At 35.2% G+C, this 72,089-nt stretch overlaps 1 protein-coding gene across 1 annotated transcript; it reads right to left on the bottom strand.

Moving 5' to 3' along the window:
• Nucleotides 1–27,864: 27,864 nt before the first annotated feature.
• Nucleotides 27,865–56,255, bottom strand: LOC145685157 (uncharacterized). The gene is made up of 6 exons (XM_081757510.1): nucleotides 56,155–56,255; nucleotides 54,031–54,231; nucleotides 39,163–39,316; nucleotides 36,617–36,741; nucleotides 32,185–32,284; nucleotides 27,865–28,074 (listed from the first exon to the last, which is right to left on the bottom strand). The coding sequence occupies exons 1-6, from the start codon at nucleotides 56,253–56,255 to the stop codon at nucleotides 27,865–27,867; spliced, it is 891 nt and encodes a 296-aa protein (XP_081613636.1).
• Nucleotides 56,256–72,089: the final 15,834 nt, after the last annotated feature.

Genomic DNA, 72,089 nt, shown 5'->3' with positions numbered 1-72,089 from the left:
TAACGTTAACGAAATTAGGTTAAACCCATGTTGGTTATAGATTCTTATGAATTTTCGTTTTAAAGTTTGTGTTAATATTAATAATGAAAACGATGGTTATAAATATTTGACATGCATCTAGTTAAAGAGTTAGTAGCACCCAACATTCTTGATCAAATAAATAAGAATGAAAAATAACAATAATAATGAAAAATGTGTTTATTTAATAACAAAAAGGTGTCTTTTGTTTCTGTAAAATAAATTTATTTACTTCCATTTGATTATTCAAACGTAGGTTATGTTTAATTTTTATTCTTTCTTATTAATGTGAAGAATCATAATTCAATTTATAATTAGTTAAAGGCAAAAATTATTTTATATCAGATTGATTTGTGTTTAATTATCAAAGATTATGTTAAGAATAAGATCCATTCTATAAAATCAATTATTTAATGACTACCTTGAGTGAAATTCTTCTTTATTTTGGATATCTTAGTACTACTATGTATACATTACAATTGCAACATCTAACTTATTTGTTATACAATGCGCCCGAAAAGAACAAATATTATTTGTCACATCATCGTTTGTAATAATGATCGAAACTAGTAATCCTGATAATTTGTGTTTCACCCTCGTTAATTATATTTCTAAGCGACGATGTTTTTAATGATAAAGAATAAATAATAATGTAATAAAAGAGAAATATTAATGAAATCAAAGATTTATTGTAAATGTATTTATGTGAATGATAATAACTAATATTTTATATATATATGAGGGTTAACCAAAAAGTAATGAAGATATATACGAGGTGTGATCAAAATATAAAGAACATATGTAATGTACGAACATTAATCTAATCAGACCAATGGTTCTTGAATATAAAAGCCAAGTCTACTCATGACTTTTATATTCAGTCCCTTTGTCGGGCGACATTTTCTATAACGAAATACTTTAGTTTGTATAATATTTACCTGTACCGTGGGCAAAAAGTGCTCATAAATATGTAATATACTTAGTAGAATGTTCATTTTAAATTAACAGAAAAGAAGAATGTTTTTAATATGTGTAAGAGATTATTATGGGATAGTTGTGGCTATGTACATGTTATGTGTTGACCTAGTCAAGTGAATTTATGTATTTTAGGGTTTTAAAAGGGAATATTTAAGACATATCAAGCAATAAAGGTGAGACTAATGAACTTTGGATATCTGAGTTGATTCTTGCATAAAGAAAAGTAATTATCGTTTCGTAACTTATATTTTACCAGACGGACCAGGTTAACGACGCTTTTCTATAGAGTCGTTATAATAAACAAATCAAAATTCATCGTTCTGGTTGATGTAGATACTCTATGGTGCCCTATCGAAACTCCCGTCAATGGATTCAGTTACATTATGTTGTATTTAGGTGTAAAGACAAGTTCTGCAGCCACTTGCTTACACTTCTTCCGAATGCAAGATATTAAGGCTACAAACAAGCGAAATGGAATAAGATGACGTCCAGCCGATCTTATAGTAGTTCACAAAGATGGCAGCAGATAGTATCCCTTCGTCATCAAAATTAATTTTGGAAATAACTTTTAAACGCATCTGACGTTTCCGTAAGTTCCAAGTTCCTCAGATCAATAGACTTCATCCACGAATTAGTTGTTATACAAATACTTTTATGTTTTTATACTATTTTTGCTTATTCAATTATTTATTTACTTATAAATTCATTTATTTGTATAATCATTTCATTATATTTCACATGTATTTTTATACGCATAATTATTTTATTATTTTTCAAGAATAATTAAAAAGATGCAATAACGAAAAAAGTACATCAGCATTACCAATCGATAGTTAGCATAGTATAACCAGAATATACAGCCAACAATAAGAAAACCTTCTGTTACATCTTTTAAACTAACTTTTAATGGAATTATAAATTATTTTATAATTTAGACATCAGTGATATTTAGAGATATACGAAGACCAGTATACAACTGATCTAGTATTTCATATTACTATCGTCAACCATTTTGCTAATTTCAAACTTGAATACCATTTGTTTCCCTTATATTTAAATTCACTAAATTTATTATTTACTGTTCTTTTACAGTATACTTGTAAACTAGCCTTACACATTACTATTTGTTATTTTCTTGTAAATAATTTGTTTAATATTGTCACAAATTAAAACCAATTTGTTACTTCGTAATTTTTAAAATATCTTCTTCCATTTCATTTGCTTGAAGTATATTTTTATTTTAATTTTTAGATCAATAATGATGCTCATGAACTTGACGAGAAAATTTAGTGATTTGCATCTTCCAAAGTCAAATATCAAACAAATATAAACTTTTTTCTAAAAAAAAATACGTAATAAATAAACTTAACGTCAACAACATGAACTAAATATGTACAATGATTGTAATGAAGAACTGTACATGTTGTACATGATGCGATCCGTTATACTAATATGGAACGAGAATATTGGAAACCTCAATGTTATTTTTATAAATTTTCGTACACATTAAGAAAATGTATATGTTTTGGATAAATACGGGTACAGACTACGTAATACACATTCCTGTGTCTGTGTACAGGTAGTCATCTAAGAGGTTTGTTTGATGACTGTGAGTGAGTGACGGAGACTTCTGTACGTCGAAAGCTTGCTGCATATTTAAAATAAACTTCATAGCTCAAACCTCATTCTGAAAATTATTGTGTAATATGGTCATACACACACACACACACACACACACACACACATATATATATATATATATATATATATATATATATATATATCTTATGTCACATATACTGTATGTATTACCTTTGTATGTATTATTATTTTAAATTGTGAAATCAGCTAATTTGCTATACTGTAAAATACACCATAAATTTTTCATAACCTTAATATTCTGTATCGTTTTTTTCATAATGTGGGAAGTTAAAAACAAGAGACTGCCTTTTGTCTGGTGTAAGCATAGAGCGCTATTGCCGATGTCTCTTGTGTTGAGACATTTTATATTTATATGTTACAAGTTAATTATGTGTTTTGGTTGGTGTTGTGTCACAAAAAGAAGAAACTTCCAGTGTATTCTACAGAGCTAGATAGTTCTGCAGACACAGGTAAGTTATTATTTCTTAATTTATATTTTATGTGCGTTTTCTCTGGAAGATACCGGGCCTTATGATTTGTATTGGTTATGTAGCCAGAACATTCGAATAATTAATACTCCATATGCAATACTCTCCTTCATATATTCAATCATAATCGACTGCCAATTATAATATTAATTATATACAAATAGACACCCGAATGCTTCTTTATTTATTCTTACATTCCAAATGACCAGTCCTCCCGTAAACCAATAAAATATATTTTAATGATTATGTCACTTTTACATTTAATTTCTAAACTAGAAAAGATTCATCTAGATTCATAAATTCTTGTATTTTCAAAGTACATTCATGCGACTTCTACTAGTTTTCCCAATATTTATCTGCAAATTAATTGATAATTACAAATATTGCGTGTCAACTCCAAGTAAACAAATAATTTCCTAAAATATTCGGTCTTTTCAATATTAGATTGATCAGTAATCTTATCAATATCCTTCTCCTTTATCGTAAGTATATCAAACTATTCAGACTTAAGGAACAATCACTTCTTCCGGAGATTCAGCAATTTGACAAATACTCCACAGTATCCGCCTTCGTAATACTGCGTGTATCCTCGAAACCAATTCTCACGAGTGATATTGTTGAATAAGTCCAACAAGTTATCTTCCATTGTTAAAATGGCGTCATCCACATTTTTATCTTTAACTCTTATCGTGATTTCCTTATTCTCCTTGTTCCAAAAGAATAATATTTTGGGTTCGTGTAATCCTTTCGCACTATGAAACTAATTAAACAAATGAAACGACAGTGTAAACATATACAAGGTGAAGGTAGTGATTTGGTTCCAAACTTTGTTCTACTTGAAAATAGTCAATGCGATCTTCTTATTGTCATAGAAGATCACTTATAACTGTTTGTGTAAATTATTATTTTGAAATCAACAGGTTGAACATAAAGTGGAAGCTATATTGATGTTGGTCATATGCTATTTTTATATAATATTCATTGAGCCGTTGGGAAGGACCCCTCCAAAGGTTACATAATTTCCTTCTATCCAATGAGTTACTGTCCTTAACCCTTTCACTGCGTAAGTCAACTTTTGTCGACGGAACGAAAACATGCCTAACCAGCGAATGTCGACTATACTCATTTTTCTTTAAAAAAAAACGTATGTTGGGTTTGTCGAGAGTGGTCGCCCAAAGATTACCAGAAATACTATGACTAAGATCAGAGGCACTATTCAGTTACTCCACCCAGTGGGTGGGTTCTAGAACGCCACTTTCTTGCACAGTATGAGAACAAAAAGTACAAACCATACTACGAAGTATGTAGTATCAGAAAAGCCAAATGTAAATTGTTAGAGAAGGTGTCAATCAAGAGGAAGTAGACATCATACTACTGTCCGGATTGTCCCCAGAATCCAGTTCATTTTGGTGTTCCCTGTTTCGGAGCATTACACACCAACGCAAGATTCCGCAAGAAATTCGTATGTTAAACTGTAGGACATTGTGAAGCGTAAAATTTCATAACTGTCTCTTTTAGATTTTTTAGTTTTGTCGAGTTCCTTGAGATTGTATTGAGTTCTTTGTTTTACGGCAAGTCACGTGACATAATTGAAAAAGGATATACGAATTCTAATTTTTGCTAGTTTGAGTGTTCTTAGATTAAGAATGTAACATTAATATTTCACAGTACTTAGTCGGCTCCAGTCGACTTAAGCAAGAAAAGGTGTAATAATTTCCTATTTACCTTCCACTGAGGTCACAATATATGAATTCAAAATAAGTGCGAAAACTATGTGTGAGTTAGGTTTGGTACAAAATAATCAAAAGTTAAACTAAATTAGCATTTTAGTTTTTGGTGGAATTTGGCAATTTATACGCTAATTTGTGTCACATCAATTCCACAGTGAAGGGGTTAATGTTATCTTCTACATTTAATGTTGATAATGTTATGGAGGTTAAATTCGAATTTTTGATTCTTTCTTGCACTCTAAATTCTTGATCATGGTTTTTAAAACAATAAGTGATTGTCCTTGTGCCAAGTGATACAATTTCACATATAAGTTACATTTAAGCGTGCTTAGCCAGAGATATATTTGCGTAGCATTCCGTGTACATAGCGCGTACTACGTAACTATGAGGCTGTTAAAGAAATATTGTCTTTACTATGTATCATCTACACTCTTCATATCTGTTTTTCAACATTTCACTTAATGATAATATCCAGTGTCTTAACCATTATTATTTCAGGACTAGCTAAGAATTTATTCGATCTCCTCGATCTTAAAGTTTTAAATAGTCTGTTCTTCGATTTCTTCGCGTAAATTTTTCCACAACTATAACGTCCAGGTTTTTAGTAATTCCCTTAATAACTTTATCTAAATTTTCCTTTAAATTGTATAACTTTATAGACTAAGGTGTACATTGTATTAAAAAGAAATTCGTGCAATATTAGATTTTAAGTGCAATATTAGATTTCCTTCTGCTTGTAAGCTCTAGAATATCCTTTGATGGTCCAAATTTCCTAATATTTAGATGGTAATACGTTATACTTTTGAAATATGCATTGGCACTTACTGTAAAAGCATTGATTTCTAAGTAATAGTGTTTGAATATCTCAATGTGTGTTTCTATAATTGGAACAACGATCATGGCGTATGGTGAATGAAATAGCTACTGTTCAAAAACTTGCTTCTTCTCTCTTCAAAGGTAAATGCTGTTTAGGACATGGTAGAAGGTAATTTAAGTTGTTGCAGTGAAGATAAATATTGGCAGTGTCTTGGGAAAAGCACGACGACATATTAAATATGACAAAAAATACTTAAATAGTTGTTAGTGCACGACATAATTTTCCGTACAGCATATGACATAAGATACAATTGGAATATGCTCATTGTAAGGATCATTTAAAAGCTACTAGTAAAGTGATTGTACACACCTGTTTACCACTGTTGTTCCAAAATATAAATGTATTTCCTTAAAAAATGGAAAAATTAACCCTAGAATACAATCAGTTAAAATATAAAGAAAGTAATTATATAGTTCAGCATTTTTAGTATCTTTGCAACGTGTACTATGATTTATGCATAATAGTATGTAACAATCCTCCAGAATATCAAAGAATGGAAATGAGGATTGATTCCAGTACTTTTAGCCTTGACCGATACTTCAAATTTATTACTGAAGAAGTATACAGTAGAACATTTTGTATACATTACGATTAACTAACTGAAACAAAGAATATACATATAAACTTACTCTTTTGGTGTTCACTAATGCACACAAGGCCTTGTAAATCACATTCTTGGTATTTGCCTGCAAAATCAAAGTGAATTCTTATCAGACTTTACACTTTCTCTTATGACTCACACTGGATATTGTCACGAAATTCACTTACTACCACAATCAGTTTGAAACTGTGAAATAAATAGCACAGAGAATCGTTATCCCTCGAAAATATATTATATCTCAACTACGTTTGTTAGTACGTCATTTATGCCCTGTTTATTTCTTGATTAACACCACATTAAAACTCATTGTATACTTTCGTATGCCTCTACAAAATTGGACAATCATGTTGAATGGAACCGTATGGAATTTACTGTCCTTCACGCGCTATAGATTTTGACGCAGTTGAAAACCTTAGAACAATAAGTTGTGTGAGTGACCTGGTACTTTAGTGGATGACTTTATTTTTCAAAACACAATTATACCAAATTAAACTATTAGTAACAAGATTTCATTGGTCAGGCAAAGAAAGGTACGTTTTCATGCTTATGCAAAACAATTAGTTGGATGGTCTGTTTGTTCTTCCTGTTTTGTTTTGCTTGTTCCATTTGTGATCATCTAGCTTCGCCATAGCGAATCCAAAGCCCATGTGAGAAAGGGAGAAGGACCCACACTTACCCGTGACTTCCGCCATCATGGTCGAAATATCTTTTCTTGGTAATGATATAACGCTTTATTGCCAAAATTCGTTTCACTTCTTTAAGGGGTAACATGTAAAAAGAACTTCAAATCTTGGGGGTCAAAGATAGATTTGTATCATCTTCCAAACAAGGGGCAAGCAATTGTTGAGTTGAGTTGATTTTAGTTTAGCGTCCCTTTCAGCAGCGAGGCTATATGAGACGTGGGCCTACTGATTAACGTGGAATCCGAACCACATGAGCTCCCGCCGGGAATCGAACCCGGGTCTCCCACGGCAAAGGCGCGAAAGCTAACCGCTTAACCACGGAGGAACTCAAGCGGCAAGCAAGTGGCATTAGACTCGGTAGTGTACATGGTATCTTAACACGTAAAATTGAAGTAGAGGTTCCACAGCATTGAAGAATATCCCTAATCTATGTTTGGGTGAATAATCTGATCTCACCTCCCGAATGGGGAACTAGTAGGTGCTTTTGGTTCATGTAATATTCCTAACAGGGTCTGTCGTATATAGCATAGAATTAGAAAATGTTTTCATCTCTCAAATGGACAAGTAGTATGTTCTAATGACTGTGATAGTGTAGGTGGTACTTCAGCACGTAAATTGAGATACGCAGGATACTACCGACCGTACCAAGGAGGAAGGCTTGTCCAATGTTTCAAATGAGCGGCTAACACGTGTCATTGGATTTCGTAGTGTAGTGTTAATTCAGTTCACAATTGTAAACATATGTTGAAGAGGTACGACTGTAATTAGCAGGCCCTCTCTGGAAATTTAGAGAATCCCAGAAGTGGTTTGTCTCTATATGGATTGTGGTCACACCGTGGGGTTTAGTGCTCGAGGTGTTTCAGCACCAAAACAGGCATCTGAGTCAGCCTTAACTCTGCAGCACTGATAATGTACAACGTTGTAGATGCCGATAGTCTCTTATACGCTAGGGAAAATTTATCCATCTGTAGGTATAACTATCAGCATCTACAGCACAGGATGAATGAAAAATAACTTGCTATAAAAATTCTTTCTATCTTCCTAATACTTAACCAATTTTCATGAAGCAAAAAGCATACTGTTCCTTACCATAGTCGAATTTCTAAAATTTCACTTAAGTATCATCAGTACTCACAAGAACTCATAAACGGTTAAGAATATTTGTTATAGAATTTCGCAGATACTCCAGCGGTAAGGTTGCAAGAACTTGGCGATTTCGTTATTCCAATTTACAAAGAATTTTTGGTTTGTGTCGTAACTTCTTCTTTCTTCCACCCTCAGAGAAAGTAATCGCAGGGCGTTAGGTCAAGACCTCTTGCTGGCCATTCAAGGGAGAAACGACATACCAAATAGCATCCTAGAAAATTGATGTCAAGCCACGGACGGTCAGGATGTGCGAATATGACTTGGTCCCATATTGCATGAAGATTAGGTCGCTGTAATTCTCTCACATGGAAACAATACTGTCAACGTGATCTTCAAGCACATCAAGATATCGTTCTGCGTTTAATGTCTTTCAAATGACGTATAGACTCACAAATTTCGTGAATGTCATTTCACACTGCACTGTGACCTTGGGTGATGTTGGCTTTCTTCAGGAACCACCTTCGGATCCTCTCCTGTTCAATAATAAACACACAAACTCCCAATATAATGTACGGTTTCATCTGAACATAGGATATACGAAACAGATTGGATCAATCTTCATAATAAGCAAGCACCATCTCTCCATACGACAACCGATAATCACAGCGTTCGGGGAAAAAATCCTGGCAATAATGTGCTTCCCATTGACGAACTCTTCTCCCAGAACATTTTGAATTGTTTGCCGTGTTAAACTACTTCGCGAGAGGTTGGCTTAGTGATTTTGAGGACTTCGAGTCAACATTTTCTGAACCACTTGAACACTTTCCTCCATCCTGGATGTTGAAGGACGGCCACTACTCTTAATATCTGGTATAGAACCTATGCCCATTAGCATCGAGTGGCAACCCCTTATGGTCTTTGCATCTACCGAAGCACAAGGTCCTTTCACACTTCGCCACTATCTCTGTATTTATAACACGTGCTGCTATACTTCGTACCGGATACCAGCTGAGCCCGCTCACGCGATGTTAGATATTGCGCATGGTTCGTCACTGACAATTGCAATGACATAAATGAGATTTTGAGTAATAAATGCTATTATCGCAATAAAGAAAACGCTTTTTGTTTCATGAAAATTAGTTAAGTATTAGAAATGTTATTAATAATTTTCAACAGGGAGTTAATTCCCGCCCATGTGGGGGTACTCGGTCGAAAAAGTGTAAAACGCTTTTTCAATCCAGCCACCCTGAAAGAGGTTTTCCTCATTCAGACCAGGCAAATGCCGGGGTGGTACCTAATTTATAGGTCCCAGGCCGCTTCCTTCCCTCCCTAATCCTTTCTCCCTTCTCTTTCCCCGGATTGTGTGCTCGCCGAGGGACGTCATCCCACAAAAACGTGAAGAGCTAAATGACCTTAGATGCCGAAAGCCCAGAAATCTAAATCCTAAATCCCTTAATTGCCGCCCACGCTGTTGTAAAGTTTATTGTGGTGAAATGATTTCAGTTAAAGTACACGTATTCATGGGATTTAAGAACAGAATTTGCATCCGAGTATTATGTGAGTGACATCACAAATAATTGAATATTCGCCGCGAAAAAATTAAAAAAGTTTTATCTTTCAGTTTTATCTTTATCACACTCTTCGCAATTCTCTTTGTGCATTTATTGATTAATAGGTAAGGTTGGATAAATGTTGGAAAGTAAGTTGGTAGTGAACATAAAGTAACTAGAAAGGGAACTTGGTAGTAACTTCAACGTGAACGTTGTAGTGAAATCCTAAATTCTGGGTTTGAACTAAAAGATAGGTAAGTTAACATAGTTCCTAGTGGAAGTTAAATGTATAGGTATGTTTGTAAATAATTCAAAGTGGTGAATCCTACTAAGCTGCATTCATCCTGCAATAAAGATAAAATGTTTAAAGTTTATTATAATTTAAAGATATGTTTTAAACAATTTTGTGTTTAATATTTGTAATATTATGTATTTTGTACTTTCCGGTGAATGTAAAAGTACTAATACTTAGGAAAGTTGTAGGTATTGTGATATTAGATTTCACGTATTACTATGCTTTCAATTATTTATATTTCTGTTTCTCTTAATTTTTGAATTTTTTTGTTGTTCAGTCATGTATATTATAGTATTTTCTTTCATAGGTAGAACTTCAAATGTCAACTTTTAAGACAACAGAATATCCGCCCATTTGTCTAACGATGTTTGAAATGTATTTTAAAGATATATTATGCGCTATATACGGATAAATAATAACGGATAAATCTCGTGAACCTACGGATCTGCTATTATCACAAAATTGAGTTATTTTTCTTTCAGAGTATATCACGGACTACATGTTAATTCCGTTTCTAGATTAAAAAAATATTAATTGACAATGTAAACGCTGTTGGCATTGAAGTGTTGCAGTAAGTATAGGTATAGTTGAAATGTTGTTCTGACACTTTGCGGCTAACTAAAGGGCACAAGTTGATTCACTATTGAAAAACCAATCTTGGTTAATTGCGACATATTTTACAAGAGAGAACGACGTATTAAATAAATAGACTTGGAAGATGTGGCTCATTACAATAGTCACATGCTAAAAAAGGATCGTTCGACTTTTGGAAGAAAGCAAATGGAAGGATAAAAATTTAATTATTTATTACATGCTTTGATTATATTTCTTCTGAGTCATTTTAAAGCTCGAAGCATTGTTGATAAAGGTGCACATGCTTTCATAGATACTATGTGTAGAAATCTGCATCGTGAGACTGCTGCCAGTTAGAAACTGAGTTTTTGGAAAACTTTACTGTCATTGAAACGATGCAAAATCAGCCAGTTTTCTAGGAGAAGCAAGAAAACAAACAAATAACTGATCATTAGGGGAAATTCCGGTACGTATGACTGGTAATTAAAAAGTTCCTACCAAAAAATTTGAGTTACCTCAACAGGACGGACGAAATAAGGTTTGTGGTCCGACTTCTTAACGTAAGAGGACAGAATCCAGCAACACGTGTATTGACACGCACTGTATACTCTGCAACTTGACATTCTGAGCAAGTGAATAGGAATGTTACTTTATGTTATTCTTTTGATTCATGGGAACCATTTCTCATGTTCTTGCGGCAATTCAAAAATTCAATGAGAAGTTTTCAATCACGTCTCAGATAGTCTAGCATTGCTCCTAGTGATTGTTTTTATTTGTTTGTTTTGTTCCTGTACTTTAAAACGTGCCTGGCTTTGCATCGTTTTAATGACAGTTTTGTTCTCAAGAAATCAAGTTTCAACTGGATGCGGTCACCGGCGGAATATTTCTACACAGAATGTCTACAAAAGTTTGTCACTTTACCGAGAATACTTGGAGCTTGAAGATGAGTATGAAAATCTATAGTCAAATTGTCTATATGTATAGAATCAAGTATTAAATCCTTCTCTTTTTATTCCCATTTTACAATAGGCGAATTGTCTTTTTATGACATGCACTGAATACAACAGAACTTCGGAGACAACTTTATTAACAAGAAAAAATAAAGTTAAAAGAGAATAAGTATTTATTAATCCTGTCTACAATAATCTATAAACTTTTAAAAAAATACCTTACTTGATGTACTACTAGCTAATATTACAAATACCTTGTAGTTTATAGAAGTTGCAGAAAACTATCATAATAGTTCTGGAAGTTTTTTCTTAAATTGTGAAACAAGCTTATGCATCACCTTAACACTACTTTTGTGGACGTTGAATACAGAAGCTACTCCGTGCATGTGTGACTAAATTGTAGTTATTAAATAGTTACTAAAATCCATGCCACTGTAACGCTTGATGTGTTTCTCTGGTGCCGAACGATGTCCTGATAACGTAGTTTCTACTGCTGAAGATTCCGTTGGAGGAATACGGGGGAACCTTATTCCATTCATCTTTCACATATTTCCTGAGTCCAATAGCAGATATCGCATTACTCTTTCCAGAAGTTCTTCTGAACAATTGAAATCCAAGAAAGTTAATCGGACTTGCATCTGGAAACTTTACATGTATCTTGTTGTTAGATATCATATTCTTCCAGCCTTCATCCACTGACTATATGCGATAGACGATATTTACGTGTATGATGGAGCTTTGTCTTGATGGCGGCGGGTCATGTTGGTCTCGTGTTCCAGATCGGCCTCATTATCTATCGGCCTCCTGGTGATAATTTGAGTTGAATTTGAAGTTATTTTTCACTCTGCGTATCTCCAGTTTGTTTCAGTGACAATAGCCAACAACCACCATGAATCCTTTCAAAATCTTGTCTTTGCAGGATCGAATTCACTTTGTGAAGTGTTTTGCACCCTTGTCTCCGTATATGGCGGATTTTGGTTTATCATAGTCTTAAAGGTATGCACCGCATCTTTGTTTGCCCGGTGACGGCTACAGTTTCTGAGTGTTACACTTGCATTCCAGACTGAGGGTGTTAGTAAGGTGATTACTGCTAGTCTTGAACACTTTCACTCGGCGCAAGGTTCAACTAAAGCTACATTTTGACAATTCGTCATCTGTCTTTGTGAGGGAGTTTGCATAGGCATTAACAAATTATTATTGACATGCTGGTGGTGACTTGTATGCACGGCAATGTTCTCTTTCCCTTTGTTTAAGAACCGTACCCTGGGATTATATTTGCCTATCGTATTCTTGATTAATGTCAAGCTAATGTCACAACTGCTGATCTTACACTGGTTCATGATCATTGAAATTACACTTTTCATCGTAAACTGCTACAACATAGCTTTTCTAAAAACAGAACTGTATTGCCGATATTTTTGGACCAGTGAAGATGAGCAGACACTTAGACAATTATACAACGTGCTTCCCCCGAAATCGGACCAGCTTGTGCGTGATTAACGTCCCAGTGGGAAAGCAAAGACAATCTCTGAAGGCTCACACATTACACCAAAGGATATCACTGAGCAAGATTAGTCACGTTAATGCAACGTGGAAGAAAGAAATCGTATTTGGTAAAATATTCATGGAAGAGCCTTCTGCATATTTCAAACATATTCAGGTAACTCGGATGATTTGCTCCGAGTTTTGAAAATAATTCATCCGAGCGAGGATTTCAAAATTTATAAAATAATTACGGCTACTGTAAAATACCTCTATTAAGTAAGATTCTCATACTTCTGTATTTCGAAGTTTTAGCATATTTTCCACCCCTTTATGATATTTACATTTATGTAGTCATTTGTGGAAGATTCCTGTATTTCTCTTTTGTATTAAGTGAAATATATTATTAAGATTTTTAAAATCAAACATGAAAGATGTTCATAAGACGAAGGCGCACTCTTCAAATTATACATTGTTTCCTGTAAATTTTGTCGTTGTGCTTAATAACAGTTGACACCATGTATAAAACAATTTCATGCTGAATTACTTATGAATTCGAATCAATATTGGACAAAAATTCAGAAGATACCTGGACTTTGGACTTAAAGCCAATAAAAGCGACTTCGTAAAGTTAAATAAAATTAATTTGAATGCAATATACTAAACTCAAATTTACCGTTGTTGTAAAACAGATGAGGTACACACTTGCAGTACTCGATAGAACTCTTGAACTTGCACTGTAATCTGCAAGCAACTGGCGTGTACAGGTTGCTTATTTCCAGCTTGTATTCGCCTTCAAATAAACATTTCCTTTGTACGATTGAAAGCTCCCTGACTTCTGGAGTACTTCTTATAGCAAACAAATTTAAAATTTCAGCATCTATCACTTCTTTCCCATCATGCAGAAAATAATTTATTGAAGTTTGAGGATATTCAGTTGGAGAGTTTAGAAAAATCTATAAACGAAACAAAATAAGTAAATTATACTAACAGTAAGTTGATTGATAATATTGTTGTAAAAAGCATAATGTATTATTTAGAATGTTTGAATTTGATCTTCAATAATTATGACTAATTATGAAGTGGTTAGTAACTAGTTGTTAAATCGGTATAGTATTCTTTAAGTTCAATGAATTGACACATACACACATCAAAATGTTTTGTCACTCCTCTAATACTGCTGGAAACTTATGTTAATAATTTGTTATCCTGTACATTTAGAACAGGCGATAATTTTACAAAAAATATCATCTTTCAATTAGGTTGGTGAAAATGAAATATACATTTTGACGTCTGGTTGATAACTGATCTCAGTAACGTATTATATTGATGGAGTAAGTTCACACGTCTAACGTCTCAAACTTTGTACATGTATAATAAAAGGCTGAGAGGTCGATATACCTTGAAGAGATTGCATTGTGTAAAAGGGTAATATGAAAGTGCATTATGTAAAACACACCAGTACTGGTAATTTTTCTTTACGAATTTAAACCGGGACCTTCTGCACAGCAAGCTGCAAAACACACTAACGGTAGATTTGAGGCACGAACGACCAATAAATTTTCTATTCGCCATTCGTCTCTCAGATTATGTTACGGCCACACACCATTAAAAATGTGCCTCGCAAATACTGACAAATACCATGTTCGGATAATTTCGTGAGGAATGCCGTAGAAGCGAACCCTCAGAAAAGTTATCGTGCCTTCGTAAATGAATTAAGCATACACCATACTACTTTCGATCGGGGTCTCCGTGCAATCAGTAAGTTAAATTTTTGGATTCATTGCCACATGAGTTGACATCAGCTAACTAGTATCGGCATTTGGCTGTGTGCAGTGATCTAAGTGTAAGGGGTTAGCGGAAAAATATTTCTTATTTTGAATTGTCACTTCTGATTAAAATAGACCTGCTATAGTAATCTTAAGAGTCCAGAGCAATGGTTGGATCGTTGAAAAGCCTAAGACTCTTCGAAACTCTAAGAAGGTGCCGTTGTTGGTACGGTGATGTATAGTGTGGTGATCCATCATCTCTTTTCCAGGTGAGATTAAATCATCAATTAAGATCGCTATAATACTATTACTCTAAGAGATGCATTGCAAACTTGTCAGCCAGCATTCAGCAGTAGTCAATGAAAATGATGTTCTCATGTTGCAGTACAAAGTTTGCCTATAGGTCGCATAAAGAACGGTGCAGGTTTTTCATAAGGGTCTTCCTCACGCAATATTTCTCCCCAATGCCTTAACCACAGACTACCATCTTTACCTGTATAACGATCACATCTTGGAAAGAAGACCTTCCATAATGATCAAGCGAAATAACATGTGGTTGAGGATTTTTTCATCGAAAACTCGAAATTTATTTTCCACATAATCTAATCGTTGGCTGAACTGTGACGGAATTGTGTGGTTGTAGAAAATGATTATTGTGACTAACCAGGTATTATATATAGTTCTATTTTTCTCTTTTTGAAATGGTGCACCTGGAGCGGATATTCATTAACACTAAACTATTTTCCTAGTGGCTGACATGAGATCATACTGTTTGGAAGAGCCTCATTAGAAATCTATAGACACTTTGCAACGAGATTTTACTGCACCATTCGGCACATCAGCACATCGGAAGAAGATAATACTGGATTGGAAATATAAGCTCCTTCTGATAGGATCACTGGAGGACAAACTGAGAACAGGACATGTTTCGATATCAACGGACACACGGCAGCGCAGAGATAGTGCCACTTGTGCTACGATCATCCAAGAACTCATTTCATAACCGGACTTCCAGGTTAGGAAGTTCAGAACCTACAATGTGTGGCACTTGAGTTTGGTGGCCACAATGATTTTTAAATGATTTAAATCAGATTTCATAGGATGTGATGGATTATGGACATTTGAAGGAAAAAGCCCTCGATGATCATGTTTCGGAGTGAAAGAGAGACAAGATATAAAAGAAGGAAAAAAATAGTACCTGAGTTGTAACGCGAAAGTTTCAATAACCTATAGAAAATAATAATCAATAAATGGAATTGCTTTTTAATTTTAAACAATCAAAGAAAGAAGAAAGACTGTTATAGTATATAATCTACTATGCATTAAAAGTATTAGTTAAAGTATGATTGAAGGTGAAAACATAAAGGGAATTGTAAATTACATAAGTACTCAATTGAGTGTTAATGCGCGAAAGCTTGCTGCTGCTGGTGATCTTTCGTCTCGGCTGTTGCAAGCAAGGTTTGAACACAGAAATAGCGCCTATGAAGAACGCATGGTTCAACTTGTAACGTGTTTGAAATTGAGTACGATTCCGAAGACGATAACTCATTCTTCGTACGGAGAATACATTCCTTAAACTTTGTTACCATTGCTGTGGTTGCAGATTGTTTTGAAGATTCTTGTTGAAGTAGATCTACTAAACATAGAAAATATTGCCTTTGCGTACCTCAACAAAAAATTCTGAAATTGAAATGTGACAAAATTAAAGAATTAGTATTTGTTAATACTCAGATAGAAGAAGTCATGCAGAGTCCTCGAAACAAACCTCGCCGAATTTGAGAAATAAACTTGACTATCGTTTAAATCAGTACATTATGAATTTCGTGGATGTGTAAACATTAAGAATCTTGTAGACATTGTTAGTGACATGAGACAAACTCTGGGATGTAATTTGTCTCTAAAATTACATTTTTCGCTCTCACATATGGAATTACTTCCTCAAAATCTAGCTACATGCGTGACTAACATAGAGAATTGTATCGTCAAGACATTGGCAGGTTTGAGAAGTGCTACATTAAACAATACGAAAAATATTCTTAATTGATATTGCTAATTTAACATTACAGAGACTCCAGATGATGTCTACAAGCTTGAAACATCAAAGTATTTTACAGTGTACCGTATTTCTACAAAACTAAATAGTATAATATGCATTACTAGCACAAATTAAATAGAAAATATATGTTAACCCTTAATTAGTGACACGAGGTCCCACGGACACCGAACACCTTTTTTACTTCTCCCTCTAGCGGATGATTGATTTTGAATACTTACCACTCCTAGTACATTTCTCACTCTCAATTGGCTACAAATAGCTGTGGGAGTTCGGAGGCCTTATTCAGAGTCGTTGTGAGGCATACTAAAGAGTTCGACTAACATGTTTCCTGCAGTATTTGGGCTTTTAGTATGTTGCTAATCATACGTCAAAACGACTCTGTATAAGGCCCAGGATGTCTAAGCGTCATTGTTACGTTTCCTTGCAGTTAGTGGAGTCCGAGGGACCACACGTCATTAATTGTGTTACTATTTTGTTCAAGGGCAGTGTTCATAGGTTGAGTTCATTTTGAGTTTTAACATCTTTTTCAGCAGCAAGGTTATATGAGATGGGACCTACTGATCAACGTGGAATCGGAGCCATGTGAGCTCCCGCTGGGAAACGAACCCGTATCTAGCATACCAAAGGCGCTTACGCTAACCGCTTAGTCACGCATTAGCTCGGCAGTGTTAATATTTTATACATTTTGAGAACTTTTTATTCATTTTTTCTCCTACAATATGGTTGGCAAACCTGGCCCATCTACTGTGAATGTGTATGACTCTGAATTTACAGAAAAAAAGTTAATTACACGTTAGATAATGTTTCAGAAAGTGAAAGTGATGCAGTGAGAAGTAAGGTAGAAAAGACCTTTGCAAATTTGGAGAAACTAATATATACTTAAAAAATTTCACAAATCTGTAAATGTCTTGCCTTCCATTGACAATAATTTTGAGGAGTTCGTTTACTATAATTTGCATATCAGTGTCAGTGTAGCCATATATAAAACTATCTTTATTTACATTAGAAAACTTGAACCAGACTGGTTTGAACAGGTTATATGCATGTACATTGCTATATTTCTTTGTTATATCTATGGTGGGTTATGTCTTGTAAGCATAATGTATAATTAAATCAAGTTTTTCTTTCAAAAATAATTATGCTCCTTTTTATATTGAATAATTAATAAGGGGTCCCACGGACCTCACGTCACTAAGTATGCACCAAATTTTCTCCACACCAGTTGACTGTTAATATGATCATTACGTGTAATCAGACCCGTATTTATTATATTGTGCGCCTCTATGCTCTAAATAATTTGAGGCCCTCGCACAAAATCCCTCTCCCCGAAAACGACCAATATTTGAGTTCGCAGTTTTTGGGGTTGCTGAGATGAATAGTGACAGTTTTAATCCAACTCAACTTCAAGGTTATACTCCACTCCTTATCAATGTCATATTGTGTCCAAATGAAATAACAACCCGGTAGTCACCTCGGGATCAAACTACTAGACTTACTTATCAATGGGGAGAACAAAACGATACTCTTGTAAGTAAAAGAACAAAATTCATGTTAATTATCCTCAAAAACATTTAAGTATAACAATGGGATATGCGGTATACCTGTCAACGATGGGATACTATCCAATTATAAACCTCAACTGTGGGAACAAATGGTATTGAATTAATTATTTAATGGGTACAATCTGGCAGTTGGTGTCACCTTGAAAATGAACGAAGAGCTTTATGTGAGTAATGCAGAAAATTACTCGGATTTTGGGAGAGAAATGTCTACTGTACTTGCCCCCAAAATTCATTAAGATATTCGTCAGCAGATACTCTAGTTGTTATCATTTGTTTCATGATGCTATTATCCCAAAGTCCAATGTAACAGCGTAATATCAATTATTAAGAAACAACCAATGTTCCAAATTTTGGAACATACCAATTCACATTTTTACAAAGTAAAACATTACAATAATTTTGAATAAATCTCTTAATTACAGTGTATACCTAGGGAAGTAAATTGATAAAAAATACTTTCCTTGTTTAAAGTTGGAATGTAATTCGACATGTAAACGATTAAACCGACATGTTTAACATTTAATACACAGTTTAGGATACGTTTTAATAGCTCTTTATAATGGGAACAAATGGTATTGTAAAAATATTTTGATTTAACCGAGATAACCAACATTATTGAAGCATACGAAAATTTCCATGCAATTTAATGATGTTGTGAACTATGAAGATTGTTAAAGGATGCTGTATTAAAATCTATCGGAATACACTTTATTATTTGTAATCATCATAATACCTTAACATGTTACATGTAATTTGGCACCGGTGTATATCGAGTAAGCACTCAATAGTGCCCAATTTTTCGACGCCCCTGGTAACTAGCACTCCAAGATTACCATGTTAAACGAGCTGTTTGTTTCACAGCTCTATATGTTTAATTTTGATTTGAAAGATTGTTGGTTCTAACAAGATGGAGCAGTACCCCACTATTCCTTTATTATCAGGAAAACCTGAATGAAGTTTTTCGCAACATTATAGACAAATAGGGCATGAATTATACAACTTACACGAATTACCGTCCCAAAAGTCAAGACCTCAAATCTTGGAACAACTTTCTTTGGGGTAATATCAAGAAGCGTGTTTTCCATTTGTGATGAGAGACAATTCCAAAATTAAACAACACTATTGTTTAAGCAAATACCAAGGGAAATGCGCTTCACAAATTATCATATTAGTCCTGTCAAATTAGACAAAAAAGGGCTAAACCCGGTAAAAATCATAACAAGTTGAAATTTTATACATACCTTTGGGAAGGTGTATGTAACAACATACTAAAAGTCCTCAAATATCCGGTGATGGGTGTTAGGTTACTTAATCAAAATCTTTTCTATCGAACAAAAGTCTCTATCTTACTACAACAGTAAGCTACTCCAAATCACTACTTCATATATATTATTGAATCAATTTATTCTTAATCTGTCCCGTATTCTCTCTTCACATAAATCTCATTACTAACATCAATCTTCTTAAATTATACGTATCTTATAATCTTAAATCATATCTTTGCATAACATCATTAATCTATATCTTCATGACACATTATATCTTTTTATTTGCACCAAGGTTTGTATATACACTACAGGTTGCGCCAGCCCAATTGTTGGATGTGTGACGTCACCGGGTAAGCAGACGCGAGTATTTTCTTGGCTCAGTGATGCCAGTTTTCTAACAGCAAAATTCGCGTCCAAAGCCACAAAATTTCCCGATGTGATGCAAAATTTCCCGCTAACCTAAATAGTTTACATCTAGTAGTAAAAATTTTTAAAAATACCGCTTTAGACGGACTATGATGTACAATGGAATTCATTCTCGTAGTACAAAAAGGTATTATTTATAGTTATGCATGATAAGGTAAAAAACAATTTTTTTTAAAAAATACTGTGTACACTTTTTTGTAACTAACACTATGTCATTCTTAATGGTTTGGAAGGGAATGTTATGTTCAGGAAAGCCAGAATTAATTCAGTTGTTTTGGCATAACGATTTTTTTGTTGCAGCACATTGCTTGTTCCGTCACCAAAAAAGCAGCGAAAAGCAGGGTATTTTGTAATTGCTTTACATTAACTTGATTTTTCAAATCTTTTTGTATTTTTGAGATTCATCTGTATCACAAAAGAGTCCCTGTTAAGGGTCTTACACCTAAAGACTATTATACATCGTCAAACTTTTCCATCAAATATTGTTTCAAACTTTTCTTTGACGATAATTTGGTCAAATAAGTTGGGTAAAACTTTCGCACCCATTATAAACGATCAAATATAAAGGTGAATATCATTGCTCAGTTGTTTACATTTCTTGATTCAGTTAGGTCACATGAACGTATATGTGAGTTTTATGGTGGCACCTGCTGGTGTAACTATAATGAATAAAATTGTAGAAATGAATGGAATGACTATTTACAGTTACTTCTGTCTCATTTTCCTCCTTTATTGCTATTCCCAAATAAGTCTTATTTTCATGGTTCCTTTCTTGTTCAGTAAATACGTATGAATCTACATTCTATTTATTAGTCCGATGCTTAAATTTCTTCTAATTCAGTTAATATTCGAGTAACTTTTGTAACTTTGGGACACTGATTAAGAATAAATAGTCCGTCATAAAAATGTTTGGCTATTGTTTAGCTTTGGGGGTCCAGGTTTTCAATTTACTTTTTTGCGATTTTCTATTAACATTCGATTAGATTAGGTTAATAACATTTAATTCACACAGTATGGCCGAGCGAGCGTTAGCGAGTAAAGGCGGGTTAGTGTCTCGCAAGGCACATTGTTTTCCTTCTTCGTTAGTGTTGGCCCCCCATTACTAAACAAATGTTAGGTTTTACAGTTAAAATGAGAGAGTACATTAACGAGGGTTCTGTAGGATATTAAATTCCCGAGGTATTTTTCAGTGTAGGAAACTTCTAACTTATATTTAGAAATGCGAAAATATTACGTACTCTAACCTATTTTGATTTTATGCAACATCAAGTGTTTTTCGCTACCCTCATTTTGGGTCTCACCTTCAGCTATTGATGCCTCTTCCTCTTGCGAACAAAACACTGCGCTAACTTGTGGGTCCCGTGCTGTGCTCCTGATCCGAATCGGTTAAATATCATCCTCGCTTTTAATGGCCACCTATCGTAAGATGCTTTTCCTGCAGTTTCTTTTTAAATGATATTCGTTCGATGCGTAGTTACACCTTAAAGGTCTTCACTACTGCGTAATGAAACTACCGCTAATTTTAGAGTTTTTCTGTAATATCCTCAAAATAAATAAAAATACCCGAAAAGTAGAAACGTAGTAAACTAAACAACATGATTTTGTGTGTGATAACGTTATCACAATTCATCTATCTGCTTTCGATTTGCAACTTGAGTTAGATTTAACAATTTTTGTGGGTTATGTAAATACTGGCATACCAAAAACAGATAGGGAATTGTAGTAAAAGTATCACATGCACAATTGTATTGTCTAGTTCACTACATTTCTGCTTTTCGAATATTTTTATTAGTTTTGAAGATATTATAGAAAAACTAAAATTAGCGGTAGTTTAATTTCGCTGAAGTGAAGACCCTTAAAAAAAAGTCCTCGTAAAGTGAATCTGCACTCATGAATGCAACTCCTATCCTGAGAAACAATTTGTTTTAAGGCATTACGAATTAATTTCGTGAAGAAATAACTACATATAACAAGATAGCACATGATCGTTCCATACACATCATATACAGGCATATTGTCAATCTGTACGCAATAATCTGAGCATGCGCCAAAGTAATAACATGCTAGAACGTCTTAAGAAATCTTTTAAACGAAAAAAGTGAAAAAATGTTTGCTTTTTTTTTAAAAAAAAGTCACGGAATATTCTGAATCTATGCCAATTTTGGGAAGTCGCCTGTGGTACTTAGCACTAATATTCTTTAATTTTATAGTTATACAAAACAGATTACTGCTAGTATGCATCAAAATAATGTCAATTGCTTTCCGTGTCCACATACTCAATTTTAGTGCCACCGCATAGCGATTTTCGTTTATTTTCTTTTGATGTAATGTTGGATAGAAATAGAACAAGTTATAATTTAGAGCAGTTGTGTCAAATGTTGTAACCAACCAAAAGTTGCATACACCTTGGTATCATAATTGTTCAAATTCCACTTTGATGAAATATTTGATACAATATATGATGAAATATTTGTTCGTCTATAGTGTATTTAAAAAAGTTGAGAATGTCTCCATTTCCCGTTTCCAGCCTATTTTAAAGAAAAATTCCTGCATTCCCGCCAGTGCTCAGAATTTCGCATTTTACGGGAAATTTCCCACAAACTGGCATCACTGGCTTGTCTGTGCTTACCACATGACGTCACACGTGTTCGGCATAGTTCGTAATCTCAGTTTGTGGCGCCCCCCTGATTTGCACATACTCATGCCCAAATTACCTTAGAACCGGCTAGTGCACATTTTTAAACACTTTCTATCTATGTACTCTTATATTCCAACATTCTCCCCTCTTTACAAACAAAACTCTACATCTTGCAACTTAATCTAATATCTAGTAACATAATCTAACAACTTGCAACAGAAGCTAATCATAGAAACAGAAATCCAATCTAAGAAATCTAAGAATCATCGGAATAATCTTCATTTCCTTTCCAACTTCTGGACTTCCTTCTTCTTTGTTGCGCCTGCCATCTCTCCAGCAGAAAATCTATCTGTGCTTGCATGCACGTTTGTTTCTCCATCAGCTGAGCAAGAATTACGTCACACTCTTGCAGTTCCTCCGTCCACGAAGTGTTTTTGCCGGCCTACATAGAATCACACTTCTTCCCTTTCTATCAAACGATTTCCGATGATCTCGTGACCTTTTTTTGTAATTTCACCAATTGGCCCAAACATGTTTTATTCTTGGGAGAATTCTGCTTATTCACTATTACTCCTATATCTGGGTAGTTTGATATCCCTTCTTTTGCCAACCCAATCATGTCCTGCTGTTGATCCGTGCATTTATGCCTGTCACACTCTTCATCCCTGCACTCTGAATTATCTTTGTTCCACTGATCATACCACAATACGTCCGTCATGCCATAGTGTGGATCACAATCGGATAATGTGCGTTCATCTTCCGTATCACAAAATATGTGATCTAACTTCAGCTGATTTGCCATTTCAACTAATTCGTCCTGTTCCGACTTCCTGATTGTATTTCCAGAGGCTTCAAAAGTGTCATATTGACAGGCTAATGCGAAGTGATTCTTCCGTCCGCATTTTAAACATTGTTTTCCCCACGCAGGACAAGCTCCTCTCTTGTGTTGTAATCTACAGAAACTACATCGAGCAGGAAATTTCGGTGACGATCTTGGAGATGATGATGATTTTGGAGATGCTAGACTGGAACTAGACCCGTGCCGATCGTTAAGTTTTGCAAAACGATTCTTTGTCGGATGCACAATACCTATACGAGACTCTGGTTTAGGATTATATATCCTCAACTGTTGTTCCGTGCTTTCCATAATTAAAGCAATGTTTATAGCTTGCTGGAAAGTCAAATCTTTGGTGTGTAACAGCTTGCGCCGAATCGCCTCATCAGTGACTCCAAACACAAACTGGTCTCGAAGATTCTCATCCAAGCAACATGTGTAGCCACAATACGATGATTGCTTTTTATGATCTAGTACAAAGCTAGTAATCGATTGATAAAACTTCTCCTTCATGCTGTGGAATTCAAATCTCTCCGAAATAACGTTCAATTTTTCATCATAATATGTTTTCATAGCTGTCTTGATTTTTTCCTATGATTTTTCCGATGGTGAAGCTGACCAATAGATATTACAAATTTGCTCATACGCTTCAGAACCAATAACAGCAATGTTGAGACTTTTCTGAGATTTTATTTTTTCATTTTTATTTTTCTGTCCTCCAGAATTTGCGAGGCAATACACAAATGCTCAAACCGTTCTAAATATGCTTGCAGGCGATCGGTTTCACAGTTAAAAGGTGGAAACTTTGGCAATGAAGACATTGTGTAACCTAGCTTTCTCTCCTAATCCTTCAATACAATCTGTTAACTTTAATTCTTCTTTGATCAATCCTAGAGCTTGAATCCTACCGACTGCGCAAAAATTGTTAGGTTACTTAATCAATATATTTTCTATCGTACAAATATCTCTATCTTACTACAACAGTAAGCTACTCCAAATCACTACTTCATATATCTTATTGAATCAATTTATTCTTAATCTGTCCCGTACTCTCTCTTCATATAAATCTCATTACTAACATCAATCTTCTTAAATTACACTTATCTTATAATCGTAATCTGTCTTTTAATCTTATAATATTAAATTATATCTTTGCATAACATCATTAATCTATATCTTAATTACATTTTATATCTTTTATTTGCACATACTTATGCCCAAATTACCTTAGAAATGGCTAGTGAACATTTTAAAACACTTTCTATATATGTACTCTTATATTCCAACAATGGGTTTGGCTTCCATATTGGAAAATAACCGAAAAAGTGTGATTTTTCAACGTAATAACTGATTCTCACTTCAATAGCTATAACTCACGTTATATTTGCACTATTGATGTTATTTTTACTTCATTCGAATAACAAAGGAATACGATTATAGACCACGTATTACACTTACAAATTTACTCTACATGTGGGAAGTAACGGAGGGATTTCTTTTAAAAAATCCCCCAAATTTTCCTTCTTCCTATTAGTTTTCTTATACATTAACCCAGAAAAAATTATAATAAGGTGAAATTTTGCACATACCTTTGGGAAAGTGTATGTAACAACATACTAAAAGTCCGAAAATATCCGATAAAGGGTTTGGCCGCCATGTTGGAAAATATAGATAACTGGTTCTCACTTTAAAGTCTATAACATATTGTGTTTGCACTATTGATATTATTTTCACTTCATTCGAATAACAAAGGACCATTTTTACGGATCACGTATTACACTTACCAGTTTACTTGATATGCGGGAAGTAACGAAGGGATTTCCTTTTAAAAATCACCAAAATTTCAGTTCTTCCGATAAGTTTTCTTATACATTGACTTAGAAGAAATCATAACAAGCTAAAACTTTGTACGTAACTTTGAGAAGCTGTGTATAACAACATAATAAAAGTTCTGAAATATCCAGTGACGGGTTTGGCTGCCATACTGGAAAATGGCCGACAAAATATGGTTTTTCAACGTAATGACTGATTCTCATTTTCGTAGTTATAAGTCATGTTGCATTTATACCATGGATGTTATTTTTACTTTATTCGAATAAAAAAGGGACTATTCTCACAGATCACGAATTACACTTACCAGTTTCTTGATATGCGGGAAGTAACGGAGGGATTTCTTTTTAAAAATCACCAAAATTTCACTTCTGCCAAATAGTTTTCTTATATATTAGTAAAGAAAAATCATAACAATGTGAAATATTGCACATACCTTAGAGAACGTGTGTATAACCACACACTAAATGTCCTTAAGTATCTGATGACTGGTTTGGACGGCATATTGGAAAATGGCCTCCAAATAGCGGTTTCTAAGGTAATAACGGGTACTCACTTTAATAGCTATAACTCAAACTGTGTTTGAACTATTGATGTTACTTTTAGTTCATTCTAATAACAAAGGACTAAGGTTACAGACACTTACAAGTCTACAACACACATGAGGGAAGTTACGGAAGATATTTTGTAAATTAATAAATTTTTCTTCTTCACATTCCTTTTCTTTAATCAGTTAACAATCTCATCCTCTGAGAGTAGCAATTAACCTTACATTAAATACATCATAATACACACAATATAATATCCAAGTTTCATTCAAATCATTGTGATACAATCGGAATAACAAATAAAACTCGTTAAGTACTACTCCTTGACTAAGCATAGAGGCGAAAAAGGCATTCTGTCAAGCTACATTCCACAACTGTTATGTTTACTTCTTCAACGTTAGTTGTCACATCTCCAAAGAAGTTCTTTGTGAATCTGGAGAGCGAATCTAGATTTATTGGAATACTTTCTAATCATCTCACGGCTGAAGGCGCCAGTGTTCTTCAATCCTCTGGAGATACACATACCCAGACTTGCGTACAGCAATAGAGCTCTCTATTAAACAGCCACATCGAGTATTAATTATTGGGGAAGATATTGATCTGCTTGTACTTTTGGCCTCATTAGTAAGTGAGGAAGTATAAAAGTATCCAAAAAAAATCTGTCCCTTTTTCATCCGCCATAGTCGAACATCGATAATTTACCTAAGACTTACCTAAGGAGGATCAAAAATAGTCCCCATGAGCATTGACGACGTTTTGTCAACGTTATTGGTGGGTTGTGAAGCGAAGAAGTTATCAAGTCAATTTTGTATCTCTACGTGGGATTCGAACTGGTGTCCTGTAAGGTGATTGCCTAGGGAATTGAACAAGTGATAATCGGACGGTACAATGTCCAAGGAGTATGGGGGATGCAATTGTGTTTTCTATCTAAGGCGTAGAATGGTGTCCCGCGACATCCTAAATATATGAGACTTCGCATTGTCCTGTAACAGGAGGATTCCTTTGCGATTCAGAAGTCCTTGCTCCAGAGTTTTCAGTTTTCTTGAACACGGCTCATCTGCTGATTACACACTTTGATGCTCTAACCAGCTAGTAGTAGTTCCCGATGCACGATGCCGCGAGCAGTCCACCAAACACACAGGAGGACCTTCTTCTGGTGCAGTATTGGCTTCTGGCTGTTTTGGAACCGGTTCATGGGAAGCTAACTAATGATGACGGCACCGTGGAGCTTCGTACAGGACTCACTTCTCATCACATCTCAAAATCTGTCCAGGCTTCTTCCTTAGACGAGACAGCAAAGAAACACAGGTGTCTGCTAGCATTGCCTTCTGGCCAGAAGTCTAATCATGTGGTTCCCATAGACTCAACTTGTAGTGCATCGCAATTTGATAGAGATTTTGCCGAATGGTTTCTGCACTCATACTGAATTGTAGCCCTAGTTTCCCACATATCTGGCCATTGTTCGCCTCATTGCTGCCTGAAGATCATTTTGTACACGTGTTGGTATTCCGGCACGTGGTGTGTCTTCGAGCGTTTCGTCACTGTCCTTAAACTTGTTAAACCACCACTGCACTGTTCGCGTAGTGACGCCACACTCACCAAAGGTCTGGAATATCTTCCGTGCAGGTGCAGCGACATTTCTGCCCAGTATCAACTCGAATATAATACACGCCCTTATGACGCTGTATGGAGGTCTCATGTTCACTCTGTCTTTATGCAAGTTCACGGTGTAACTAAACTTCCACAACCAGGTAGTATGTTGGATATACTGATCGCTACACACACAAACAACTGACCGCTATATCTCCATTCGCATTCAACTCACTGTATGAGGGCCAATTGAACATAGACCTTCACAAAAAGCGCCAGGACTTTCTTGGTTACTTTTATATTTTCTCACATATTAATGAGGCCAAAATACACGCAGATCAATATCTTTCCCAATAATTGATACTCAATGTGGCTGTTTGAGAGAGAGCTCTATTGCTGTACGCAAATCTGGGTATATGCATCTCCAGAGGATTGAAGAACACTGGCGCCTTCAGCCGTGAGATGATTAGAAAGTATTCCAATAAATCTAGATTCGCTCTCCAGATTCACAAAGAACTTCTTTGGAGATGTGACAACTAACGTTGAAGAAGTAAACATAACAGTTGTGGAATGTAGCTTGACAGAATGCCTTTTTCGCCTCTACGCTTAGTCAAGGAGTAGTACTTAACGAAGTTTTATTTGTTATTCCGATTCTATCACTATGATTTGAATGAAACTTGGATGTTATATTGTGTGTATTATGATGTATTTAATGTAAGATTAATTGCTACTCTCAGAGGATGAGATTGTTAACTGATTAAGAAAAAGGAATCTGAAGAAGAAAAATTTAGGAATTTACAAAAAATCTTCCGTAACTTCCCTCATGTGTGTTGTAGACTTGTGTTATATATATAATATTTTCTTTTAATCTCTTCGAAATATACTGTAGCTTAAGAACTTGTTTAAACACCTGTTTCTGTGAAATAAAATAGCAAATAGATGTAAAACTTATTTGAATTGTGGACGGAAAGGTTTAATTAAGCCATAGGCTATATCTCGAGCTTGAAAAGACTTCGACCTTAGAGAAAGGATAACTTAGTTCAAAGAAAGTAAGCAAAATGAAAAATAACGACGTAAATGAAAATTTGTATTTAGAGCAATTTGGCTTACTGAAATGTTTAATCCCATAAAAATTGCAAAAGCGGAATAGATAAGAAAAACTAGTAGATAGTGATTCACTCCTGATTCTAGCAGTTGTATTCTCCGTTTCTAAAAACGTGGCGACGACTCAGTATCTCAATTTAGATTATAAAAAAAAACGATATGATTCTATGCATTGAACAAAATACTTCAATTTAAGGAATAGAATTTAATAGAAACTTTAACAGAATCATATTTTGGAAGTTTCTACATGTTTTAATTTCATATCATGTATATTAAAAGTATCCTGTAGCTGGTTGATGCTAAAGCTTACGAGTTATTCGTTAGCAACGGAGATGTATACATCTTTTGAGGAGTAACAATATATGCATAAGTATCAGTGTATCTGACCAATGATTTTGTCTGTTAATATAAAACATTTTCTTAAATGCTGATCAATTTGACTCTTACTATGCCTTGCTCTACTGTTGTGCATAATGTATTCAAGTTTTCGTATGACTCATTACCACAATAAAGTTATATCTAAAGGGAACACTACATGACGTTAAGTGCTGATTTTCATTAGGTGAGTAATGAAAACCATCTATAAAGATAATCTAGAAATTTCTGTCCCTTTCTGTAGAGGTCTGTGTTCAATTGTTTCTTACACCGTGAGTTCAAAGCGAATGGAGACAAGGCAAAGATCAGATGTTGCTGTTGATATATCCAACATACTACCTGGTTGTGGCAATTCAGTTACACCTTGAACTTGCGTAAGAACAGAGTGGACACTGGAGCTCCATAGAGTGTCATAAGGGCACATATGCTGTACGAGTTCGAACTGGGGTCAAACGCCTCTGCAGCTGGGCAGAAGATATGCCAGTCCTTTGCTGAGGGTGTCGTGAGTATGCGGACAGTGCAGCAGTGGTTTAACAAGTTTAAGGACGGTCACAAAACACTTTAAGACGCACCACATGCTGAAAGGCCAACACATGTACAAAGTGAAGATTTTCAGACAGCAATTGAGGCGAACAGTGGCCAGACATGTGAGGATCTGGGATTACAGTTCGGTGTGAATGGAGAAACCATTCGGCAGCACCTCCAGCAGCACTACAAGTTGGGTCGATGGGCCCCAAATGATTTTACTCCGGGCCAGTAAGTAACGCGAACAAACGTCTGTATTTCTTGGCTGTCTCGTCTAAGGAAGGAGCCATTTCTGCACAGTGAGGAGAAGTGGGTATTGTACAAACCTCTACGGCGCCTTTACTATTGATTAGCTTTTGATGAACCGGTTCCAAAACAGCCGAAATCTGCACTGCCAGAATAAAGTCCTCCTGTGTGTTTGGTGGACTGCTCGCGGCATCGTGCATCGGGAACTGCTACCAGCTAGTCAGAGCATCAATGCATCTGTGTACTGTCAGCAGTTGAGTTGTCTTGAAGAAAATCTCAAAACTCTGAAGCCGTCATTTCCGAATCGCAAAGTGGTCCTCCTGTTATAGAACAACGCTAAGCCTCCCGTGGCTACGATGACCCGGGACACCATTCTACGCTTTGGATGGGAAACACTGTTGCATCCGTCATACTCCCCAGACATTGCGCCGTCCAATTATGACCTTTAACGTTTCCGGAACAATCACCTTAGGGGACGCCAGTTCAAATCCCATGTAGAGATTCAAAATGTACTTGATACTTTCTTCGCTTCACGGCTCACAAGTTCTACCCTAATAGAATCCATGGCCTTCCAGAACGTTGCCAGAAGGTCGCCGATGCTGACGGGAACTATTTTTAATTCTTCAGATACGTCTTAGGTGACATATCGATGTTCGAAGGTGGTGGATGAAAAAGCGACAGAGCTTTCTTGGTTACTTTTATATTTAAATTATTTTACTTATCATGCCACTGTATTAAGTATGCAAATAATGCAATTTTATAGTTCATACTATCTCAAATAGGTGTAAGAAAAAAATGCCATCTCAATCCAAGTTGTAATTAGACATGAAAACAAACTCTTTTATATATGTACTATTCCCTAGTGTTACAACAATTTTCATAGCTTGTGTCATCATATCAACAAAGATGGAAACTTTATCTTTTATGAATAATACCCACTTCTATTTCTTGGCTACTAATCTTAATAACTTTCCGATTGGGTTCTAGTAGCAATGATGCGTCAAAATAATTAAGCATGCTCGAATAAATGAATGCTGTCCGTTTCAACCAATTAATTACGATCCTATTACTCTCAAAGTGATGTAAATCATAAACAAACAATTTTTCGTACTAACTATAAGTATTAACGGCTCATTGTTATGATCTCTAGTATCTCAATTTCTATTTAAATATATTTTCTTGTAAGACTAACTCTAAGACTTGTAAAATATCTAAGTTGTATTGGAAGTGGGGTGCGATCCACTAAACTAGAGATATTTGAAAGACAAAGTTTCCATGTGCAAAATTTAGATACAATAATCAGATTATATAATTGATTATTATGTCGTCAAAACTTCGCATTCTATCAAATTTAATTCAAAATATTAGCGATTACATAGCCTTCATCAAACGTGATTCAAAATGTGATATTTTTCTTATGTGTGTGCTTCAAGATCATTTTGCATTAAATATCTTCATTAATATAGGGAAGAATTATAAACCGGATAAATATATAAATTTGATAGAGAATGATTTTTATAATCTGCTTAATATTTTTTTTACTATTAGATTTACACTTTGTATTGTTGTGTGTTCAGTAATTCCGTTGTTTTGAAGATCTTAAAGTTTTGATTTTTTATCAAATAGCAATGATAGCTTATTATCAGTATGCATACAAGGGCCAGTCTAAAAATTAGCTGCACTTCATGAGAGAACACAATAGGAACAAACTTTTCCAATATCTCCATTTGTGCACATAATACCTACTTTTGTACGTAATCATCAACTTTATTTAATCATTTATAAAGATATGACACACGTTTTTCTATGACATCTTCGAAGAACCTCGTGCAAAGCCCTATAACCATTGTTGAATTACAGCTTTCAACTCGTCATCCGAGTGATATCGTCGCGTTGAAAGCTCTCCTTTCATACGGACAGATGGAAATCACAAGGTGTAAAATTCAGGCTATAAAGGGGATGATCCACATTGACCACTAAAACTTGCGCAGAAGATTGTACGTTACTTTTGCTGTCGCAAACGGTCTCGCATTACCATGCAGAAGTAGAGTGCCTTTCACCGAACACTTGTTAACAGTGAAGAGAAACGAACCAATACAAGCGCTTTCAATTTCAACGCCACTTACAGCTGCTGAGACATGATCACAACTAATTAGCAAGCAAACTACAACTGTCGTATCGAGGCTGCTAAATCATGATCTGTAGATAAAATATCTGCAGTGTTGCCACCAAGTTTCAACAAAATATCTTTATACTAAGAGGTTTTCAAAGATGTGAAACTTTTTAAGTGAAACTCAAGTACCACTATTCTCACAGTGTAGAAACTTCAAGATTTTAAGAGCAATAGTACGTAAATAAACGTAGTTCTGAAGCTTTAACATTACCGATCAAAAGAGGTCGTATTTATGAATAATTATTTGTGTTCGTTTGCCACAAAAGTTTATGTTGTATTTAACTTACCTTAAAACCATGTGGAGGATTGGTAACAAAATAGGCCAATCGTATACTGCTTATGTCATACATTTCAATCTTCCTCTTACTATTACCATTTACTAATAATCTGTAAAATACGCAAAATATAAGATATAGATTTTAGAAGGCATATTTACAGTAAATTAAAATATTACAGGAAAACTACTAATAGTTGGTATACTTAGGCTAAAGGTTAAATTGATTTGTATTTATGTTTGCTTATTGAAAAGTTGCAACATGGAATCATTGTTTTAACTTCAAATTACAAAATGTCTAGCATTTGTTAATTATTAATAGAACAATAGTTTCAAAAACTGAGTTACAGATCAGAGATTCAGAAAATATTAACATTTTCAAACTTACTTTCAACCAAGGCCCTCAAATCATTTTTTATTTCAATGTACTATTTTACATATTTTGCACATTATACAACGGTGTATAATGAACTTTTTGTATTTATTTATTTGTTGAATAAATATACAGATAGAGTTCGCTTGATAATTTTCACTGGAATAAATCTGTATACATTCAATGCTTTTCTGTATGTTTTTATAATGTTTAATTTTAACAGTACAATAAAATAACTAAACATGAACTTACTTAAGTCTTTATCAACAGGCCCATAGCCAGCCCAAAAATGTAGGGGGGGCCGGTAGAAGTTAGGGGGCCCAACCCAACCATATTATAGTTCATTTGCAAGCCTGAAAATTTTAGGGGCCAGTGAAAATTTAGGTGGGGCCTGCCCCCTAGTCCCCCGTGGATACGGGAATGTTCATCAATACTTTTCATTTACATTTAATTAACAATCATTACATGAATGGTAAATCACATTTTCTAACTTAATTATTTCTAATTAAAAGCATGAGAAATTATGCACATCCTAATATAGATAAAGAAAGTAGATGTTTGCATGGTGGAGCAGTTTTGGAAACCTTTATATCAAAAAAATATTGTAAATAATAGACTAACGAATAACTTCATATATTATAACGAATAATATTTTGCTCTTTCGTGGTACTGCGTCTCCTTATTTATCCTCAATAATGAATTCGTATAAGTAAATGGTATGTTAGTGTGGTACAGTAAGGAGAAAACCAATTGTGAAAAATTCCGTGCCCTGATATTCAATTCTAGTGAAAAAGTTACTAAAATTTCCTCATTCACTTCTTTCCAAATGGAAATTGTGTTACACACTGCCATATTTGTATTATATGTAGGAAGACGTCGCATGTGCCCACTCGTGCAAAGGTCATTAAAGTAGGACCCGTGAGTAAGCTTATCAGTACGAGTGCCTGCCACGAATGTAATATCTGAAAGTTATTCATCCCAATATTATGATCTACGTCATATTTGATAGTTTTGATGTACAAAAAAGATTCTTCAATTAATTTCAATTAATCAAAAGATCAAGTTCATGCAACACAAAAGTTTTATTACTATTTGTATAGAAATAGATAAAAATGTCATCTCTATGAAAAAAGTATCTGTAACAATGTTGCAGCGTATTAAATTTCCATGCAAGATAGTAAGAGGATAACGTGTTAAAATCTTCTATCGATTTACATTATCGATTATAATCAACGTAATTTACAACACTGTCTGTGTCTATTTTTCAAATGTTAGATTTTTATCACGTTAGTTTAATTATCGTTTATTCAGAGACCTTTACGGTCTTTAGTTTGTACATTGTTTGAATTGTGTACTTTTTCCATAAATCTGTGTTTTGAATACAACTCATTACACATTAATTGAAACAGCTAGAGATTAGAAAAAAATGTCTAGGTTGGTAATGCTTGGGCGGATACCGCATCGCACGTCTGTACGTGGTGGCATACTAAGGCAAAACCCTTGAGAAGCAGAACAAAGGAAGTAGGCAATAAACTATATACCTAATTAGGTAGATGGTGTTACTATAAATTTGGTGACCTATCAGAATTCCAAAGAGGGCAAATCGCTTATGTGGTAAGAATGTGGAGGCAGAGGCAAGTGTGTTGTGTTTGTTGCGAGAAATAGTGTTCAAGGTTACGATGGCCTGTAAAACGCACGTGAAAATAAACATAGAAGAAGAGAAACAATAATGAAAAAAAAAACCTTAGCGACATTTCAAGCAGCCAGACATTAAAACAGAATATCACCCAGCACGTTGTGACAGCGGTGCAAGTGACGCAGGAACTCAACCAGAACCTCTCACGTCTTGTGCCGATAACCACTGTCCGCCTTAAGTTATAAGGCATGTACACATGGGGTCAGATTATACAGGTTATATCGCTGATAGACCATAGCGTTTAGCACGATGCCAATGAACATGCATCATGGACCGCTGGTAACTGCAAACATGTCATGTGCTCGGATGAGTCATCGTTTACATTATGTCAAACCATGGGTCGTATTTATGTTTGGCGGGCGCCAATAGAAGCGTATAATCTGTAGTGCCTTTGGCCAATTGTGAAACGTGATGAAAGTTCTGCAATTTTGTCTGCTTCAATATCGTCGTTTATAGTGGGTTATATACTGACGCTTTCACGTCACGTCACTACTCATGATCACATTATCAGTTTTAGGGACCGTGTCCATACTATTGTCCAGATTTATTTTCGGGCCATAATGTCATATTACAGGATGATAATGCGACCAGGGACACAGCTCTAGGTGTTGTGGCGTGGTTTATAATTCAAAAACTAACATGACCCGCACACTATGAATGTAATTGAACATCTGGTTTGAAAACAGGGATTAATTGTAGACTTCCGCCTCCATTTTCTCTGACGGAACTGGCTGATGCACTGCAAGCAGAATTGTGTAATAGTTAACTTGTTATCATTCACGATTTCTCTTACTCCATTCTACGTTGTGCAAAAGGTATTTGAGGGCGTAAATTTTGTGTCAAATTAGGCTGCTAATGTCTACTTTCTCTAGGTATTTTCATTAAATGGATAAGTATCAGCAAAGTCATATCTACTAATTGAACGAATTTAAATATAACATAGGGTATTAATGCAAAATGCGAAAAGTTTCGATGAATATATATTGCAGATACACTTGGATGGATAATTGCGCAAGTGTATCAGAAGTTAATTAGTGTATTTTTGTGGCACTAGAAGCAATGTTCAAGATGATGGCGGAATACAGAACTCACGGGAAAAGAACATCAGTAAAACGTAATAATGGACAGGAGAGGAGCCTCAGTATCAAATATCGAGTAGCATTACATATGACTGACAGGAAGGAATGTAGAGCAAATGCAGAAAAGTGACTTTTGAACTCAGTGAATACTTGTAACAGTCACATCTGTTGCAAATAACCAGCAGCACGTATTGAATTGTGCCGCAGAACACAAAAACTGAACTACCGATAATTCAAAACCTTTAATATGGTCGATGAGTGCTCTTTCAGTTTATTTCTTACAATAGGCTCTGTTTCTGTATGTTTTACTATAATAATCTTGTTCTCCGGCCTTTCTATTTCCTTAGATGAAACATGACATCACTTCGTGATGTTCTGAGAAAATTGTCCAAGTATTTCATGGTCCATGTGATTACTTCTAAAGAACGTCTTGCTGTAAGTGATTAGGTGGAAAATTTAAGTGGCCACGTTCTTCTTACGCTCCAGAAATCATTTCTGGACAATTATGCAATTTTCCAAGACAACAACACGCATTCACACTACTGCTACTGTTGATTTGTAGTTCGTGTACATCAGTGTGAAGTGCAACACTTCCCCTACCCACTTTCATTCCAATATTAATAAACATATGTGAAGTAATTCAGAAATTCAGAATAATTCGGACCAGACATCCATCATTTTAGGTGACGGAACTGATTATTGCAATACAATATTCCTCTGAAATTCAGAATAATTCGGACCAGACATCCATCATTTTAGGTGACGGAACTGATTATTGCAATACAATATTCCTCTGAAAACCATTCATAATGTGTATATCTCCAAACAAATAAGGGCTGTTCATATTGTTTCACTTTCTTATGTTATAAGTACGAAATATACGTCTTCGGGAAGAGCTTTGATACGGTCTGAATAAAAGTGTCAATACGTTTCCCATATCATTGTTGAAAATGTAAGAGATAAAATTGTACTTTTATTTCATGACCTGTTTTAATATAAGAGAATTAATTAATAAATTTCAAATTGTGGATGATGTATCATATAATAGACATTTCTAATAGTGCTCTTTATATAGATTAAAAGACAGTAACAAAAAAATAATTAGGTAAGTATTATTCACTACTTCAAGGGTACTTAAAATCATCAAACAAGAATATTTTTAAAAAATATTGATATATTTAGGACATTCAACATTAACCTTTTATATTTGAAAACGCACCTATTGACTATTTCTTTCAGTTTAGTATTCATAAAATAAGAAATTTTCTTATTATGGAAGAATAATCACATACAATACCTAGGATGATGGGCAAGGCCTGAGTTCACTGCAAAGCACAAACCATATTGAGTTTGGATTGGATATTTCTCGTAATAAGAATTATCGTAGCCATGAATTACCGGCACCTTAAATTTATTTGCAACCTATTGGTAGAGAATGAAGTTCAAATATTATCATTTGTAAAAATACAATAATTAGGTAAATACATTTCACAATAAAATTGATTATATGGTCGGTCAATAGGTATACCAACATTACTAACATTACCAGGTGTTTTAATTAAATATGATTAAATATTAGTATAAAATTTTATAGTTCAATCCATAACACAGCCAAAATATTTTTTCTAATATTGAGGATTCATATACCACATCACACAATATCTTTTCTAACACTTTCTGTCAGTTGCGACTTAAAATTATATTATTTTTGAAATGCTTTATTAATTCCAAAGGTATTCATAAACTAAAATATAAGAGATCTTTTCGTATTCTCTTAGATCAAGATGAATTGTAAGGCACTTCAGTAAACCTACAACGAATCATTGATTTAAATGTATTTTCAATGTCTCATTGTTTTCCGTAAATGTTACAAAAGATTGTCAATGACTGAAATAAGCACTACTTGCAACTATTTTTGATTGTTAACAACGATAATGTTACACAAACATTTTGGTCAGGGTTGGTTGAAGCGTTACCCATAAAGTGTTGTACTGAACCAGTTCGTCCTAAAATTTTAAATGTACTGAAATGTACTATTCTATCTCTCATTGTATTTAGAACCTTCGACACAATTATACATAAAGTATTAATTGAATTTTTCTAAATTTAACTTTGAAATAATTAGTGTTTAGAGTTTAAAAGCATCTGGCTTGCTTCGATACCCTTTCGTACTTGGTGTAACTAATGAAAATGAATCAAACTATGGTGCTGAGCATGAATAATATCTTACCCTAAATCAGGCCTTTTCAAACTTCTTAGTCTAAGGAACACATTGACTTCTCCAGTACGTTTCAAGGATCAAGATAAAGGTAACAAATATAACCATACTGTAGCACCAGCCCTTTTTCTTCTCAGGAGCGGTGGAATTACGAAAACGAATTACGAAGTATACAGAGCTTTTCTTTAAAGGTAGCTGAACTAGATCATATTTTGGAAAATTTGAGACCCTCACAAGTAAAAATCTGGGATAGTAAGTGTGCATCTGTGTACGCATTAGTGTGAACCAGTTGGAATATATATCGAATCATTTACATTTTTACGGTACTTATATTTTTATCCGCCTCTTCCCAGCTCCGGTTGTGATAGAGTATAAGTATTGGATAAATTGAGTTTCGTCGTGACACAGCAGGGAAAATGAGAGAAAAAGAAAGAGGACATGTAAAATGAGTAATGCATCTCTGTTTGCAGGATATTCTAACCACAACGAAAATCTCGACAACATACTGTTAATTAATCATAATTATAATGTTTAATTTTATTCTATGAATTTCCTATGTATATTGTCTAATGAAAGTTTCTAGCTGAAACCTCTTAACTTTAATTACAGCAAATGTTCAAATTAATTAAATATGTCAATTAGTATGTTTCTTTATTGATCGTATAGAAACATTATTATTTTGTATGATTTACTTAGTAAAGTTTATAACTTAATCAAGATAAACTTTGGCGGACGACTGTAGTTTGGAGGTGCCTATCCTAATATATTACCCATAAAAGATTACTACTTCTCTCCATATAAATTTGACTGCTCTGTTGATTTAGTGCAGATGGTGAATGCGACTGCTCACGTACTTTTAAACCATCTTTTTTCCTACGAACACTGTTTAAGTTAATAAGAAATGTGTTCACACATATACGGATATATCTAGGCTAAAAGAAAGGTGATGCGATGCCTTCCAGTGTAACTTTTAGAGCTACCATGCACAAATGTGAATATATATACATTGATATTATCAAAGACGGTTATTAATGACTATCCTGGAAAATGACAAGAGTTTTTTTATCCTTTCCTCTCCCACCGTCTGCGTGGATTTCGAAAGGTTCTTTTGTTTCTTCCCACCTTCCTCAATACGCCATTTCGACTATCATCATCATTACCTTGCAGCATATTCATTGGACGTCAAAAATAAAAATAAGGAACTAACATGATGCAGTAAGAAAATCACTTAGGATGTTCATCAATTACTGTAATAACAGTGTGACTTATTTTCCTAACCTAAGTGTATTTCTAATTCAAATCAATTAAAAGTTTACCCATTTTTGAAACAGACACTCCTTATCGTGAAGTACTCAGAGTTTTATAGTGTAGATTGACTATTTCGTTACTCAATGTGTGAGTGAGGTCAATATTTCTTTGTCGTAATTTCTTTATGCTAAATTTTTATTATTAAAATCAAACATTTCTTATTACAATATCAGTTAAAGTAATGTAGTTTAAAGTTTAACTGATGAGCCAACATTGGTGTATATATCTAGTAATGAGCATAATATAGCGTTGTACAAAGTGTATATATTATTAGAGTGAATAAAAACTATCAATTCTTAGAAAACGTTTATTATTACCTGTAGCTGAATTTCACTTAAGGACATGTTAAAAGGATTGTTATATTTATGGTATATTGCAATATCATTAATAGTTGTAATGTTCACATTTGCTATTGTTTCAACAAAATTCACATGTCCATTGACTTTGTCCTGTAGTTTGTTCCCAACATACCTGTAAAAGTAGTGATAAGCAAATCCGATTAAATAAAGAGATATAACTACTATTTAATCAACATCATAATAAATATTTTTACTGGTACTGCCAGGTAACTTACTACAATTAGAAGCATTCATAGAATACAGTTCTCACCAAATCTCGTTTATTTTAATAACACTATGGCTTATAATATCGTAAGTTGATTGTAGCATTCATTCCTTGCTTTCCTTAATGTCTGCATTCCTTTATATTCCTAGTAAGACAACTTCTCAAAATATTTGCCTGGAAGCTTCCTTTTTCTTCTTTTTTATTACAATTATTTTTAGAATTATTGTTGTTCTCTCAATTTGCATTAAAAGCTTTTCATTGTTAGTCTTATCTTTTGAGTATTTTGTCGATCCTTCTTCAAATTGCATTTCGATATCTTACAATTGTTTTCCTCGTGTTTGAATTGAATTTCCGTTTCTGACCGTCTGTTACAATACACCAAAAGAAACATTTAATCTTTTTTCTTTTGTAACGCTTTATTTAACGTATTTCAGTCTTTTCTTCATAAATTCCTAAGCACATGTTTTCTTACTACCATTCTTGTTCCCTCTGATGTTCACACTTTAGATCTAATATTATGCACCAAAATTTCTTCTAGATTGATAACACGGTGTAAGCTGAGTTTCTGTTACCATGGCACAGCAGTCCTTAGATTGGAGATCGACGAGAAGGCTTCTACATTTAGAGGTTAGCTACAAAAATATTGAGTAAGCAGTTGCGTACAGCCAACAAGGAATGGTTCTCCAGCCTAGGGGTTTGGCGTGAGGATAACGTCATCATCCTATGAAGAAAACGCTTTTTCAAAGACATTCACAGAAATCTCCAACCAGGACTGACAACTTGTCACGACCTCTGCAAAGTTGGAACATGAAATATAAGAAGTCTGTATAGAGCAGGTGAGTTAAAATCCATTTTATAGAAATACAGAATGGATCTAATAGGAGTTCGGGGTGTTAGTTCGGAAGGAAAGGCAGCAGCAAAGTCAGGAAATTTTACGTTCCTCTTTGGAGAATGACACAAAAATTACCAACTAGGAACAGGGTTTTTCGTTCACAAACGAATAATATCAGCAATTAAATGGATTGGAATTTTTAATGAATTTTTTTTATTACCCTTAGCGGTCGATAGTGTAATATTGTTGTTCTAAATGTGCATGCCCCAACAGAAGATAAGGATGAACACATAAGTTTTTACGAAGAAGTAGAGTGAGTATTTGAACAACTCCCGCTATATCATATAAAAAATTCTATTAGGAGATTTCAATGCGAAGATAAAACGAGAGGATATTTTCAAACCGATTATAGGAAAATAATGACAACGACGTAGGATTTGCAAGGTCCAAAAACCTTATCGTGAAAAATACAAAATATAAACGCGACGTTCATAAATACGTTTAAGCGTCACCAGAGGCAAAAGTATATAATCAAATTGATCACGTTTTAGTAGTTAGAAAAAAGCAGTCTAGCCTAATTGATATTCGGTCGTTCAGAGGAGGTAACTGTGACACTGATCACTGCCTGGTAGAAGCATAAGAGAGATATTTTCGTTGAATAAAGGAAATATTTAACGTTTGAAATCGGAGAGGTTTAACTTAAAGAAATCAGAAGAGAGCTAGGCAAGAGTGGAATATTAGATTGAAGGATCGAATACATTCTTGCTTTAGAAGTTTCGGAGCGCTATAGTGTTTAGGATACTTGGGTTGAAATTAGGGATGACATTAAAATTTCAGCAAAAGGATTGAGAAATCAGGAAATACGTAGGAACAAACAATTGTTTGACCAGAAATGCACTAATTTAGCGAAGAAGAGAAAGCAGGCAAAATTACGTTAGCTACAAAATCTCAACAACATAATTACACAAAATTTCGTTGACAACAGGCGGGAAACTTCCAAAACGTTTAGAAAAAGAAAACGGGAGTTTTGAAAACTAAACTTAATGAACTTGAAGATTATAGTAAAAAGAACATTTTAGAGAGCATAAGGGCATCAACGAATTCAAGAAAGGCTATCAACCCCGCGCTTATACATTAAAGAAAGACGGAACAATTCTCATTGACGCAGACAGCATCTTGCTTAGGCGAAAAGGTTTACTTGGACGATTTGCTTAACACGCAGCCAAAAACTAATGTTCGTGTCGAAAGGGAAAAGCACGCAGTAGAACTGTATATTCCAGAAACTAGCCGAACAGAATCCCTATAAAGATATTAAAGAAACATATGTCTCCGAGTGCAGACTAAATTCCTGCTCAGCTAATTTTAGCTGGAGGGAAAAATTGTGGAACAATATACACAAGCTCATTCTCCTTGTCTGGAACAAGGTGGAATTGCCACAAGAAGGGAAATAATAGTTTCCAATTCACAAGAAAGGCAACAAAAGTTACTATAATAATTATCAAGACATTTTTCTTCTGTGAACATCCTATAAAATCCTATCAAACATTTTATTAGAAAGACTAATGCCATACGCAGATTATCAGTAGGAATTTTCATGAAATCAAACAACTATAGATCAGATATTTACCATTCGAAAAATACTCAAAAAGAAATGGGAATACAATAACCCGGTACACAATTATTTATTGGTTTTATAAAGTCGTACAGTACGACTCGTTTAGTAGGGAAACATTGTACAACATTCCTAGAGAATTTGGAATAACGAGAAAGCTAGCTAAATTAACTTAGACGTGTTTAAATTAATCCCAAAATAAATGTGTTGTCGGCATTATTATTCGGCTTTCTTCTTTGATACTCTATAAGGTTAGATTAAAAATAGTAACTAGGATCTACAGCTGAATGGTATTCACCAGATCATGGCGTATGCTGATGACTTAAATCTGATAAAGGATAATAAAAGGATAACAGAAAGAAGTGCAGAAACCTTATTAACGCTTGCAGAGACATAGGGTTTAGAATTAAATGTAGAAAAAAACTAAATACATAAAAAATTCGCTGCGATCAAAATACAGCCAATTATGTATGCGGCAAAAGATCATCGGCGCAAATCTGTCTTCAACATTGGGGGGGACGGGTAAGACCATTCCCATATTATATATATATACACAGTGGTCGAAGTAAGACGGTATGCGGTGGTATGCCATACCGCCTCTGCCTTTTCTTCACTTCGAACACTATATATATATATATATATATATATATATATATATATATTGTGGATGGATCCGATAAGTAATCAATTTTTAATATCATTTTATTGTTATTGTTGTAAAAGTTAATCTGATGCAAAATCTTAATAAGATAAAATTATGTTGTGTTTAATCAGAATCAGAAAAGTAAACATTGTCATGCTGTAAGTAATTACGCATGATGTTTGTTATCGTTTATATGTCGTCTAGACATAATGTGTAAATAATGATGAAAAGACAGAATTTAAGAAAAGAGCGTGTAATCTCTATGTTGTTATAAAATATTTTGTGTACTCAGCTTTGTTCACAAATACACATTTCGGATATGACATAATATGCAGTTTAGCAGAAATGAATTGTCTGAGAATTTTGGACATGGCACAACAATCGAGAAATGAAAGTTTCTAACAGCTGTGACATTTTGACGTCATTCCAAAGTTGAAGGGACACATTCCATCGTCTGGAAGATGGAATAAAAACCTCTGGTCCGAGAGGATTGAGATCAGAAGTGGAGGAGAAGTAGATCAGAAGTAGATCAGAAGTGGATCAGAAGTGGATGAGAAGTGGAGGAAGTTTGGATAGAGCGTTGGAAGCGCGAACATCCTAAGAAGAAGCTGAACGAGGTTCCACGGTACCTTGGTCGCAGGTTCGAGACCAGCCGACATCCAGTGTCGGGTGACAGCTGGATACCAGACATCGAGTTTCCAGTATAATCATCGCCCCTGGTTCCAGCAACAGACTTAACAGGTATGTCATCGGCTGTGATGTGGCCTATGTTAAATTCTCAGAAGTTTATAGGTTCTGCGACTGAGAGTGTCATGGTTTATCCAACAGCATAAACATCGCACAATACACTTTAAACTACTTAATCAGAGTATAGTTGTTATTTAAAAGATAATTGATTTCACTCATTTATTATTAACCTCTCGTAAACTATGGTTTATTCCTGTCCATTCCGGATAGTGGACAGAAGCGGCCGAACTGCATCTAATTAAGCATTTTCATCCCCATAAATTTAGGCACAGATGCAGCAAGGTTGTCAATATATATATATATATATATATATATATATATATATATATATATATATATATATATATATATATATATATATATATATATAAGCGATGTTCAAAATATTTATGAAGTTGAAAAACAATACTGTGAAGAATCAGGGGACAGAATTGTCTTCACTGGCGTATTTAGGAGGCTATCGGGCTCAAGCTCCCCCCGAAATAAATTTGTTAGTTTTTCGCATTCCACGTACAACAGTAATCCTTCTAATCACTTCTAAGAATGTCATTGACTTTCCGTTTTCTTATGCTATTTGTTCAGAAATAATACTGTACTTGCCAAATTTCATTCCATGTAAGAACTGCGTACTTTTGTTCTTTCTTTCGTTCTTTCTACTTTTCTGTTTCTTTTTCCTAACGTTACTTTCTTTCATTTCGTCTATCATACTTTATCGACCATTGTCAGTTGTGATTCAAGTCGGGCGTCATCAGTAACACCAAAACTAACAGGAGTTGATAAGCAAAACTGGTGTTCCACACCAACTTGCGCGGATATCAACATGACAGGACTTGAGTTATTATAACAAAGGAAAAATTATATCGTTTAGTTATTTTTAAAAGAAGGAAATGTTTGAATTTAAAAAAATCAAAACGGGGGAATAATTAGCCCGGGAAATTAGGAAGGCCAAGAGGATGCTTCCTTTTTCTTGTATAAATAGAATAAAGAGTTAGATTCACTCCTAAATTTTTATATCATATCATATATAGGATCTAGCGGTCTGCAATTCTTGCCATTATAACTTCAATTTATGCATAAATTAAAATATACCGTTATTTAATTCTCAAATTCAGATGGGCAATTGCCCACTTCCTTCCTTGTATTGGGCACAGCCCCTCGAAACAAAATCCTAAATACGCCATTGGTTGTCTTCAACATTGGGAGGTGGGCACATTTGAGGCTTATTCTAGAGAAGGTAGATGAAACTCATATTACGGTAGATGAATCTGATCAACTGTTGTAGAGTATATTATATATTAGACGATGTAGATGAAGTAGTACCGTAATACATATCAGTATTACAAATCACTGGCGTGAACACATTCTGAAATCTGAATACATGCATATTTATAATTGGTATGTTTCTAATTAGGCATCGACAAAGATCCACGTTAAAATTGTTTTATAATAATATAAATAATGACTTCCCCAAAACTATAAAGAAAGAATATCAATTATGTATGACGCAACAATACTCTTTGAGCAAAATGATGATAATCGCAATCAAGGACGCCGATTTCTCTGTAACTTTTTGGGGCGGCTTTCATAAAAAATACATAAAACAATGCATATAACAATAAAAATACAGGGGGTCCACGTGAGCTTTTGGGGGGCCTCCTTAAGATTATGGAGAAAAATATTCCAGCAATTGAATTCATTTCTTTGCTTACGAAGCATCCTCTCTCAAAAGAAAAATTGGGATGCGCGGAATTACGTAGCAACAAACCATGGTTCGAACGAGCAGAAAGAGAAAACAAGCAAAATTACGTTGGATACAAAATCCGAATGAAATAACTACACAAAATTTCGTAGACATCAAGCGGGAAACTTCCAAAACTTTTAGAATAAAGAAACGCGATTTTTTGAAAGCTAAAATATAGGAACTTGAAGATAAGAGTAAAAATAAAAACATTCGGGACATGTATAAAGGGATCAACGAATTTAAGAAAGGCTGTCAAACTCGTGCTTATATTAAAGAAAGCTGATACAACAGTTCTCACTGATACAGATAACATTTTAAAAAGATGAAAGATTTCTCTAACGATGTGCTTAACACGCAGCAAAAACCAAGTGCGTGGAGAAAGGGAGATACACACCGCAGAAAAATATATTCCAGAACCCAACCGAATAGAAGTAGAAATCACTATAAAGAAATTAAAGAAACACAAATATCTGGGTGTAAACGAAATTCCGGCTGAGTTAATTTTAGCTGGAGGCGAAAAATTGTGGAACAAGATACACAAACTCATTCTCCTTATCTACAACAAGGAAGAATTGCCGCAAGAGTGGAAAGAATCAAACATTGTTCGAATCCACAAGAAAGGCGACAAAACTGACAATAATAATTATGGAGGCATCTCTCTTCTGTCAACATTTTATAAAATCCTATCAAACATTCTATTAGCAAGATTGACCCCATACGCAAATGAAATTATTGGAGATTATCAGTGTGGATTTAGAAGAAATCGATCAACTATCGATCAAATATTTACCATTCGCCAAATACTCGAAAAGAAGTGGGAATACAGTAGCCCGGTATTTCAACTATTTATTGATTTTAGAAAGGCTTACGACTTGGTTAGGAGAGAAACATTGTACAACGTTCTTACAGAATTTGGAATACCGATAAAGCTAATTAGATAAATTAAGGTATGTTTAAACGAATCCCAAAGTGTAAAGTCCGGGTAGGAAATTTTTTGGCCACGAGCTTTCACGTCGAGAATGGCCTGAAACAAGGAGATGCGTTGTCGCCATTATTATTTAATTTTGTGCTGGAATATGCTATAAGGAAAATCAAAGATAGCAACCAGGGCCTAGAGTTGAACGGTATTCACCAGGTTATGGCATATGCTCATGATGTAAATTTAATAGGGGACGACAGGAGAACAATAGAAAGAAATGCACAGATCTTATTAAACGCTTGCAGGGGCATGGGTTTAGAAGCAAAAGCAGAGAAAACTAAATACATGGAAGTATACGGGACCGTAATACGGTAAATTATACATTCGTTAAAATATTAATTAATTCTTTTGATAAAGTGGATACTTTAAAATATCTAGGATCAATATTAACAGACGAAAAGCATATTCACGAAGAAATTAAATGTCGACTAAAAGTAGGGAAATCGTGTTACTATTCGGTTCATATCTCATATCGTCGCAAATTCTGTCGAGGAATTTGAAGCCTAAAATATATAAAACGATAATCAACCTGTTGTTCTCTATGGTTGCGAAACATGATCGTTTACTCTAAAGGAAGAACATAGACTGAAAGTATTTGAGAACAAGATCCTGAGACGAGTATTCGGACCCAAGAGGAACGGGAATGGAGAATGGCGGAACTTCATAACGAGAAACTACATAATTTATACGGTTTACCAAACATTGTTGGGTTTCTTCAAGTCTAGGAGGCTTAGGTGGGCAGGACATATAGCCAGAATGGAAGAAAGTAGGAACGCTTTCAAAGTGTTAGCGGCAAGACCAATCGGTAGCGGTAGCGGCAAGACCAATCGGTAGCGGTAGCGGCAAGACCAATCGGTAGCGGTAGCGGTAAGACCAATCGGTAGCGGTAGCGGTAAGACCAAGTGGTAGCGGTTAAACGACAATTAGGAAGACCTAGGCGCAGATAGGAAGACAATATTAAGATGGATCTCGCAAAAATAGGAATACAAAGTAGAAACTGGATCCAGTTGGCTAAGGATAGAAGTCAGTGAAGAGCTTTTGTGAACGCGGCATTGAACCTCCGCGTTCCATAGGCTATAGAGTTAGTTAGCTTACGAAGCATGAATAGATGCCTAGGTTGATACTACAAATAGATTAAATTCCCATTTACTGAAAAGATGGGTTCTACTGACATTGGATAGTCTGTATATTCTTCGTGTGCTAGGGCCAAGGGGAGAAAAGGAGATAAGATTTCATATCAGGTTACGTCACGCAGTCCCACGCCTTCATTTTTTTTCATTAAAAATGTAAAAGCCAAGAGAAACAAATTTCATCTCACTTTCCTTTGTGGCAGTCGGACACAAATCATCACACTTTTCTGCAAAAAGCACTTTTCAAATCGGATTTTTGGGAGAGCCTCCAGTTCCAATGTTGGGGGGGACATCTATCCTCATTTCCCCGGAATTTGTGCCGGTACCTACAGTGAGACAACTTTTCAGCATGAGGAGAGGGGCATATCCTCCTCAGGCATTTATTGCAATTTGTGTCCAAGTAGCGTAAGTGGAATTAATACATATTGATGAGACTACTAAGCGCACTGCAGCACGAAGTTCAGTTTGAAATACTACAGATTACGACTCGTTTTTAAAAATGGAAAAGCCAAAAGGAATCAATTTCATCTTACATTCCTTTGTGGCAGTCGGACACAAATCATCAAGCTTATCCCAAAAAGCACTTTTTAAGTCAGATTATTGGGGGGGACATGTCCCCCTCGTCCCCCCGGGATTTGCGCCAGTGCAAAAGATCAATATGTAGGATCAATATTAACCGATGAAATTCAAGGAGAAATTAAATGTCGGCTGAAAGCAAGTAATTGTCTTTTGTTGTTGCGAATTCTGTCGAGGATTTTGAAGTTTAAAATATATGAAAGTATAATCATGCCTGTTGTGCTGTATGATTGCGAAATATGGTAGCTTAATCTGAGGGAAGAACGGAGACTGAAAGCATTTGAGAATAAATTCCTGAGATGAATATTCGGACCGAAGAGAAATAGGAATGGAGAATGGCGGGAACTTCACAACGAGGAAGTCCAGAATTTATACCGTTTACCAAACAGTGTTACGGCCATCAAGTCAAGGTGGTTCAGGTAGGCAGTCATCTAAGTAGAATGGAAAAAAGTAGTAAAACTGCAAATTTTTTCCGAACATCCAATCGGAAAATGTCCATTAGGAATATCTAGACGCGGATAGGAGATAATATTAAGATGGATCTAATTAGATTAAAATTAGTCTTGATAATGATAATATATATTTATGTGAAAACCATTTCGTGGTGGAGAAACATAGTAGATTTTCTTTCAAGATATTTATTATTATTATTATTCGTAGCAGTAGTAGTAGTAGTATAGTAGTAGCAACTTGGAAGTGCCAAACCACAATTTCAGAAACTGTTCAACTTAGTTCCTCTACATTAGAAGCAGAAATTTTGTGGAAGATTACTCATTTTGTAAATATATAAATTTAGGCAAACTGTATTAAGCAAGAGCATACAATTTAAGAGATATTTAGCTCATTATTCAGTGTAATGATTCTTACAATATTCTGGTAAATGTAATTTTAGCATTTGTTAGGAGCACACTAGTGAGCCTTATAAGGTTGTAATGTTAGTACGTACGTAAGTTTGTTATTCCGTAGGATAACGTTCGAACGAAAACGATTTTATAATACTTTGTGCACTAGATAACTAGATTGATTATATCGGACTACTTCATTAATGGAGTAATCCGATAACATCTTCATGGCTAACAATGACTTTTACTGTGGCTATCCCATCCCATGCATGCATGTTTTGCATGTTAATCATAAATGGGTTTATCAGAGTTTATTCATTGTTTGTCTATTTGTGTTAATTATGTTGAACTTATAACGATTGGAATTTTTAACAACACTAAAAGGAACTTACTCAGATTACTTGAGTTCTATTTCCTGTTATGTGTAATGTTAGTTATCATTTTTTTCTTTTGTCATGTTACGTTTCTATCCTTTAAAGGTAACCAAGAAAGTTCTCTTTCTTTTTGTAGAGGTCTGTGTTCAGTTGGCCGGCACACGATGAGTTCAATGTGAATGGAGATAAGGCGAATGTCAGTTGTCGGTGTGAGTATATACAGCATACTACCTGCTTGTGGCACCATGAACCATGAAATTGAGTAAGAACAGAGTGAACATGACACCTCCACAGAGCGTTTATGTCGTACGTGTTCAAACTGGGGTCAAATGCTGCTGCAGCGGGGCGGAAAATATTCCAGGCCTCTGGTGAGTGTATCGTGATTACGTGGACAGTGCAGCGGTGATTTGACAAGTTTAAGGATGGTGACGAAACACTTGAAGAGCACCACGTCCCGGAAAACCAACACATGTACAAAATAAAGATCTACAGACAGCAATTGAGACGATCAGTGGGCAGTCATGTGAGGCAATAAGACTACAATTCAGTCTGAGTGGAGAAATATCGGTTTCACTCCACCAGGCACACTACTCCTGCATCAACTCAGGAAACACTACAAGTTAGATCGATGAGTCTCACAGATCTCTCTGATGTTAGATGTTTGACTCTGTGCCAGAAGGCAACGCATGCAGGCGCCTATGCTCCTTTGCTGTCTCGTCTGAGGAAGGAGAAATTCCACCTATTCCCAAACCGCCGAATCCACCACTGCATCAGTAGGTACTCCTGTGCGTTTGGTGGACTACTCGCTGCATCGTGCATCGGAAATTGTTACCAGATGGTCAGCGCATCAATGGAACTGTGTACTGTCAACAGTTGAGTAGTATTCAGAATAAACTCACGATTCTGGAGCCACCACTCCTGAATCGCAAAGGGGTCCTCTTGTTACAGGATAACGCTAAGCTTCACATGGACCTGCGACAACTTTCTTCGCTTGGATGGGAAACACTACTGTATTGTGACACTCCTCGGACACTGCACGTGTTCCATTTATTGGACAGTCACCTTAGATGACGCCAGTTCAAATCCTGAGTAGAGATGGAAAATGTACTGGATACATTTTTTGCTTCACGACCCACCAAGTTCTACGGCGATGAATCAATGCATTCAAAGTGCTCGATTTTTATTTAAAGTTGTTTGTGTCGCACAAACAAGGACTATTATTATTATTTATATTGAGTATCAGAACATTTAAGATACAGATGTTTATTATTTCTTCATAAATGTTGCTGTTAACTGACATTAATAAATTTATTATCAATATTACTGATAATAATAGTCAGACTAATTAATTTATATTTGTATCTCAATCTATTATTATTTCGAATTAAGTAGGAGTAGTAGTGACCTGACGTGAGGCAAATTTTCCGTCCCCTGTAGCGTGGCGCCCGCCGCCGCCGCAAAAATTTCGCGCCCTGGGCGCCCTCCACCCACCTCGGAATCATGGTATGACGTCATAGGGTCGAGTGATGTTAGTCTACGTCTCTTTGGGCAACGTGGTGTTAGGCCAAGCCTATTTTGGTCACGTGGTGTTAGGCCATGCCTTTATACTGTAGTTTCACCGAGACAGTCGATTTTGTTCCCTTTTAGGTCATAACATTTGGGAGATTGTTACCTTTAGATGGAATACAGGTGTATGTATAGTTCACCTTGCGGTATTTAATTTTAATTTTGCGTCCTCGGCGCCTATAGGTTACGCCCCGTTCCCTCTGGTATACATGATTTTACACTCCGCCTTTATGGGTAGTCCCATTTACGGCATGAAATTAGGAGATTGTTATCCCCTTTCATTTAGTACAGGTGTATGTATAGACCATTTTGTGGTACCCGATTATAAGTTTGCGTCTTCTGGAGTGTGACGCCAGCCAATATTTTGTGCCCTACCCCTTTGGTTTACATGGTTTTACGCTTCGCCTTGTTGGGGTGTCCTACCGAAGGGGTCGATTTTGTTCCCTTTTATGTGTATAAAATTTTGAAGATCGTTATCATCATTTGTTACCTTATAGGGTGTATGTATAATCCACGTGAATTTCTTTTCGTTCTCTTTGATGAGTATCAACGATTAGTTTTGTACGTTATTGACTTTTCCTATGATGGGACCTTATTAGGTTATATGATTATATGGAAGCATATTTAAGATTATTCCCTTAAATTTGATATGGTAGTATATGTACTTCGGAACAAAATTCTCTTTCAGAAATGTTTTGTACACAAAACAAAATTCTGTTTCAGAAAAAAAACGTGTAAGAAAAAAATCTGTTTCAGAAATTTTGTAGCAAAACAACAAAACTCTCTTTCAGAAATTTTTTTCTGTACGGAACAAAATTGTTTCAGAAAAATATTAACAAAAGTTTAGTGTACAAAACAAAATTCTGTTTCAGAAAATTTTTAACAAAAGTTTTATGTACGAATATTTGTGTACGAAACAAAAATCAGTTTTCGACACGAGACTGCTCCAACTAAATGAGTCGATTCATTCTGATAGTGTTGGCAACACTAGAAAATAACGCGACAATTATTGTAGTATCGCTAAGTCACTGAGTTACAGGGAACACAACTACACTCGAACGAACCATCCTAAAGATCTGATTCATCTCTGAATACAGCCAACTAAACAATAAGGTTAGGTTTATACGTTCAAATGCCAATGCTTAGCACTGCATTATGAGTCAGCAAGATTTCCGTCAAGGTCAAATTTGTACAAGGAGTAAAAAAAGATGATAACACAGATCAAACCTATTGCGTAAACTGCTCGCACTAAAAACTTCTGAATTTGGCACAGTGGTTCAGCGCTTGTCTCGGATGTGTGAGATCCCTGCTTCAATCCTCAGCCAAATAAGTTCATATTTTCTCCTCTTTCTTCCTATCATTCTCATCATCGTTTCGCTTAGCATCGAGGGGACGTTAAATTCTAAATTTAAAAAAACTAGCACCAAGAATCGAACTCGGACAATTGCAATGTAATCACGAGGTAATTACCACATGTAAGGTATCCATGTTCATCCATGAGGTATATTTTAAGGAACTAAATGGATCACAAAGTACTTATCAAAATTAGGGGACTGATCATAAGTACACCTCCAAATATTCATATAACGTAATAAGGCCCCAAAATTAATCATTGATACTCATCAAAGGAAACGAAAATAAATTAACGTGAATTATACATACGCCCTATAAGATAAAATGAAGATAACAATCTTCAAAATTTTATACCAGTAACAGACAACGAAATAAACCCGTCAGTGGGTCTACCCCATAAAGGCGGAGCATATGAACACAAAAGGCGTGGTCTATCATAACGTGACCTCATGACGTGATCCTAAAGGCGATGCTAAAGTGTGCGCAGGAGGCGTCAAATTTTACCCGTCAAAGGAAACAAAAAATAAGGTAGGCTATACATACACCCTATAAGATAAGAAAGGGGATTACAATCTCCAATTTTTATACCCATAAAAGGGAACAAAACAAACCTCTCGGTGGGACTACCCATAAAGGGGTAAAACCATGTTAAACAGAGGGGACGGGGTGTGGCCTAGGTGCGCCGAGGTGCAAAAGTTAAAATCAGGTGCCATAAAACGGGCTATACATACACCTGCATTCTATCATCACGTAACGATCTCCAAATTTTATGCCGCAAAAGGGAACAAAATTAACCTCTCGGTGAAAATACTCCATAAACGCATGGCCTAAAACCACGTAACCCAATATTCCTGTCCTAACGTCACGAGACCAAAAGAGGCGTGGCCTAACATCACGTGACACTATGACGTTATTCTGAGGTGGGCGGCGGGCGCCCGGGGCGAAAAATTTTGATGGCAGCGGTTGACGCCACAGCGTAAAACCATGTAAACCAAAGGGGTGGGGTACAAAATTTCGGTGGGCGTCACACTCCAGGTGGCGCAAAATTAAAATCAGGTACCACAAATGGGTTATACACACACCCGTACTCAATGAAAGGGGATAACAATCTCCTAATTTTATGCCGTAAAAGGGAACAAAATAATCCCTTCTGTGGGACTACCCATAAAGGCGGAGTGTAAAGCCATGTAAACCAGAGGGGACGGGGCGTGGCCTATGTGATCTGGGAGCGAAAAAATTAAAATCAAATATCGCAAGGTGAACTATACATACACCTGTATTCCATCAAAAGATAAACATCTCCAAGATTGTATGCCGTAGAAGGGAACAAAATTGAATGACTCAGTGAAACTACCCCATAAAGGCGTAGCCTAACATCACGTGACCCTATGATATCATACCACGTGATCCCGAGGTGGGTGAAGGGAGCTCGGGGCGCATAATTTTTGCGGTGACGGCGGCCACCACGCTCCACGGGTAGAAAATTTATCTTAGGCCAGGCCATTACTACTATAGCATCATGTATTTTTGTTTTCATGTTCCAACATGCAATATTAATTGCTGTAGTAAGTGAAAATGATGCCTTTTCATCTAAAACTTTTTAGAGAATTTAACGTCTTTTGGTATAGACATCATCTAATAAATTGTTTTGTATTATGAAAAATATAAATATACCATGGAAACGTTAATGAAGACAAAATTGATTACCTACGTTTAAAACACTACTTCTACACTACTTCTGTATCACTTTATCGCTACTATCTTATCGTTATCCTATCTATCATGCGTTTGAAAAGCAAACTCAGTTCCGTAAAGATCATTCCTTACAACTTTGGTCTCCAATTTTTCACGTCTAGTATAGAGTAAAGCAATAAAACTCATAGAGACTTTTTTGCTTAAATTGTTCCATTTATTATCAAAATTCTTAAATAGCCAAACCTGAAATTCACCTATTGAATAGCCAAACGTTCTGGCACCTGAATAGAGAAAAATTATCTAGGTGCACATCGTAGTGGCCTATATCGGATAAATTAAGGCGCAAGGGAAAACCATCCTACAGAAGATGTGTACACATGACAATACAAAGTGGAACATATGTGAATTTAGTAGTTCAATAATATACCGGTGTAGTTTGCCTAAATTCATGTGAAATATTAGCCGTTTTCGTCATATCCAGGGTTAATACAAATTATGTTTGAAGAACTACAGTAAATACAAAATACTTACTTCTTAACAAACTTTTTCACAAGTCTTCCTCTGGCAACAGGATCATTGCATAAAATAACAGCTGGAAATCTAAATTTCCATTCATCTCGTTTTTTATCAATTGTTATCACTGTTGGATTCTCCTGATACTTTTTCCATGATTCTAATATAATGTAAAATGTTCCAGTAACGCATAGGCAGACACATATAAACCAAAAAACCCTGGAAATAAATTTCAAACACCATTGTGAATATGTTTACAGAAAAAGTAAGGTTACGGTTGTTCTGATGTAACATAAATCAGAACAGCAGGCTAATCAAATTAGTATATAATCAATCCGTTGGATACCGTTGAAAATATGGTAAGAATTGTTGTGAAAGAATTTAAATTGTTATGTAAGTATCGCACAATACAATTGAGTTTACATTTCATGTTGGTGCTTAAGAAAAATGATATTGCTATTTACGAAAGATTAAGAATTTTTTTCTCAAAGTATTCAGAATATATATTTGCTCTTTTCTGTATACTATATTGTGCAGATTTATTAATACGCATTTATTATGTAATTTTGATTTTACTGAAATATAATAAAACGTTAATCTGTTAAATCACTTATGTTTGAGATAATAACTTTATAGTAAATAATACCAGACATAATCACTTTTTCAAATAGCAGAATGACAGAATGTTAATAGAAAACATATAAAAGATATACAGTGTGTCCACAAAATCATAGTACATAGGGTATTCTAATTTCCCAGGTTGAATGATGGCTCTGTCTAAAGAAGAAAGAGTCGAATTGTTCCTCTTAAGTGGACTAGGAGGATAGTCGTATCGCAAAATTGCGCAAGAATTTAATCTTCGACACCCTCATCGTCTACCTATTTGCTTTACTACTGTCGAGAAATTAATCACCAAATTTAAAGAAACAGGCAGTGTGTTGGACAAACCTCGTTCCGGACGACCAAAGACTTCAGACAAAACGAAAGGGGTTGCCTTGACTAAAGTTTATGCTAGCAAACAGAAATCGCTTCGTCAGTCATCCACGGAGTTGGGTGTTCCAAAGTCAACCATTAACAAAATCATGGCAGAGGAGAAGTACAAATTACTTATATTGCATCACTTAAATGAAGATGACCGCGATTAACGCATGCAGATGTGTGAATGGTTTGCAGATAAATTGCATGAAAATATCAATGTTGCTAAGGACTGTGTTGTTCAGTGATGAAGCTCCGTTCTATGTCAATGGTGAAGTGAAGAGAGAAAATCTTCGATACTGGTCTCAATCCAATACCAGTCAGTATCCTGAAATCGATGACAATTTAAACCTATTCCATCGAGTTCACTTTAATCTTGCCAAGCGCATGAAATTATGAATTGAACAGCACAGAAATCATGTTGAAAATATTAATCATTAATATTAAATTGACTAAAATGTGCTTTTCCCCCATATACCCAAACTTTACGGACACCCTATATAAACCTTTACTATTTGAAACATACGTAAAACTTTATATTCGTTTCATTACAAAAGCGTTCCATGTTCACTGCTTCGTATTTTTCTCTTGGTTTCTGACATTTCGGAACCTATTACCAACACTTTCGATACACCATGCAAAGTCGAGTTTTTGGTGACATCGCTAGAATTACTCTTGCAGGCACTATACGATCAATTATTAGTGATAGTTGTAACCATGTAGCAGTATTGTAGCAAGTATCTCTGTTCAACTGTTATCCGTATTCATTTTTAAATAGTAATATCAAAAGATTAGGCTCTTTTCTTTAAAATTAGCAACTACAAAGAAACACTTGTTAAAGTTTCTAAAGCTCATCTTGGGAGAGCTAGCTTCAGTCTGCGGGGAAAAAATATTTTAGACTTCTTAAGTTGTAAGTGTATATTTCACATAGTCCTGATCCTGAACGATACCTCGACATCAAGTCAACTAAACTAATAAATTTAAAAAATCAGAGTAACTCTTCTCGCACGCAAGAATAACCATGACTAAAATAAATTTGACTGAAGCGATATTACAGCGCGATTGATCAAAGGAAGCAAAGACACGTGTCGAAAAATATATTGTGAAAGTAACAATATCCCTTTATTATTATCAGTAACTATACAAATTTAAAACAATATGACTCACCTTTCTTCAGTTGAACGATTTCTTCTCACTATTTCTGGAATTCCATGAATAGAAGTTTCCTCGAGAAATCGTCTTGTAGACGTATGTTTCTTATACTCCATTGTTACAGTAGACTAAAGTAATCTGCAACTTTAATTGGATGAACTAAAATAGTAAATATAACCTAAATCAATTAGTATGTACGACACACAATACCCTAATTTTAATTTTGATACGATGAAATAATATATATTACCTAGTATATTCAAAGACTCTTAGAGAAGATAATGCTCTTAGGTAAATCCTATAAACAGAATAAATATAATTCTACGAAATGCCTGATAGTGTAATAGAGGAATTGTGCATAACTTAGTGTGAAAGATGGAAAACAATATCTTATAAAATGATACTATTCTTTATCCTAGGTCAAATAACGTCACTTTTTATCATTCAGTTTAATTCATGTTATAACAGTCCAAATTAGAAACGTAAGTGTAATCACTGTACATTTATAATGATATGAAAGTTTACCATTGACATAGGTCAGAAAATAGAATGGAATAAAAAATATATCACCTATGCTGTTATTTTCATATTTTAAGAATAAGAAAGGATCCTTTTAACACTAGAACACAATATTCTTTATGAAGATCAAATTCCATGTTTATATCACTGTAGTATTACCGCCCATCTAATGATAGAAGTGCGTTCTCGTGTATTAATTTCTAAAAGAATTAAACTAATTTGAGAACAAAGAATGCAATGAAACTTTAGTTAAACACGAGAGCACAAGAAAAACATACTTCATATTTCGAATATCCATTGGATTATATCTCTTATATTATTTACTAATAGTAAAGAAGGAATTCGTAAAGAAAGAATACTGAACATACGTCGGGAATGTTTCCGGTTCTCATCATTTGAATCCGGCCTGCCTTCAGACAAACTTCTCGCTGTTTTCAAGCATATCTTTATTGAGTTTGGCTATATGAAAATCATTTACCATCTCTGTTTTTCTCCAGTCTCAGCGTTTAAAAAATACTTATGTAACTTATGTAACAAAACAAAAGTCAGCCCACTAACCTATTTCTTCTTTCCTCTTTACAAACTTGCCTTACGCATAAAGGAAAAGAGCTGACTCAGCTTCCGAGGCTCGGCAATTCCATGACTACCGTATACATTTTGGTGACCTGCTGAAACAATATATGTCTGCACATGGAGAGAGTTGAATTGTGGATGGAAGAGACCAACTATGGGTTAGGGTTTTAAATATTCTACTAAAACAAGAACTGCGAAGAGATGAGACCAGGGTGAACCAGAAAGAGCGGAGAACTGCTGGAATAACCGTCAGAACTTACGAAGAGAAATACCGTTCTATATAAAACTAACAGTGACTGACTACGGTAAAGTTTCACTTATATCAGATTCAGAAACTAAGGCCTGCCTTTGTCTTTTACAAACCTTTTACGCGACATCATAGTTCCCCTTGTACAGATATTTTACAATATGCGGGACTTATATTTTGAAAATTCATCATTATGAACCGTTTTTATGTATTCTAGCTGTTAAATTCATTTTCAGGTTGGAGGGTTTCATGCATTTTTTTAGTCTCAACAAGGCAATCCTGTAGGGAGCTAGTTATATTTCCTTTCCTAATTTTTGATTAATATTAGTCTGATGGACATTATAATCTTAATCACGTTTCCAAACTAAATGACATAAGAGGAGATACAGAATACTACAAACATCGCCTAATCATATTGTAACGCACCTATAGCCTGTGATTGTTTGATATTTTTCTTGAACCAGAATAAATAAATGAATGACACATCAAGACCAGACAAACTAACCATACGACTTGGCACTGGTAATGGAATAATTAAATTTAACTTTCCCAATAACAAGGCTACAAATTTCCAGAAAAAAACCTGGAAATAAGCTTAAGTTTAAATCAGAAATTATCAGTACTATTCCTCAAATTAACTTAATATCTAAATACAACGGGCATATTTAGACGGTCAAGTTGAAATGAAAAAAAATCGGTTGAGTATTTTATTACGATAATACAGGGTGCGGCACGTAAAACCGGCCCGTCGTAATATTCTGGTATATTGTGTTTTTGGCAACACTTAAATAATCTACCTTCCTACCAAGAGATGGCGTGTCGAGGTCGGGTCGACTTACGTGACCTGCAGCAATCACGTGCAGCCGCAGCCAGTGAAACTTGTCGAAACCAGTTGAGAAAAAGGCCTCGTTGTGTTAAGCCGGGTGAGTGTCAGTGTGTGATAATGCCGTATTCGATACCCGAGCGTGGTGCCATTGTTGAAGGGTTCATTCTCACTGGATCTCTTGTGAAAACAAAGAATTTGTTTCGGGAGAAATTTCCAGGACGTTCTGTGCCAGCAAAAAGCACCATTCAGGAATTGATTGAAAAATGGCGGCGTACAGGATCGGTTCAAAATGCTCCCAGGAACAGGCGACCATCTGTCTACACACCTGAATTAAAGATGCAGGTGGAGGAGATAATGGCAAGAAGTCCTCGAAAGTCAACCAGGAGATTGAGTCAACAGGTTCATGCGAGTGGGAGAAGTTGCAGACGTGTTTTAAGGGGACTGAAGTTAAAACCGTGCCGGATAAGTGTTGTGCAAGAACTGAAGGAGCCTGACCTGCAGAAGAGGGATGTTTCCTGTTCATGGCTGTTGAGCAATGTTGCCAGTGGTTTCTTGGATCCACTAATGCTCATCATGACTGACGAGGCGTGGTTCCACCTGTCTGGGTACGTAAATTCCCAAAACAACCGGTATTGGTCGACTGAAAATCCACACGCAATCCACCAGGTACCCTTGCATGATGAGAAGATTGGTATTTGGTGTGCCATTTCCGCCACACGCGTTATTGGGCCCATATTCTTTGAGACGACAGTGAAAAGTGACATGTATATGGGAATCCTGAAGGAGTTTTATACACACTTGACCGAAGAGGAGCGTCAGTTATGTTACTTTCAGCAGGACGGTGCAACATGCCACACATCAGCTCCATCATTGTCCCTTGTGCATGAGATGTTTACACCAGAGAGGACAATCAGCAAAGGCTTGTGGCCTCCTCGGTCACCATACTTGTCCACGTGTGACTTTTACTTATGGGAACTGTTATGGGCATATATGAATCTCCTCAATCGTGCTCACATGTGTGTCGAAGTGGACAGAGGACACTTTCAGCACCTGCTGTGAAGGCTGCTGTGAAGGCTGCTGTGAAGGTGAGTAGTCATCAATACATTTCATTTATGTGTTGTAGTTAATCATATTCAATACATTACATTTCATTTTATGTGTTCACTTTACGGGTCGGTTTTACGTGCCGCACCCTGTAGAATAAATAACTTTGTAAACGAGAATAATGTAACAAAAATGCTTTCAATATTATTTAACAGCAAAAAAGTTCAGTTCCAAATATTGTTAATAGAAATGTTATTAATTTGAATTACTAGTATTGCAAATTTACTACTTAACAAAATTTATCTAAATATAATAAATGAAGTTTCTATTCTTCAGGCTTTCATCAACATCAAGACAAATTTTAAGCAATTTCAAAAGGTTGCTCAATATAAGGCGGATAAGAAAGGTCAAATTATCCAAGTAAATGCAATTGTATCTAACCGCGACTTTAAACCGATCTCTAAACTGTACCAAAAAGCTACTTCTAAATTAACGAATATGCAAATAGCGAAAGCAAGAACAAATCGTAATCTAATGGAAAATAATAAAAATCCCGAAAAAAATTATCCAACAAGCAACAGCATTCAAGACTATAATCGAATTAATCAGAATCAAACGCAATATCGGAATCACGAATATTAAATTTAATTTAAAAAAATCGATTATACAGTTTGCTTTGCAAAATGGTTAAATGACTACTACCAGGATATAATATTAATCACTACTTATTTGTTAATTGGCAAGACCATTAGTTGTATTAAATAACCGGGTAAAATAAGGAATCGAGTATTACTGCTTCTGTACCCACCAATTACATGCTGCCACCATTTGTGTTTGGATTCGGCCTTACTTCCCTCTCAAAAACACCAAGAATTCAATGCCATATTAATAGGTTACTTCTAATAACAATTATAAAGCAAACTCCGATACTTCTTAATCAAGCGAAAGACAGCGAAGGAAAAGAATACGTTAATCACTCAGTAGATCGTTCCTATTCACTCTTCCATTACAAACTTGCATTCAAAAAAGAAACGTTCGACGTAAAGTAAGACTACTAACATAGGTACTCTTCTTTCCTTTCTGTTCCAAGTGTCCAGAAGCTATTAGACGCGGCAGTTGTCCGAGTACATCACGCCAGGAGTCACGTAAGCTAACAAGTCGCGCGTAAACAAACAACACGACTACGTCACATCCTTGCAAGTGCTTTTCACAAACAGCTCTTATTAACTTTTTTCCTCCTTTTTCTAAAAAGAATTAAATGTAGAAAAAAATATCTTAAACTAGTATTCAAGGTTTTCCATGAGATATTTTAACACAATAATAAAGTAATTATTATTTCTTTTTGTCCATATGTAAATGTGTTAGCATATTGTAGCAATCTGAAGATTACTACGATGAGTTTTGAGCTGGGAAATTTTCATCATTATTTTTGGACCACCCTGTATGTGATAGACTGAAAGAATGAAAATTATATTTAATACAGTATACAGTATACAAGTGAGTAACAATTTTAAACTATTTATGCAGTCTAGGGCCATCGGAGTGTAAAAAAGTGATTAAGTATAGTTAAGTATAGTTAGTATATGAACACATGTTTATAATCATCTGCAAGAAATATAATTGCACTGTCTCGAGAACTTGAACAGGTTATTGCTTTTAGTTACTTCTTGTTGATTACTTCTTAGCTCTCGTATCTGTACTTATAGTGTTTGAAAAAATAGTTAGCCTGTTGCGTACAGTATCTGAAATATAAGTAAATTTCTTTCGCAACTTTACCATTTAATTTGCTAGTGATTGTTTGGATGGGATTCTGTTAAGAATGATTATATGGGATTCTGTATCCTCAAGTTAGTGTAAAACGCATATCTAAAAATTATCTAAGCATGAGCAGTCTTACCTTGTCATGAGTTCTTTATACCTTAAACAAGAAGATTTGTCTTTTATGTAATACCATTACAATGTACTAGCGACTTTTAAACGTATTTCATGGGTGAAGTTAACCCATTTTTCGCTGACGTTGCATATATGCAACACTTAATATGGTTTGTCTTTCTCTACTCAATTTTAACATATCTTTTAAAACTGTTGCATTGTTGGTTCAGGTAGGGTTTGGACTTCATGTTCTTGAAGTAAACAATATTCAACATATGCCAGTTTCTTTGGAATTGTGTTTTAAAAAAGTAATTTTGAGGTCAGCGTCTAGCGATTTTTGTATTTCGTTTCTGGCAACACAGTCTACTCTTGAATACAAGGAACTCGTGTTAGTCAGTTCTTTAGTTGTTATTATATTCGTAGTAAGCTGAAATGTGCACTTCACGTTTACCACGTTGATGTCATAAGCAAACTATTTGTAGTGTACCATATATGCAACGTGAGCGAAATATGGTATATAAAATTTAGTATAGTTCGCAGTATGGGAGAAGTCGACCTACTTGACAATTTGGTGTCAACCTATAGAATACGCGTTCGTGGGGGAGAATTATGGTGGTCAATTTTTGTGAACTTCATTGATGTATCAGTGGTAAATAGGTGGAAGGTTTGGCAGAGAATATATGAAGATGAGACAATGTCGGTACTCTCCTTTCGGCGATCAATAACACTTGACTTGCTGAGATCAACAATTCGGATGACTGTCAGTGCTACTGGGTGACCAAACCGGTTGAGTTCTGGATCTTCGCTAGTTGGCGTTGTTCAACATTTTTTGAAGAAAATAGACAAGGAGAAAAGTTGATGCCGAAAATACCACAGCTAAACAATATTTGAATGTACGGTTTGTATTATTCCCTAGCACCAGGATTGTGTAGAAAATTTCTTTAAATTGATACGGTCTCTAATTTATGAGTCTCTATAGTAACAACATATATAAAATTCAGCCATTTTCCAAAGTGGATGAAATTGCGGCGAAAATGGTTTAAGTTATAAATATAGCTTATATACAGTTCTTATATACAGATTCTTTATATACAGTTTATATAATTGATACTACCATTCACTCAGCAGCATGGCGTCAGTAGTACACGGGTCTTACTGCTCATTTCTCACAGAAAATTACATCCAGATGATAAGGTTATCTCCCTCGACGAAATGTTCAAAGGTCAGATACGTAAAACAGATCAGTGTTCCAACAACTAGAAATACATCATTCCCCCAGAACGAATTTCCTGAAAGAACCGTAGAAAATAATCGTTTTCTAAGTTGAATTATAAGCTCCCTACTAATGTACGTTTTACTAAAATCAATTCATTGGTTCTTTGTGATTAAATGCAATATAATTTCCTTCAGCATTGTTTCTTTTTGAGCATTTTCGTTGTTAGCGTCACCCCTTCGGTGTAAGAGATCTGTGTTCGATTATTGGTGAGAACTCATGTGATTCAAATCCCACGTTAAGCTCAAGATCCACGTCTCATGTAGACTTGCTGCTGGGAAGAGAGTTACAATCAAATCAAAAATTAGAAGATATTCTTTTCTTAAAACCTTAACAATCGTTCATTACTTCGCCATTCCAAGATATACTTTGACAAGACTCTGTTCGTTACGCGAAGTATGGTGCCCAAATGAAATGGGTTTCCTCAGCAATGAAGTTCTCTTATCCAATTCACATTGAATTGTAATGTCTCTCTCAGCTGTAACAGGGCACCTAAGTAGGAGTTATATTTTGACCTGAGACAGAGCCACAGAATAGGCTTGGGGGGTACAATCTTCTCGCCAATAACAATATCCTCCATTAATTCACATATTCATTTATTCAATAAGAGTATACAAAATATACTATTTTTTGTAATGTTCTTTTAATATATTGTTACGGCCTACTTAAACTATGATAAATTTCAGTAATTTTATCTTTATTTAGTGTTATAGCTTGTAACACTAGTTACACGAGCGACAGTCCTAGCATTCACCTCTAGACCAAATTCTAATCATTTGAGAAGTTCTACAGCATTCTGAGCGTTTTCATAAAAAAAATAGCATGCTATTTGGTTTATTGTGTCATTTCGTAAGCTCCAATAGAAATGTGGATGCTTTGCCATGACATATATATTTCTATACAGAACATTGGAGGGAAATAATATCTTATGAATGTTTCCAATCAAGGGGAACATAAAATCTAATATCGAAGGAAAATATTTTAGAAGGAATGGTGTCAGAGCAATCACACTGAAAGTTGACACGCGTATATTAAATTACCAATTGTACCATAATATTTCTATTATTTTCAACTCTTTATTTCATTTAAATGAATATTTAAAGTTATTTAGTATGTAAATATACACTAATAATTGATTTGGTAAATATTACTTAATTATGAGAATTATGAATAGAATGTTTTATTTCAATGCTGTATGAAGCGTTTGTTTAAGACATGAATGTATTGTATTAAGTTTTACCTACCGTATTCTTTCCAGTTTTGAGTGCTTTCAAAAAATACACATAAGTAAGTTTCCTGTCTGTAATCAAGTCTTAATACTAACAGATTATTTAGTTAATTTGAAATATTGACAAATTCCATTCAAATCAGGAGAATGAAACAGACAATTCATATGACTTTATGCGAGATCTTTGTCAAAGTAGTATTTTGACATAAAAGTAACCATATATGTGGTAAACTTAGTTTGTGCAAGAAATATCAGTTGCTATATAGACTATTCCGACTATGAATTTTGTGATCACGAACTATGAAGAAAGGCCGTGAATAACAATGCCATTGGTACAAATATTCACAAACATCAATACCAGGAGAATGCTTTTATGATCAAAAACTTTAACATACAAGGAAAACAAACAAACAAACAAAAAAAATAACGGGAAACCTTTTAACAACATGTGTGTTGCCTATTCGATAGGACTACAGGTTTAATGTAATATATTGATCTCCTTACTAAGTTTTCAATAAACAAGACGACATGAATATACTAAACAGAAATAAAAAACTCACATATAAACCAAACTGAAGGGAATTGAACAACAGAAGAAGTTTTTTCCGACACATTATGACTATCCAAATATCAATAACACAGCATTTGATGGTCCATCAGATTAGACTTTAAAAATAAAGAGACATGTTAGAATTGAAGGGTATAATATCATGTCACATTTTTAGATCCGAGAGACGTAATTTTCTTTTCTCGTGATATTAGACTAACGAATTCGTACCTGTCTGTATTTTACCTTCTAACCAATTGCATCATTATTTCCCTAAAAAAAATTGTTTTTCACTTCTAATCTTTGTTTCTCTGTCTTTGTAGTATGGTGGATAGGGAGGTAGATGGTTTCAACGAATAAAACTTACTGATGTATGCGACAATAGACTTTCTGTACTTTATAAACACATAAATTCAGTAGAACAGTGGCAATGAGACAACGATTTTTCTTACTAAGAAATTGAAAGAAGAGGTTAAAAAAAGAATTAATATCCTGCGGCATACACAATTTCAGTCCCGAAATATTTAAGACAAGAATGTGTAATAAAATGAATAAGTTACTTGGTGTAGAATAACCTACAAATTGTAAAACAAGTGACAATCTTGACTTGTTGAGAGCAATAAATTAGTTTTGTATAACAAAAAAATAATGAAAGATTGTTATTATTGTTCAATAGAAAGCATTTGATCAAGATTACTTGGGAACCTTGATGAGAATATGAGTAGTTTAGGTTTACCTCTAGTTTTCGGAATCTCCATTGAAATGAAGAAGAAATAGATAAACATAGTGGAAGAAACCATAGGAAAAAGTATGAAAACCGTAGTAGAACATGATAATAAATTATATATTTCAAAATTAGTAAAGAAGTGGCTTTACATTTCTAACAATTTCTCGGTATAAGTTGACAAAACAGGTAATTTTACTTTTCTTATGAAAATTGAATATAATATTAAGGCATTTGAAAAACTATAATAAAGAGTTTGATGTTCATATTTTTGACCAAACGGTAAATCTGATCCGGAATAAATCTAAGATTGCCACTTATCAGAGATAGAACAGATTAGTGATTCAAAGAACACTTTTTTGTAGTAACATATGTTTCACATTTCAGAGGACGACAAGAAAAATTTAACTGAACCAACAATTCAAAATTTGTATCATAACCAGAGAAAGTAAATATTAAACAGCAAACTAAATTGTAAGTCGAATGATGAAACGTTTATTCTAAAGATTCTTGGGACAATTGAAAGTAAAAAGCAGAAAAGGTAAGTACAGGTGAATGAATACAGAAAAGTCGTTGAACGATGGAAGTGGGAGAAATTGTTAGAACTAAAAGAATTTCCACTGCACGTTGTCGTCGTGCATCTCACACAGATTAAGATGAATTTGGAATAATTCCCTTAAAAGTTAAGTATTATACGTCTAACCAAGCATTATAATGAATAATAATGTAAAAGCTGTAGAATGAGAAATCCTATGAAACACTTAGGTAGTAAGGGCAAACTCTACAAAGCTTTTGTGTTGTTAAATCCGCTCTTAAACTGCTATGAATGACCAAAAATCGTAAATATATTTTGAAACTTATAAGCGGAAAGATGAAACGACTCTCTATGCATACAGACACTAGAACTGGCTGTTATAAATCAGTCAGATATTCAGGTATTACTAATTAAAACACACCTGATTCCACATAGTAAGGTATTCTTGAGTTCGCACAAACAACCCAGAACACCTAAAATATGCCTGAATATGTCCGATTCTCTCTACCGCATTTTGGCTTCCTAGTTTTCTCTATTAAGTAGCTAATTTTTCCTATTGTTCTCGATGCCCGCATTTAAAAAAAGGAAAAGAAAAAAGAAAAAAGAAAAAGAAACTTATGAAAAGAAGCATCTATTCGCATAATTGGCACCTTCATTAAGCTGCAAGCATATTATCGTTTTTATCCATAATCATTTAAGTGGGAGGACATGTAATAAAAACGAAGTGCAGTAGACATCATAACATCAGGGATGAGGTTAAATTTGATACTTGCAGATTATCTTCTGATCTAGGGCTACTCTGGATCGTGATGATGAAAGCAGGAGGCTGAGAAAGGATATTACTACTGTTAAGTAGATGCGAAGATGAAATGTGAATCGAGATAAGCTATGAAATCAGCCGCGACAGAAATATCAAGTCTATCAGGGAGTAGAGAGTAATAATACAGAGTGGAGAGTAAAGATAAGGCAGAACAGCGAAGGTGACATCATACTACATGGTGTCATAAAGGAATGGATGGTAGTCCTCCAAGCGTCGAGAAATGCAACTTAAGGGAAACGTTTCAAGTTGATAGAGATGATGTGAAAATGGCGTACGGTTGCATAAATCACAGGTGATTCTAGGAAGACGAACACGGAAAGCAATCCAGAGTGCACGACGTTCCAGAAGTTTATTAAATGCGTTTGTAGAAGACGGTAGGACCAGTGACCCAAGCTGTAATGCAGAATGCAAGGACCGGTCGTACGAAAGTATGGTAAGTATTCAGAAATGTGTCAGCAAAAAGATCTTACGTTATACGAGTCAAACGTCAAAGAAGATTGAAGTAAGACTAATCTTTTTGGCAGATGCAGTAGGGAGTCCATTTTAAGTGCTGATAAAGTATGACGCTTGAGTAGCTGATTGTTTTACTGGGTGCAATAGGAATGTGAGAAATGTAAAGGTTGAGGTTGTTACGGTTAAAATATACACGGAACCGTTTGCCAGGCGGTAAGAAGATAATTGTGTGAGTTTTGTGGCATCGATGGTAAGTTGCCACGTTTGGCACAAAGAAAGAAATGAATCGATGACTTTTCGGAGTAGGATATTAAGGCGAGAGATCGTATTCCTTGTTGTGAGAAAGGAGGTATCATCAACATACTTAAAAAAAGACAGCATTCAGAGGAAGAATGAAAAGTCTGTGACAGAGAAGGTAGAGAAACGATGATGAAGCCGAGTCTCGCGGAACACTAAAATTGAGGATAATAAGATGAGAGAGATAATTGTTTATAGGTACGTAGCTAAGTTTGCAAGTTAAAAAGTGATAAATATAAATAAGATTATGATGACGTTTCTTGTCAAAAGCATTTTCAAGATCAAATAATAGAAAAAGGAAGATTTAGAATTTAAAATTAATTGGTGATGAAACTAGTGAGGCCCGAAACTGATCTGAAATGCTAAAGAAAAGGTAAAAACCAGCAGAGTAAATTATAATCAGTTGGACGTGTGTGGAAGATGTTTCACAAGGGTACTCTGAAGCAGGCCCGTGCTGGGATGCTAAGGAGGGCGGTGGACAAGTCTACCAAAAGGGCGCTAATAGAAAGGTAAATACATACATACATACATACACACACACACATATATATATATATATATATATGTATATGTACAGGGTGTTTGAAAACCTACAACATTTGGGAGGTGATTCCTAACACGAAGATAAAACAAAAAGTATAGACCAACTTGGGTGCACAAATGCTTCTTTTCGGAGTTATAGGCTGCCAAAAACATGACAGAAATGAACATGAATGGTTTAGCTCCAAAACTATAAGACCTACAGTAGTCGGGTCAAGACTTCACTTAGGAACTAATATGTGTCCTACTCAAAAATAAATGTTTCAGAATCCTAACGTACTCAAGAAACATTTTTTAAGAGGGAGTTTGGTTACAGGCATTTAATTGGAAGTACTCACCAACTACCTCTACAAAAACTGTTGCAGAAGTGTCGCAGGATTCTGAAACTTGGATATTTGGATAGGGCACATACTAGTTCCTAAATAAAGTCTTGACTCATACGTTAGGTCCCATAGTTTTGGAGCTATGGGCTTCAAAGTTCACTTTTTCATGTTTTTGGCAGCCTAGAACCGCGAAAGGAAGCATTTGTGCACCCAGGTTGATCTATACTTTTTGTCTTATCTTGGTGTCAGGAATCACCTACCAAACGTTGTCGGTGTTGTTTTGTAACGCCCTGTATATATAATAACCTAATTAATATACATATATAGTAACTTAATTAATATACGAAACGTCGGGAGGTGATTCCTGGTACCGAGATGAAACAAAAAGTATAGACCAACCTGACTGTAGAAATCCATCTGAACTATGACCACTCGAAAATTTTAGAGAAAATGCAACATCAGCCATACTCGAGAACAAAATGTCGGATCGAAATTGTGTAAAAGGGAATGTCCATTATTTTTAGGCGTAGATTCCATTAGGGTACATTCAGATGTAGTGCAATAGTGACGCAAGGGTGACTCCCAAAGAAACTGGAGTATTCTCTCGAGTATTTTAACAAACGTTTAATGAGGAAAACGAACAACAATCAAGTACAAGATTTCAACAAACAAAAATAATAGGACATCTTTTAAGTTAGAAGAAAACTTCGAATTCGAAAGACAGAGGAATATACATATGTGATTGATCTATTTGTCTCAGCACAGAATAAACTCTCGGGAGAAGAATTTAAATGAAGTCTTTAACGTATCACAGGTGAATCTTCTAATGGTAATGGTAATGGTAATGGACTAATGATAATAGATGTCAAATGCACGGCTTTCTGTCCAAGTTACGAGTGTATGAAAATGGAAAAATAACTTTGTCCAGCAATTAGGTTTAAATCGACTGTGTATTGGATAGTCAGGCGGCATGTAAAGAAACAACATGTATTATCCAAAAATGCAAAGATCATATATGATGAACGAGTGTACAAGAGATTCTCCATGACACAGGGATTCCCATATATAGCGTGAATATGACTACATATTGGGTAAAAATAAGCTGCAGTAAAATGTTTCCTCCTCGTAATATACTATTTCGTGGAATTTGATACTTCTGTGCATAGAAGCTACAAAAATGGGCAAAACACGAGATGATGTATATGTTGCATGACGCTACAAAGAAATGCGTTGGGACAGTATACTTAATTTATCCGTTAGGTAAATCTTCTTCCAGGGATACTTTCGAGGGGCTTTTCCCTTCTCTTGGAGTTGGTAAACCGCCAATAATCCTGAGCTACGAAAAACTACACTTCTATTTTGAATATACCAAAATAGTGTAGCCCACTTATATTTTGATTTTTTCACTGCTGGAAAAATTTTCTAGAAGAAAACACATGCAACAAAACACATGTTGGTGTTTAAGTAAAAATGATTGTATTAATTTGTACGTGCCTGCGCAATGATAGATTACCCTGTCCACCAGCAGGCAGATATACACCTCATTTATGGAGATGCAAGGAGAAATAGCCCAGAGGCGAGGCGTTTATATCGTTATCGTCGCCCTCAAAAGAGAGTAACTGTCCTATTTTTTCCACACCTCCATATTCGCGTTCAGGAGATAGGGTTTCTTCAATTTACCCTACTTGAAATCAGAGGAAATTGCACTATGTGGACAGTTGAATTTGAAGACAGCGTAGTGGGAATGATTAGAGACCGTTCTGAAACTAGCACTAACCATGTGTAGGGTCCATGGCTACAAATCCACATGCAACTCTAGTGAACGATCAGCAGAGAGATTTAGTGTGAGTGCGCGGTGCGGTATGGTGTATAATTTTGTGGTAGGACCTTATTTATTACTGCCCTACCTGTTTAGGAGTACGTATCTCTTATTTTTAAGGAATGTTCTCCCAAAATGATTAGAACATGTGCCCTTGAACTTAACACAGCAGATGTTATCCCAGCATGACAGTGCACCTGCACATTTTGACAGGAATATGCAGACCAAGCTACATGAATCATTCCCAGATAGTTGTATTTTGAGAGATTGACCTGTGTTATGACCACCTCGTTCAGCCTACCTCACGCCCTCTGATTTCTTATTTCGGGGGTTATGAAACGCCTTTTGTATGCAACACCAGCCACGAAAGCCGAGGAACTTGTTGCTCGAGTTAATATAGCTGCGAAAATCATCCCCGAAATTTCAGGTGTATTTGACGGCACGCGAAAAGTTTTGCTTCGCCGATGTCATCTTTGCAAAGCGGCTAACGGTTGACAATATCAGAAAGTGAACTGTTATTCTTCACAGCTGTCTCGTGTACACATACTGCATTACACACATACTGTACAAGACACTTCTGAGTTTTTCACGGTTATCCCACTTTGTACGAAGCAATAAATCGGTAGTTCGTATTTATTTCTATCATTGTGCAGCAGGCGCAACAGCTTGTATTTCGTCGAGTTCCATTGTTTTTGTGCTCGAAATTATAATCTTCCACGGAATTACGTATTACGAGGAGGAAACCTTTTAATGCAGCTTACTTTTGCCCAATATGTAGGCTTATTCACGATATATATGGGAATCCCTGTGTCATATGGAGAATCTCTTGTACACTCGATGATCATATATGACCTTTGCATTTTTGGATACTACATGTTGTTTCTTTACATGCCGCCTGACTGTCCAATACACAGTCGTTTTAAACCTAATTTTTGGTCAAAGTTATTTTTCCATTTTCATACACTCGTAACTTGGACAGAAAGCCGTGCATTTGACATCCATTATCATTAGTCCATTACCATTACCATTACCATTAGAAGATTCACCTGTGATACGTTAAAGACTTCATTTAAATTCTTCTCCCGAGAGTTTATTCTGTGCTGAGACAAATAGATCAATCACATATGTATATTCCTCTGTCTTTCGAATTCGAAGTTTTCTTCTAACTTGAAAGATGTGCTATTATTTTTGATTGTTGAAATCTTGTACTTGATTGTTGTTCGTTTTCTTCATTCAGCGTTTGATAAAATACACGAAAGAATACTCCAGTTTCTTTGGGAGGCACCCTTGCGTTGCCACTGCAATATATCCGATTGTACACTAATGGAATCTACGACTAAAAATAATTAGCATTCTCTTTTACCAGACTTTGATTCAATGGTCTGTTCTTGAGTTGTGTCTGTTTTTATTTTCTTTCCGATTTTCGTGTGATCAAGGCGCCGAAAGGTGGCGTTTTTTCACTCACATTGGTGTATACTTTTCGTTTTATACCCGTGTTAGGGGTCACCTCCTGAAGTTTGATATGTTAGTTAAGTTACACCCTGTATATATAAGGGCGCCATATTATGTATTAAAACCCAAGGTTCGTTTAATAGCTAAACTGTGAAAATTTCTTTGCTAGAGAAACAATTTTAGTTCTTGTAAGAATTTTTTGTCCATCAAAATGAAGCTAAATATATATCAATAAATCAATATAACTACCGGTACATTGTAGAAATATAATAGGCACTGATTATTCCAATACTTCTCTAAAACACACAGGAACAATCACAGGACAAGGCGCTTTGCGTAAAGGGCGCACTGTGCCCTTCAAGTGTTCTTTACCAACAGTTATAGTATGTATTCATTATATGAAACTGTGCCATACAGAAAAATAAAACCGTTTCTCTTTGATGTGGTTTCGCTAGGGCGCCTTATGCATAGAGCGCACTGTACCCTTCGCGAGATTTTACCAACAGAAATAGTATGTATTAATTGTACAGAACTGTACCATGCAGAAAAATAAAACTGTTTATCTTTGATATGGTTTTGCAAGGGAGCCTTATTCAAAGGCGCACTGTACTAACCACGGGTTATTTACTAATAACAACTGTAAGAATTTATTATATGAAAATGAACCTTTATATATAATGTGATGTTTCGTAGGGTGCACCGGGACATGTCCCGGTGTCCCGGTGGGCCAACACGGGCCTGCTCTGAAGAATTTGTTAAAATGTAGGATGAGTTATCTGGGATGATAAGAGTAGACAGAGTGTTCTGGTTTGTTGGGTTTGGGAAACATTAACCTGGTGGAAGAATTCCAAGTGAAGT

Source organism: Thermobia domestica, chromosome 5 (assembly GCF_964235325.1).
Source record: "Thermobia domestica chromosome 5, izTheDome1.hap1.1, whole genome shotgun sequence".
NCBI classification, from domain to species: Eukaryota; Metazoa; Arthropoda; class Insecta; order Zygentoma; family Lepismatidae; genus Thermobia; species Thermobia domestica.
Note: the sequence above shows the minus strand (reverse complement) of the source record. Positions and strands in the feature narration are given on the sequence as shown.

Coding starts and splice junctions, on each gene's coding strand:
- LOC145685157 (XM_081757510.1), bottom strand. CDS start 56,255: ATGGAGTATAAGAAACATACGTCTACAAGACGATTTCTCGAGGAAACT. Junction 54,232..56,154: donor AATCGTTCAACTGAAGAAAG/GTGAGTCATATT, acceptor ATTTATTTCCAG/GGTTTTTTGGTTTATATGTG. Junction 28,075..32,184: donor ATCCTCCACATGGTTTTAAG/GTAAGTTAAATA, acceptor GACTAAGCGTAG/AGGCGAAAAAGGCATTCTGT.